This window comes from Mytilus edulis, chromosome 8, assembly GCF_963676685.1.
Source record: "Mytilus edulis chromosome 8, xbMytEdul2.2, whole genome shotgun sequence".
Lineage (NCBI taxonomy): Eukaryota > Metazoa > Mollusca > Bivalvia > Mytilida > Mytilidae > Mytilus > Mytilus edulis.
The window spans coordinates 43,015,803-43,087,891 of NC_092351.1; the positions used below are offsets into that span (position 1 = coordinate 43,015,803).

Consider the following 72,089-nt stretch of genomic DNA (forward strand, 5'->3'; position numbering starts at 1 on the left):
AATGATATCGGATATGTTCTTTACGTCGTAACTACAATCAACTTCCCTTTCATGAATGTGACCTACCGAATTCTATTTACCGGATTTGTTATAACATAAGCAACACGACGGGTGCCACATGTGGTGCAGGATCTGCTTACCCTTCCGGAGCACCTGACATCACCCCTAGTTTTTGGTGGGGTTCGTGTTGCTTATTCTTTAGTTTTCTATATGTTGTGTCATGTGTTTTATTGTTTGCCTGTTTGTCTTTTTCATTTTTTGCCATGGCGTTGTCAGTATATTTTCGATTTATGAGTTTGACTGTCCCACTGGTATCTTTCGTCCCTTTTTAACTAAAAATAAATTAATTTAACACCCCTTTGGAGGAGTCGTATCTCTCAGGTTAATTTCGTCTTCTTCCTGGTTCGTGAAAGTCTTCTGTGCAGGAATGTGGAATTACCCAGAACTGTGGCGCTATGTACATGTTAATAGAGGTCGAAAATTGTGTTTTAAATAAAATTAAATATTTGCCACAGTTTAATTAGAATTTAAAATAACATTAGTTGTAGCTTAATGTTAAACATTATGTACAGCAGCTTTAATACAATAATTAATTAGCCAGACATGATCCCCCAAATGTTAAGGTGGAGATACCACCTTTGAAGAATTATAGGAGGAGTGAAATGAAAATTGCCTCTGGGAGATCGTTCCAAACAGCAATAGTGTTTGGGGAAAAAGATGACTTAAAAAAGTTTTTATTTGTATATTTATGTCGAAATTTATGTTGTTCTCCCCTGTCAGATTGTGTCAGAACGTCATTAGTTACCTCAACCCCCCCCCCCCCCTCCCCCCTAAAATCTTATAATTCAAAATAAGATTAGCTTTTGTTCTACGGGACTGTAAGTTTTCCCATTAAAGTTTTTTTAACATACCAGTTATCATTAGACACATTTCTTGCTGCCTTACGTTGTAACTGCTCAATTTAGTTAATTTGGTTTTGTTTGTATGAATCCCAAACTGGCAAGGAGTACTCGACGGTCGGGTGCTCAAGTGATGTGTACGTAAGTTTTATGTATTTTTCTTTCATTTATGCATTTTTGAAATAAGCATGCAAGGACGGGGATATTTCTTCCCAGAGTTTATCAAGGATAATAGCAGGGATATTATCAGCCCACTAGCTTTACGAGTTTGACTGTCCCTCTGGTGTCTTTCGTCCCTCTATTATGGGGGTTTATATTTTTAAGGACTTAAGTTGTGCAATTTATATAAATGGTTATATCTGGCATGGTGGGGTAAGTTTTATTTTGGTTAATGTGGCATTAAAGATTTAACTGCTTTAGTAAATGCACATTTAAATTGTTCATTTAAAATATTTGATTGTCTTTGTGGGTCACTATAAAGTAATCGATCTTTACCTCTCAAAGGTGAGACTCCTGATGTTTCAAGTCTTTTCCCTTTTTATATATTGCCAAAACGAATTTGGTTTTCCCTCAAGTTGAGGACTTATGATTTCTTCCATATAATACTTTAGGCTTTCCTAATTTCTCTTTTTGTATTTCTCTTTGAGGGTCTGATTCTCAATATATTTAGCTTTATTAAATGCTCGTCTTTGGTTTTTTTTTACATAAACTATCAATTTCTTTATTTGCCCAAGGATATGTATATTTAGATTTTGTCATTTTACTTGGTATATTTTCATTGAAATATTTTATTATTCCATCTCTAAACTTAATCCACCACTGATCTATAGTAAGTTCTAATGTGGTCTGGTTTAGCAGATCATATATAAATGATTTGGTAATGTTTTTATTTTTTTCTAAATCTAATTGTATTGGGGCAATGCGTAGCTCTTTCTTACTTGTAGGCTTACAAATAGCATCTACCAAAACAATGTTGTGATCCGATATGCCGGGTATTGATTTTATTTTAGTTATAAGAGTTGGTTGGTTGGTACAAAATATGTCTAAAAGAGGTACGAAAGATACCAGAGGGACAGTCAAACTCATAAATCGAAAATAAACTGACAACGCCATGGCTAAATATGAAAAAGATAAACAGACAAACAATAAAATATGACACAACATAAAAAACTAAAGAATAAGCAACACGAACCCCCACCAAAAACTAGGGGTGAACTCAGGAACTCGAAAGGGTCAGCAGATTCTGCTCCACATGTGGCACCCGTCGTGTTGTTTATGTGTAGCAGGAGGGGGTCAACGACAATTCAACAATGCCATAATATAGTCCTCCTGGGACATGTAGTGGTAGTACTTCGCTTAGGTTCGATCAGCAGGATACACTCTACCTATATAGGTCTCGTTTCTAAATGTCTTACTAAATTAACTAAACAAGAATTCTCCCACTATAATATTTATTACACCAATAACATCAGTAAAGTTCAACAAATTGCATATAAATTCAACAATAGTAAAATAACAATAAATACAACTGATAACTGTTCTGACCAATAGCCTTTCTTAAAAAGGAGCTATTAAGTATGTTAAACTTTATTTATCCACAAATTCACTTTATGAATATAATTCCACCCAACTTATCCTTAAATTAATAATAACCACCTATTTCTATGTTAAACGGACTTTATTTAAAGTTAGCGCCGGAAAAGCATACCTATGTATCCGGAGACGGTCCCTCACATTTAACTATCAATAATTACATACCTTAAAGGTCAAGGACACTGGAGTGTTTGTACACAAAAACGTGTTCGGCCCAATTAGACTGATACAGTCTGGAGGGTTTGAGGGTGGCTTGATGCAAGCCGGCTCAATGCAGCAACTCCGAGATGTAGCAAACACTCCAGTATTTATACTTTTTAAAACAATGGAATCAAACACCGTGAAAAACAACAAGTTTATTACGTAAGTGAGGAGATAAACACCGAGATCTTCGAATTAACTTTGAACCCAAGGACAGCATTGGCTTAAGTTGACCACTAGATTTAATGAATAGAAAATGCCGTATGTCCATCTACTTCCGGTCAACGTGCTCCAGAAGTAGAGAAGAAATTTAATTAAATATACTTGAAGACAAGAAGCAATAGTCTAAAAGGTTAGTTTCCTAAATCAAATAATCCCTTTTATACATGTATATAAATTTGTAGCAAATTCCTATCTGGGGAAATACTAGTTTTATTCTATAAAATTGCCTGGTCACTACATTCCTCCCCCCTAAAGATCAATATTACAGGTAAAATTGATCCCACTAAAAGTTAATAAAAGGCTCTTAGTAGATAAAACTTGTTAAAATTTGAAGTTTAAATGTTAATAGATTATTAAACTATAAATCAGAACATTCAAAGGTTGTAAATGCATATATAAACACAATAATTAAATGTTCATTCAAAAAATATAATCAAGAGAAGTCTCTATCCAAAATTTCAGCTGCCTCCAGACGCTCTGTCAAACGATGGACTAGCGAGGCCCTAGCTTCCTCCTCTCGCTTCCTACTGGCCTCACGTTTTTCGCGATCGATTATATCCGCATTCTCCTCCAGAGTTCCCAGTCTGGGCAGTATTGCTCCCCGCGTTTCAATAAAGTCTACATTAGGAGTCACTATAGTTTGTAGAAATTTGTGAATATGGTCTTCTCTGACTAAATGTTTAAAGGAAAGGTGTCGAGAGCACCGGGTCTTGATTCCAAACATTTTACGACATTTTCCACATTTGAAAATTTGTCTGGTAGACTGGTGTAGATACTGCCAGTGAGTGTGCAGCTCTCTCAGGGTGTGGTATTTGTATAGTGTACTGCACCTCCTCACTGGACAGTATTGTCCCAACGGGTTAAATATGGGTGTGGCAGGGCGGATGACAAGATGGTGGAACTGTTGCAGTTCCTGCTCGTCTGCCCTTAACTGCACATTATCATCATCACACATTCTATAATATAAATACTGATATTAGAAAAAATACATTTCTTCAATACCCTACAAATAAATATTCTTAATTATTTCATACATATTTATATATATATATGCACTAATCTTGCACAAAGTAAATATCATTCAATCACTATCATCTTAAACACAAATCAGATAATCTTCTGATTACTGACATACATAATGTAGTATAACAATAATATTAATAATTGATAGTGATTGATTATAAAAAATTACATGAATGTTTATTCCAGAAACAGAATTCTAGAATGCAAATAACATATATGCGTAATGGAAATTATCTTTTATTCCCTTACTACATGTAACATATTCATACTAGTATATACATATTATAAATATAAACATCATCATGATTATAAAATTGTCATTGTGTCAACTGCTCTCTTGACTCAATTACTATGGCGAATATATATCTCTAGGCCTAACTGTTCTCCCTATGCGAGTTTTTGTAATTTGCCTTTCAGGTGTGTAAACTACTGGTGTTAAAGCTTGTCCAACTGACATGTCAAGATTTAAACTTTCATCACTTTGATGACTAATATTTAAAGTATTATTTAAAACCCAATTGTTTGGTTCATTTCTACCCAAGTATGGTTTTAAATGATCGACATGTACCATAATACTTTTTGTTTGTTCTGATTTTTGTATTTTGTATGTTACATCAGTAATTTTTTCTATCACTAGATAGGGTCCTGTCCAACCAAGTCCTAATGTTTGGTTCACCTTGGGAGGGTACCACCTCCACACCCAACAATTAGGTTCAAATTTTCGGACTTTTAGACCTCTATCATAATATAATTTCTGACGTTGTGCTGCTTGACCCGAATGGTCATAAACATTTTTATATGCTTCCCTCATGGTATTTTTCACCCATTCTACATATTCAATTTGACAAAAATCATTAACAGTATTGGGGAGACCAAACATAAGATCCACTGGACAACGAATCTCACGCCCTAACATTAGACTATTGGGGGTACATTTAGTAGTTGAATGTACTGTGCTTCTATAGGCCATCATTAAATATGGGATATGTTCATCCCAGTCATTTCTATGTTCATTTACAAACATGGATAACATTTGTTTGAGAGTTCTGTTATATCTTTCTACTAACCCTGAACTTTGTGGGCGATATGGGGTAGAATGGGTTTTTTGAACACCTAATTTTTCACACATTATCTTAAATAAATGGGATTCAAATTCTTTCCCTTGGTCGGTATGTAACTGCAAAGGGCACCCAAATCTACAAATAAACTCAGTTATAATCTTATCCGCCACCGTCATTGCAGTATGATTAGGGACAGGGAAGGCCTCCTTCCATTTAGAGTAATAGTCCCCTAAAACTATAATGTATTCATTTCCGTTTGCGGTTACAGGAAGGGGTCCAACTATATCAACATTAATTCTCTCTAAAGGGGCACTACTCTTGGACTGTCTAAGTGGGGATTTCCCTACACCAGGTCCAGGTTTACAACGGGCACATAGGTCACATTCAAGACACCATAGCTTAATGTTTTCAGTACTTCTAGGCCAATAAAATCTTGTCCTGATAGCATTTATGGTTCTATCTTTACCAAAATGACCCGCTATTTTGTTATGATGTAACTGATGAAAAATTGTCTCCCTTATTTTCTGAGGAGCTACTAATTGCAACAAAATAGTGTTATCTTCTCTCAAAAACTGTTTGTATAGAATGTCATCCTTAACTTCAAGGTTTTCCCACATTCCCCATAAAACTTTGGCTTCAGGGTGTAAATTTAATATATCAATTCTCAGAGGTTTCTCATCTTGATTATTTTTCAAACGTAGCATATCACCAATTGCAGGGTCTTCTTCCTGCATATTTTTTATTTCTTCCATGCTCCAAAAATCTAACCAATTAGGGTCTAAATTTTGGTCAGGGGTATTATCTATTACCGAGCAAACTATTGTGTTTAACAGTGAGTTTTCCTCCGTCATGACTGCAGGACAGCTCCCTGGGTGAATCCGATTACAGATCCGGCAGTTTGCATTTTCCTCAGTCTGACTTTGGACAATGGAATCTGGGAAACACTGTTTACAATCATCTTTTTTACATTTACGAGCAGGAATACGCGATAACCCATCTGCGTTTGAGTGCTGAGTTCCCTTTCTGAACTGAATATCAAAATCATATTCATCTAATATACTGATCCACCGAGCTACCATGCCTTCAGCCTCTTTGAAATTTCTTAACCATGTAAGCGAGGCATGGTCAGTTCGTATCAAAAACTTTCGTCCCCACAAGTAATGTCTAAATTGTCTTACAAAAGTAACTACGGCTAACAGTTCCCTTTTTGTAACACAGTAGTTTCGTTGGCTTTTGCTAAGCGTTCTACTAGCATAACTAATTACTTTCTCCTTTTCATCCTGTATCTGAGATAAAACCGCTCCTACACCATTTAAACTTGCGTCTGTATCTAATATGAACAGTCCCTCATCTTTAGGAAAAGATAAAATTGGGGCTGAAATTAACCTTTCTTTTAATTTATTAAATGATTCTTCACATTTATCAGACCATTTAAAACTTTGATTTTTCCTAGTTAATTTTATTAAAGGAGAGGCTATGGTGGAAAATTCGGAAATGAATTTGCGGTAATAACCTGCAAAACCTAAAAAACTTTTTATTTCAGAAACATTTGTAGGTGAAGGCCAGTCTTTTACACTTTCTATTTTTGTAGGATCACATTTTATTCCATTTTCAGATACAACGTGTCCCAGAAAGATTACTTCTTTTTGAAATAATGTACATTTGGAGGGCTTTAATTTCAGATTTGCTGCTCTTAGACATTCAAATACTAACTTGTGATTTTCTAAAGCTTGTTCAAAATTATTCCCAAAAACTATGATATCGTCTAAGTAGCAAAGACAATGACGCCATTGAAGATTTCCCAAAACTTTTTCCATTAACTTCTGAAAAGTTTGAGCGGCTGAATTTAAACCCATGGGCATAACTCGAAATTGAAAAAGACCTTTATGAGTGCTAAAAGCAGTTTTTTCTCTGTCCTCCTCATCACACGAAACCTGCCAATAACCACTATGACAGTCGACCGTTGACAGCCATTTTGCTCCTTCTAGGGACGCTAAACAATCATCTATCTTTTGCAAGGGATATCCCGAAGGTGAACAAAGGGAATTAACCCGCCTATAATCTATGCAAAACCGCCAAGAAACTTGGTCCTTTTTTTTACAAGACAAATAGGACTACTCCAACTACTGTTACTGGGTTCTATTACGCCCTTTTTTAACATAGACTCTAATTCTTTTTCAACTATTTCTTTTTGTTTGGGAGAAATTCGTCTAGGGGGTGTTTTAACTGGTTTAGCCGATCCAGTATTAATCTTATGTTTTACCACATCTGTTTGGCCTAACATACCATCAGGTCCCACAAAGATATCTTGATATTCTACTAAAAGTTCAATTAACTTTTGTTTATTTTCAAGGGTCAAACTACTAGAGCATTTTTCTACTAACTCCTTTAAATGTTCAGGTAAATTTCCCTGGGTTTTATCTCTGTTGGTTTCCTGTTCTTGGGATACCAAATCAACATGTTCCAAAGTTCCTATCATCAAATTCTTTTTTAACTTAACAGGATTGTCATTTAAATTTATCACTGAGATAATAATTTCTTTTTCCTTAGTGTTATTCAATGACTTGGCAACCAGTAAGCCCCTTTTTTGAAATAGAATTTTATTGGGCTCTATCATCCCAAAATCTCCTGAAAATTCACCATCGACATACCCTTTTAAAAAGGTTTCTGACCTAGGAGAGACAACTCTATTTTCCCCTAATTTGATTCTGGCACATGTTGTACTAAAATGTTGTTTAAGGTTTATAACTTGTTTTGCTATAAGAAATTTAGCTTCTGCTAATTTGATTTCACATTCATAACATTTTAAAAAGTCCATTCCTAGAATGCCTTCTAATTTCCCTAGTTTTGTGAATATGATTTTATGTTGAAATTCATTATTGCCTATTTTAATTTCACAAACAGCTTGACCTTTAATTTTCATTTTATTGCCATCAGCTGCAGATAGAGTCGATTCAACTCTGGACAGACCTGATGACCCTAAATCTACTTTTTTAATTAAATTTTCAGATAATATAGTGACTGGGGAACCAGTGTCTATTAACATATCTATTTTGATTTTATTAATTTCCACAGGCACATAAAGACTAGGACCTTTATCAGCTCTAGAGGTATCAATAATGTCATTTGAATGACTACTTTTTAAATTGTCAGATTCATTTTTAGCCCTCACTTTTAAAGAAATGGCTGATCCGAGGGCCTTCGGATCAGCCATTTCTATTCCCCCATAGTCTGTAATCTGGCTATTTCATCTTTCAGATTTTTCATCTCGTCATCTTTTTGTCTGAAACACCTAGAGCTAATATGGCCAGTCTTGCCACAATACTCGCACTTAATTTCAGTTCTTTTTTTGAAATTTCTGTTTCCAGATCTAAATTTATTATTAGATTGCTCTTTTCTAGGAGAATTTTGATTTTCCTTAATGCCTAATTCTTCCTTAACAGTTTTTTTTATCTGTTCTTTAAGATTTAGGTTTTGCTCATATTGAAGTTTAGAGTCTTCTTTGTCAATTGCATAAGTATGATAAGTGACTTCGTCAGAGAAATAAGGCTTTTTAATCTGATCGAGAGGTCCCTTTACAGCCTCATATTCTATGGCAAAAGAAATTGCTTTTTCTAAAGTCCTAGGTTTACAAAATAACCGAGTGGTTGACTGGAAATCACTATTCCCGATACCCTCAATAAATTGCTCAATGACCGATCCCTCTATAGAGATAGCATCCCTTTCAGGAAATGCTTGAGACGCTAATCGGCGTAGGGCATGTCCAAAATCAGATACAGACTCATCTTTCCGTTTTTTACGATTTTTAAATTCATATTTGTGTGCGGTTTCTCGTTCTAAGGGGTTAAACCGTTGACTTAGCATATGTTTCAAGAAAGTAAAATCATTCAATTGGTATGGGTTTAGTTCACTAACCATCCTTTGAGCTACTCCCCTTAAACTCATCACTAATTGTTGGGCACTTTCATATGGGTCCCAACCATTCCAAGTAGCTACTTTTCCAAATTGGATTATATAATCTACCCAGTCAGAGTTTTGACCATCAAATGTGGGTGGCTCTTTTTGTTTTCTGCTTACCCGTGGAGGGTTATTTTGCATAGGACCCATCATATTTGGATAAAATTGGGGGGCCATCATATTTTGATGAACTCCATATACTTGTGGGTTAATATTTGGGCCTATATTTCCCATGGGTCTTTGTGGTTGCATTAAATTCATGGGTTGGGTTTGTCTTGGCAAATTATTAACCATAGGCATATTCATGATATTAGGAGTATAAGGATTCATATTTGTTTGATTCTGATTTATGAAAGCCGGTCCCATATTCACACTTGAGACAGGTGCATTAGCACTGGATATTGGTACCTGAGGATAGTAAGGGTAAGGTACCCCCATATCAGGTGATCTAAAAGAGCAACCACCCGCCGGTGGCAACTGTGTCGAATAAACACCTTGACCTGGCAACACGGTATCATTCCTTGGATATGTTTGATCATATTGCATAACTCCAGGAAATGATTCCTGAGTTATCCCCCTTCTCTCACTAAAATTTGAAGGAACAATTTGTGGGTCATAAGTAGGCATATAAGGAAAAGTCCCTTGCACATTTGGATAACGGTCATGTCTAGACTGTGGTTCAACTGAAGAACTATGTATTTGATTATTTGAGCTTTCAAACAAATCTAGATTAGATAAAGCACTGCTTATTTCCCTTTGATCATTTTTTTGTATGACACTGGGCATTGCTTGTGGAACATTTATACCACATGTATCACTAGGCATCTTATCAAAAACACTTGGAGTACTACATGTACTTGATGTTACTATAGGCTGAGCAATTTTAGTTTGTACTTTAGAATAATTGGAAGCCATTTGATAATCATATGGAGTAGAGGAATACATGTTTTCTTTTCTCACAAAAGCATCTTCAATAGATTTTTGTGGGTTTGTATGCTGCTCTGGTGATATGCTAGTTTGAGTACTAATTTCATTCTTACTCGAAGAGAAATTCTCCTCAACTCTTTCAGTTACAAAGGGTCTTTCTCTATCAAAAGAATATTTTTCTCTTTTAGGACTACTAGGTAAGTTCAATAAAGGGAAACACTCATCTGAAAAACTGACTTGTTTAATGGGTTCTTTAACAGACATAAAATTCCCTTCATCCCCATGAACTTTTATTTCTTTCATAATTCTTGGTTTCCATTCTTTACTCATAGACTCTGTGACTATAGTAACTTTTGGACTAGCCGCCCTTTCATAGGAAGGAGGGTCTGAGAACTCATAACGACTTGACATACTAAAACGAGGGTGAAAGGTACTCCCTTCAGAATCAGAACTCTCATATCCCCTTTCTAAATTCCTTCTTAAAGAAAACGGACTATTTTCACTATCAGACATATTAAAGGAAAATATTGAACTAAATAAAATTTACAACAACAAAAATATATTTCTGAGAAAATTTTTATAAACAAAACTAATACAGATAAGAAATGTATCCTGGTCACGGCACCATTTGTAGCAGGAGGGGGTCAACGACAATTCAACAATGCCATAATATAGTCCTCCTGGGACATGTAGTGGTAGTACTTCGCTTAGGTTCGATCAGCAGGATACACTCTACCTATATAGGTCTCGTTTCTAAATGTCTTACTAAATTAACTAAACAAGAATTCTCCCACTATAATATTTATTACACCAATAACATCAGTAAAGTTCAACAAATTGCATATAAATTCAACAATAGTAAAATAACAATAAATACAACTGATAACTGTTCTGACCAATAGCCTTTCTTAAAAAGGAGCTATTAAGTATGTTAAACTTTATTTATCCACAAATTCACTTTATGAATATAATTCCACCCAACTTATCCTTAAATTAATAATAACCACCTATTTCTATGTTAAACGGACTTTATTTAAAGTTAGCGCCGGAAAAGCATACCTATGTATCCGGAGACGGTCCCTCACATTTAACTATCAATAATTACATACCTTAAAGGTCAAGGACACTGGAGTGTTTGTACACAAAAACGTGTTCGGCCCAATTAGACTGATACAGTCTGGAGGGTTTGAGGGTGGCTTGATGCAAGCCGGCTCAATGCAGCAACTCCGAGATGTAGCAAACACTCCAGTATTTATACTTTTTAAAACAATGGAATCAAACACCGTGAAAAACAACAAGTTTATTACGTAAGTGAGGAGATAAACACCGAGATCTTCGAATTAACTTTGAACCCAAGGACAGCATTGGCTTAAGTTGACCACTAGATTTAATGAATAGAAAATGCCGTATGTCCATCTACTTCCGGTCAACGTGCTCCAGAAGTAGAGAAGAAATTTAATTAAATATACTTGAAGACAAGAAGCAATAGTCTAAAAGGTTAGTTTCCTAAATCAAATAATCCCTTTTATACATGTATATAAATTTGTAGCAAATTCCTATCTGGGGAAATACTAGTTTTATTCTATAAAATTGCCTGGTCACTACATATGTAATAACAAATCCGGTAGGTCACACTCATGAAATGGAAGGGGATTGTAGTTACGACGTAAGGAACATATCCGATATCATTTGTGAAACGGTTATTCCATAACGGTCAACCAACTCGTGATGGCGTCCGTAAAATTTACGAAGGGACGATTTAAACTTTACCATTTGGAACTCTTGTTTTAATAGCTTCCTTATGAGCAGCAACCCTCTATCAAAAAAATCATGAAGGAAATGCAAGCACGGGAATATCGTATTAATTGGGAGATGTATACCCCGTATGCAGGTGCTGCTGGAATGTTGCTGCTTAGAAATGGAAAGTTCACCATTGGAAAACTGAAATCATCTCTTTTATCGTAAAGTTTTGTTTTCAACCGACCTTCAATGTCAATTTCTAGATGCAAGTCAGATATGAGGCCGACTTAACTGTATCTGTAGTATCTTTTATCTCTAGTTCGATGGGATAGATGCGTTCCAAATAGTCACCAAATCTTGAATTATTTAGTGAAAGAACATCATCTTTTTAGCGGAAAGTAGAGTTAAAAGATATCGCTAACTTTTTATCTTTCTTCCAAAGAAGTTCCTGTATGAAGTCAGCCTCATAATGATAAAGAAACAAGTCGGCAAGAAGAGCCTAAAATAGTATCTTTCCTGGTAGGAAAATTTGTGACCCTGAACTTAGCCGACAAGAAAAAACATCACTCGACTAAGATAATTTTTGTTTTAAAGTCATAAAAAACCTCAAATAAAAAAAATAATGCATGTTTTTTATAACTCAATGGATAGTTTTCATTATAAAACTTATGTACATATACTTTTTTCTGAAGAAAATTCTTTAATTTATTCATATTTAGAAGAAGTTTACTTTATTTTAATTGCTTCCTTCCAGGAAGCAATTCCCCCGACATATTTTCCGTATGCAAAGTGACATCAGTGTGACCCATCTCGTAAAAATCCGGTGATGACAATACGCATGGATGTCATAAAAATAAACTATTATCTGAATTTACATGTTAAACACCAATGATGGTTGAACATGGGTCATTCTTCTTTTGCTCAAAATTGATGTCCGAACTTATTTTTCCGAAATGATCATAGAATGGCGAAGAAAGCTGAAGTGATCTTTTCAAACAATTCAAGCTCTGCAGTACTTTTTCCTCGTTTGTAGTATCATCATAATAATTGTCAATGCCAATAGTGTTTATCCTGTCTTTTACCTTAGCGTATCTAACCTGTTGTGAACAGTTTCAATCGAAAACTGTCCAGAAAATGCATTTTAGTATTACGTTCAAATTTACATTTACCTTGAAGTCTTGTTCGTTTTGAAGTAGGGCAAAACTGTTCTGTATTTAAACTTTTACTTGTGACTTGTCTTTTCTGAGCCATTACAATATGACTGGCACAAATAAGCATAATTGTAAAATAGCTTATAACTGCTGGCTCTGAGTACTAATGTACAATAGTCAATGCTCTCGAAATATATCTCGTCACATCTGTGGTGTCAAAGACGAGAAGACAGACATGTATTAGTGTCAAACTGAAGTCAGTTTCTATACGCTGAGGTCCGAACTGTTCTTTAAAGTACGTCATCAATCAGTATTTACACCTAGCGATGAAAAGTAGGTATTGAAGTTGCTTTATCAGAGTTTATAAGTTCTGCTAATTAAATGGGCAGCCTCCTGGTAAATCCCTTTTACAAACTAATGCATAATACAGCACTCTTTTTGTTGGGATTTTTGACTTCTTCGCAGCTCCCGTAGCATCAACTTATAATCCACAGTTACACTCTGCTTTTAATAATGGGCGAGTATCTTGACTTGTGATTCTGCATAAACTGCTGTTTGAAAAAGGGAATAGTTTTTCGTAAAACCCACGATTTTGCACCACTAGGGCATCTTTCTAAGATTAACTCATTTTTGATCTCCTTTTCAAATTTCTTCTACCTCTTACTTGTTGGCGTCTTTGTTAGAAGTATTTGTATGGGATGTTTTGTTGTATATCTGTGATGTTTACAGTTATGACGTGAATTTTAGAGGTTATAGGTCAACAATCCACATAAAACCCCGGCATAAAGCATGTTTTAATGGTATTCAGAACAATTATATTAATGTTTTTTTTGTATCCAGTGTAAGAATGATGTTATCGCGGAATCAGAGAGTCAAGTTGTGCCAGTTTAAAAAAAAATAGATTCGTACTCGTAAAACGACATATCTCTCAGATTAAAACAGTTCCATTAATGTATATAGGTTGTTAATAATTGGTGACATTTGTTTCATCTGTAAAAGGAGTAATTAATGGTATCTTTTGTGACAGACTGATTTAAATCTTCAAAACCCGGCATTGATAACATGCATTCTCTACTACATTCTTCCTTACATGTATCCTCCCTGTGATATTCCACCATATATTTCATATAAAAAAAAACCACATTTTTAACAAACTTTTTCAGAAATTTATCTGAGGTTCTATTTTGGTGAAATTTGTACCAATATAAAGCTCATAAATATATACAGATTTTTTATGGAATATTTTTTAGATATATCTTTTTGCCTGAAATCATTATTCAAATATACAAAAATGGAAACTAAGTGTCATGTTTTCCTACATAGCTATATTATTATTTTGATCCGGAATTGTAATTTGTATTGAAACTGGTATTCTTGCTCAAGTATTACAAGAATCTGCGGAGATTTTGTATTTTATTGACAAATTGCATTCAATGCGGACGAAAAATAACTCAGTAGAATTGTTATAAAGTTTTTTATATGAATTATGAAGTTGAATTTTCAAATGGTTAAACATTTTACACCTTTAACGGTAGCTGATTAAAAGTGTAGAAATTTCAGTTCTAATGTGTAGTGATGTTTATACGTTATACATATACTGATAAATATTAATACTTTTCACCATGCGTAATGTGCTTATTCCACTCGGGCGATTACTTCATTGTATATGTTTTAGCGTGATCTTAGTTAGTTCCAGTATGTATCTTAATCCCAGTAGCCAGTACTTCGTTGTTGGTTGAATATTTAATAGTTATCCCACAAGGACGCGGTGTGTCAGTGTAAGATCATCCCGATGGCCGGAGGCCAGAGGGTGATCTTCCACTGACACACCAAGTCCGAATGGGATAACTATTTTACATCCCAGCTGTTTTCGATAAGACGAAAAACCGTCTACAATTCATAAAATCGAGTTTAGAACGCCACACAACCATTATAATATACTTTATATATTACTATATGATGTATACCCTTTATGACCCCCGAACACGATGAGGAGATATCAAACAATGTCTACTCGCCCCACTTGCCAATCGGCCCACACTATAACGCCACTTTATAAAAAAAAAAATCGCCCCACTCTTGTTTACCGACTCTTCCCACTTTTGAAAAAGTGTAAAATCAAATTGAACAATTAGTCTGACAGCTCACTTATTAAGGAAAATGGTTTAAACCCCACTGAATAAAGTTCTGCCAACTCGCCCCACTTATAAAAAGATCTTGCTTCCTTTAAGTATGTTAAATTACTTTTAGTTCGTATCCAGTCGTCCTGGTGTAGTGGTATGTGTCGTGGCTTGATATGCTAAAGGTCTTGAGTTCGAATCCCTGCATATACAGAGGATTTTCTCTTTGTGAATTTGATAGATAGTCTTTTCCGTATAATTAATTATAAGTTTTATAGTGGATTTCACATTCCCGCCAAAATGTTACAGAACAAAAGAAAGCATGCATAACAAAGAAACTCAAACTGGGGTGATCTGGTAGGGGTGATCCGACTCAGATCACCCCTGTTAGAACAAAGGAGCTGGGATGTAACATACTGTGTATTCATTTAAACTGTATATTATCATTTTGCTATTAAGAAATTATTTGCAAGACACGTTTACACAAAATAACATTATTCACCTGAGAGTGCATCTATACGTAGAGTTTCATGATGTTTGTTGTTTGTTAGTCTAGTTCAATTCCGCCTACATTTTGTTTTCTTGCTTTTTCTAAGTTTAAACGTCCAGTTATGTGAGTGTTTTCCTAAGTCTTCCCTTGAGTATTGGATGAACCTTTCGTTAAGATACAAGTTTTTTTTTATCTGAAGCAAGTTGTCCTAAAATAGTTTAAACCAGTTCCCGATAGATATATTAGTATCGCGTGTTATATATAGAAGTTGATAATCAATTGTGTTTAACAAATCAGTGGCATAATTGATGTGAGACCTTTTTGTCCGAAATGATCATAGAATGGCGAAGACAGCCTTAATGGTGTCACTTGTGGCACTGCCTACAATCCAAGGTCTGCAGAGGTTCCGTCATAGTTTGTTTTGTCTTCTAAATAATCTTAAATGATATTGGTGTTTATCATGTCGTTTAGCGTATCTAAGCTGTTCTGAACAGTTTCAGTAAAACATTGTCCAGATGATTCTTTACAGAATGATATCAAAATGTCCGTTCATTTTAAGAATTGTCTTTCGTTTTGAATTAGGGAGAAATTGTGAACGACCCAATCAATGTGTTCTGTTTCTGGAACTTTACTTTCGACTTGCCTTTACACATTCTTTCTTGGATGACAGGCACGAATATGCATAATTGTCCAATGATTATTAGCTGCTGTCAAGCATTTCTGGTGTTCATAGTCCATTCTCCTGAAATATATCTTGTAATATCTCCGGCGTAAAAGACGAAAAGTGCCCAACAGAATTCTGTTTTGATACGGTGAGGTCCGAACCATTCGTAAAAGTACTTCACAAAGCTGAAGTTAACCTTATAATAGAAAGAAGTGATGGAAGGTGTTGTAATATTACTCAGAGGTTATAAATTCTGCCGAAATAGGTGAATCTCCTTATTTTTGTTGGCGTCTTTGCAAGATTTTTTTTTAAAGTAAGTTGTGTTGTATGGGATCAATAATGATGAGTTTATTTACATCCACTGGGCTGATGCCACTGTTGGTGGAGATTTTTTTCCCCGATGGTATCACAAGCCCAGTACTGTAATTATCATTGATATGGTTATATTTATGAATTAACTGTTTACACATTTTTGAATTTTTTGAAATACTAAAGCTATTCTACCTCAGGCATTGATTACCTTAGCTGTATGGCAAAATTTTTAGGAATTTTGGTCCTTAATGCTCTTCAACTTCGTACTTTATTTGGCCTTTTTATCTTTTTTTGGATTCGAGCGTCACTGATGAGTCTTTTGAAGACGAAACGCGCGCCTGGTGTATATACAAAAATTAGTCCTGGTATCTATGATGAGTTTATTTACATGCCAAAATAATTAATTACATCACAATTTCATTGGTTTTCAAATGTAATAAATTACATAACAATAACATTGTCAATGTGATAAATTACATTTTAATTAATTTAGGATAAAATGACAAAAAAGCTAGAATGAAACTTTTATATAATATGTACTTTTCAAGAAAGACAACATTTATGTAAACATGCTTTATTTATGTTTTCAAAATTTGAATGTTATTGTTGCATTTAAATATCCTTAGATCTTCGAACATTTAGTCACTTCAAGATCATTTTTCTGGTCTGAATATTTTTCCAGCAATGGAAAAAAACTCTCTCAAACAGGGGCTGACGAAACAGGCGTAATGAGAAAGGGAAGTCTCTGCTCATTTACTTTCCAGTACAAAATAGGATCATCGTCCATCATATATCAATCTACAGATAGATACTTCTCAACTTTTGATATTGTTTCAGATGTATTCTTATTCTTGTAGAAGACAAAAAGCCAAAATAGTCATCACTCTCCTGTTTCATTTTGATGGGGGCGACTATGGATCATTTCCTTAACTTTGTCCTTGATAAGGGAAATATGTGTTTTCTTAGATTCAGGTTCATCATTAAACCATCTCAGCTTGAATTTTGAGTCCAAATTGCCGAGACTGTATTAATTTAACCTATTTGTAACAGATGAGATTAATTTTGAAATCACTTTGGAATTGAATTTAGCTGCTACTTTTTGCATTTGGTATTTGAGGCTAAGTAAATTTGATAGCTTAACTTGTGCTTACAGTCCAATCTAATATGAAATACCCTGTTATGCCCCAAACCCCTTTCATTTGCCTGTTTGACCACAAGTCAATAGTTGGAGACATATTTTTAGCTAATTTAAGGTGATTAGTTAAGTTACTTTGCAATTCACTTAAGTTTTGGTGACAGATCTAGATGTGTCCTACTTGGCACTTGGTATTTTGAATTGGTCCTGCCAGTTTCATTACTAACTGGTTGTCACTTTAAATGTTTTATTGGCAATAATACCTCTTATACTTATACACTTATGTTATTTAAGACTTTTGAAGAAGCAATGCAACACATTGATATATATATTTTATATAATGACCTTCATAGTACAACGGGTGACCATATTTTGGGTGGCTTATACTTGTCCTCTTGTGTGTCTTCGCCGATACTACTGGGGTATCGTTTGCTGGTGTGGAGTTCGAGAAAAAAAGTGACTGTTGTGGTATAACTTGGAGAGGCGTTTGATTGAAGTTGAAAGTAGGATAACGCAACACCGAAGCATCTGAAATAACGAAGGCTCCATGGATACTGTTTACTGGTTAAATAGGTGTTGTGGTTGAGGTTGTTGTGGCACGTTAGTATAATTAAATGAAGGGTATTGCGGAATCATGTTGTACGAAATGGGATGATGTTGAAGAACTGTTTGTTGAAATTGTTGATTTTGGTATGACATATTGCAATACATCTGCAAGACATTTTGATAAGGTTGAACAGAAAATCGTACCCTTTTAAAAGAAGACATACAGCTTTCATTTTCAGAATCGGACTTTAATTCTCGTTTTTGTTTTTTCATCTGCCCTTTCTATCATTTTAAGAAGCTCAATTCTGTCATTTTGTGTGACAGGTGGGATTTTACCACTATACTTAGACTTTAGACACAAAAGATAGCGCATTAGTATACTTGGTTTAGAATATTTTAACGGGTCTGTTTTTCTTAAACGGCCTTTCATTACTTTCATGAATGAAGCGTCGTTTCTTTCTTTGTATTCAGAGAACTGGTTTTGATCGGTTATAAGGGACTCTACCTCTAAACGTATGTTACGAATTTTTGTCTGCAATGATTTTCTTTCCTCGCGAAACTCTTTGTGTTTATCTTTCGGTCCACAAATCAGAAAAGTGGAGCAGCGGTCATTCTTGCACACATTATTCCCTTTGTTGTTGTCAGCCTTATGACCTCTAATGTGACAGTTTGTACATCTAACAATCTGAATAAACCTTTAAGAATGTGAATAATAAAAGTGTTCGTGATGACTATTTAGCTCACCTGGCCCGAAGGGCCTAGTGAGCTATTCCCATCACTTTGCGTCCGGCGTCCGTCGTCGTCGTCCGGCGTCCGTCGTCGTCGTCGTCCGTCGTCGTTAACTTTTACAAAAATCTTCTCCTCTGAAACTACTGGGCCAAATCAAACCAAACTTGGCCACAATCATCATTGGGGTATCTAGTTTAAAAATGTGTGGCGTGACCCGGTCAACCAACCAAGATGGCCGCCACGGCTAAAAATAGAACATAGGGGTAAAATGCAGTTTTTGGCTTATAACTCAAAAACCAAAGCATTTAGAGCAAATCTGACATGGGGTAAATATGTTTATCAGGTCAAGATCTATCTGCCCTGAAATTTTCAGATGAATCGGTCAATCGGTTGTTGGGTTGCTGCCCCTGAATTGGTAATTTTGAGGAAATTTTGCTGTTTTTGGTTATTATCTTGAATATTATTATAGATAGAGATAAACTGTAAACAGCAATAATGTTCAGCAAAGTAAGATCTACAAATAAGTCAACATGACCAAAATGGTCAGTTGACCCGTTTAGGAGTTATTGCCCTTTATAGTCAATTTTTAACCATTTTTCGTTAATTAAAGTAATCTTTTACAAAAATCTTCTCCTCTGAAACTACTGGGCCAAATTAATCCAAACTTGGCCACAATCATCTTTGGGGTAGCTAGTTTAAAAAATGTGTGGCGTGACCTGGTCAACCAACCAAGATGGCCGCCACGGCTAAAAATAGAACAAAGGGGTAAAATGCAGTTTTTGGCTTATAACTCAAAAACCAAAGCATTTTGAGGAAATCTGACATGGGATAAAAATGTTTATCAGGTCAAGATCTATCTGCCCTGAAATTTTCAGATGAATCGGTCAATCGGTTGTTGGGTTGCTGCCCCTGAATTGGTAATTTTGAGGAAATTTTGGTGTTTTTGGTTATTATCTTGGATATTATTATAGATAGAGATAAACTGTAAACAGCAATAATGTTCAGCAAAGTAAGATCTACAAATAAGTCAACATGACCAAAATGGTCAGTTGACCCCTTTAGGAGTTATTGCCCTGTATAGTCAATCTTTAACCATTTTTCATAAATCTAAGTAATCTTTTACAAAATCTCCACTGAAACTACTAGGCCACAATCATCTTTGGGGTATCTAGTTTGAAAAATGTGTCCGATGACCTGGCCATTCAACCAAGATGGCCGCCACGGCTAAAAATAGAACATAGGGGTAAAATGCAGTTTTTGGCTTATAACTATGAAACCAAAGCATCTAGAGCAAATCTGACAAGAAGTTAAATTGTTAATCAAGCCAATATCTATCTGGTTGTTGGGTTGCTGCCCTCCAATTGGTAATTTTTAAAGAAATTTTGCCGTTTTTGGTTATCTTGAATACTATTATAGATAGCGATAAACTGTAAACAGCAATAATGTTCAGCAAAGTAAGATCTACAAATAAGTCAACATGACCTAAATGGTCAATTGACTCCTTAAGGAGTTATTGTCCTTTATAGTCAATTTTTAACAATTTTCTAAATTTGGTAAATTTATGTAAATTTTTACCAAATATAGTTCTCTGTTACTAATGGGCAAAGTTCATTATAGATATAATTGTAAGAAGCAAAATCGTTCAGTAAAGTAAGAACTTCAAACACATCACCATCACCAAAATAGAATTTTGTCATGAATCCATTTGTGTCCTTTGTTTAATATGCACATAGACCAAGGTGAGCGACACAGGCTCTTTAGAGCCTCTAGTTTGTATTTGCATATAAACATTAAAAAAAATCTAGAATTTAAAATTGATACTTTAAGTTGAAAGAGCATTAGTTAAGCAACAGAATAAGCTAAAAATATTTATACCACATCTTCTTTATTATATTCGTATGATTGTTTATTTATAATCGGACATACAATGAATACCAATAGCATACCCCGCCTAGTAAGACAAATGAAAAAAAGGCTATTTATGACAGAACAATGACTTATCAACTCATTGCATGTTTATACGACCAAGCCAACTTATAATCAGGTATTCGAAGCGTTACTTAATAGTTTTCTAAATAATTCATTGCGATACAAAGGACAATAATAGACAATCAATTAGTAGAGTAGATAGTCGAGCAGACTATTAGAGATTTACGGAAAGTCTCGGATCCGACTGTTGACACCGACTCTGACAGGTAAAATGAAGGGGGTCATCTCAAAATAGAAAAAAAACCCACCTAAATAATTAGTTTTTCAAGAAAAGTTTGCAAGTAACAATTTAACAAGATTTTACACAAAGATTTAATTAGTCAAATAAGGTTTGTCTTCTGTTAACAAATCCTGCACAAGTCTCCACAATCAGTCGGAGTTTTTGTCTTGGGTGCCTCCACAAAGTACCCATCACTTTATAATTTTTAAGGTCACCCATGGCATGTTCAACAAGAATTCTATATTCTGCAATAACTCTGTTAAATTTTCTACTCTTGCGTTTCTGGTGATCTGGTTTTCTAGTAATTTGTTGTCGCGTAAATGGCGTAATTACGGGATGCCGATTAGGATAGATTTTATCTCCCAACAGCACACATTCTTCTGGAAAATTTAGCGGTGCATTGGCTCCAATTTTTCTCATCATTCTATACTGCTGCGCATCGTTTTGATTGCCTAAAAATCCGCTTTCAACATAGCAAATGCTTCCCTCGTTGTCAACTATCACTTGAGTATGTATGGCGTGGTAGTTACGATGACCGGAATAATATAGTTCTTGCGGCTCAATTTGTGGCCTGTATATCTCTACAGAAGTGCCGTCGATTGCACCTACGGCAGCAGGGAGTTTAGGCCAAATGCCTCGTTTGTCTCTCCATTCGTCCAAAGCCGGCCACTGCACGAACGACTTCAAGGCTCTTTGAAATATTGGCATGCACGCATTAATTTCTGCTTGAACTGTGGCAACACTTACATTAAAAATCAACGCGAGAACATGGTATGATGGATACGACCGAAGCCACATAATGTACAACATGACCCGATTCTTCTGTGATAGTTTGTGGGGTCTACCAGTATATTGTGTAAATGAGTCCTTGACAAGCTGCAGAACATCTAGCATTGTTTCAGGGGTTTCACCTGTTGCAAGATAAAAAGAATATCTGTGCTCAGAAAATTGAGTAAATACATCATTTCCACTCCATTCTTCTATTGCATCATTGAAAAAGAACCAACTCTTGGAAATGAAGCTGGATCTTCACAAACACCAGACAAACACAAGCGAAAGGTCAAAAAGCGACCGTTGATGGACATCATCCGCGAAAACCAGATGGCATATAATCGGTTTATTACCAAAAAAATTCCAAAAATAATGAAAGTTATCGGAGTTAGTTCTTCTGAAAACGATTCCGATTGATTGTAGATTAAGAAAACAAATAAAATTTATTTCCTTCATTTTTTAATTCATATAATATTTATATATATATATAGTTTGAACATTCACAAATCTTATTCACTGTTTCTTGGCTCATGGTATTTGTGAGTTATAGTGCTGATCACTTGGCATCTGTAGTTTTTTCCGTCATCTTTTGCGACTGAAAAACACAACTATTTTTAGCTTTACATTTAAAAAGGTAAATGTCCGCTGCGCAGTAAAACATGTCAACCATCCGTAACACAATATTGTGACTCAGGGCGGACCATGCTACGTGCTCTTAAAAAAAAGGGGGGTGATCAATATTTTGCCAAACATTTCCGTTATTTTGGTAGACACCCCCCCCCCCGAAAAAAAACCAACAAAAAAAAGCAACACACACACACCGATTTCTATCCTAAAGATTACTCCCTAACCTTGATGTTCCATTTATTTTTTGTTTCTGTGAACTAGGAAAATGTTTACACCAGAAAGCAGGATATGTTTATCTTTTTTGTAAATCTTTTTTGAGACGACCCCTGTGATTTTTGCTGTCAGATCCGAGACTTTCCGTAAATCTCTATTAACCAGGCTAGCAGTGATATTTGTCAAGGTTATTGTAAATTGGGTGTAAGATACATTGTAGCATTTAGATTTATCCATTGGTCCAGTAGTCGTTTGCATAGTTGATAAGGCCGCATTTGCTGAGGGCACAGTCTATTTCCTCCTTCAATCTTGTACTCCTTGTCGGTTGAATGATTTTGATGCTTGTTTTAAAAGTTCAACTTTCTTTGCGTAGCGGTGGCCTCCGGTGGAATAAAAAACTTTGTAGAGTGTCTTGGTGTTTCTTATTTGGTAGTCTGATTACATTCCTCGTGCATCATTCGACTTTTTATGCTTTTTAAATTTAGAAACTTAACGTCAAGTTGTTTAAGTGTTTTCTTAGTCTTCCCCTGAGTGTTTTAGATGAACCGTTCGTATAAATGCCCCAGGTATGATTTTTTTTATCTGAAGTAAGGTGTCCGTCTGAATTCTTTTAAACCAGTTCCCGACAGTTATAATGGTATCAAGTGTGATATCTGGAAGTTGATGATCAAATGTGTTAGACTTGTCAGTGGCATAACGATTTATATCGCCCATAAGAATACCTGAGTGGAACTAAATACCTTAATGAGTTTAATATTAATTCCACTATACCATGATCGTAGAAACATTGATAGTTGAACATGGAATATTCTTCGTCTGCTGAAAATTGATGTCCGAACTTATTTTTTGGAAATAATCATAGAATGGCGAACACAGCCGTATTGGTCTATTCAAACAAATCAAGCTCTGCAATGTTTTTTTTTCCTCGTTTGTAGTATCATCAAAATAATCTTCAATGCCAATAGTTTTCATCATGTGTTTTACCTTAGCGTATCTAACTTGTTATAACCAGTTTCAGTGAAAAACAGTCAAGAAAACACATTACAGTATTACAAATTTCCATTAACCTTGAAGTCTTTTTCGTTTTAAAGTAGGGCAAAAATGCTAACGATGAAATCAATTTGTTCTGTATTTGAAGTTTTACTTTCGACTTTTATTTTCATAGCCGTTAAAATATGACTGACACACATAAGCATACATGTTATCTGTCTGGAGGCTATGCTCTCGAAACATCTTTGATGTTACAGACGCAAAGACAGACATGTATTAGTGCCCAACTGAAGTCAGTTTTGATACGCTGAGGTCCGAACTGTTCTTAAAAGTACTTAACCAATCAGTATTTACACCTATCGATGAAAAGTAGGTATTGATGCTGCTTAATTATTAAAGTTTATAAGTTCTGCTTATGTAAATCCCTTTTACATACAGCACACTTTTTGTTGGGCTTCCTGCCTTCTCCACTACAGCTCCTGTCGCATCAACGTATAACCAGCAGATACACATGTATCTGCTTTAAATCATGGGCGAGTATCTTGACATGTGTTTCTTTTTAAATTGCTTTTTTAAAAAGGGTATAGTTTTTCGTAAAACACAAAATTTTGCACCACTATGGCATCGTTCTAAGATAATTTTTCATTGATCTCCTTTTCAAATTTCTTCTACATCATGTTTGTTGGCGTCTTTGTTAGAAATATTTGTGTAATTGTATTAAACGTTTTGTTGGATTGTATTTTTGTATCGATGATGTATGTTAACAGTTATTACGTGAATATTAGAGCCTATAGGTCAACAATGAGTTACCCCAAGGGTGACTGGGGTATAGAAATATGGTCACTTGGTCTTCTTCCGACCGGCAGTAAAACGCTTGCCGAAGTGGGGCGTCCGTTTGGCTGTACGGGATGAATCAAGTTCGCAGTCACCTCCGGTCAGAAGGGGGACGTTAAATCCGATGCCTCGTGTAAAGAGAGTGCCACGCTCTTTGCACGTTAAGAACCCTTGCAACAACTCTTTGAGGGGTCCATAGGTGGCCTGTTGCAAGGCAAAATTTCTGTCCCTATCCCATATACCCTCATTTTCCAGTGGCAGTCCAAATTTCCCCCACCGTCATCCCAGATGGCCTCTATTGTTTCAACCTACCTATTGTATTTATTGTAAACTTGTTCTCGTCCTGAATATGCATGAACTATTTGCCACTGGACGTAACTTAGGCAACCAACAATCAATCAATCAACAATGAGTAACCCACAGCATGTTTTTTTCATGGCATTCAGCACAATTGTATTCATGTTTTCTTTGTATCCAGTGTGTGAATGATGTTATCGCGGAAGTAAGTTGAGCCAGTTTTTTTTTTAATAGAGTCTTACTCGTGTGGTAACATATATCTCTCAGATTAATAATAAAAAAAAAAATCATAAGCGTATATAGGTTTCTAACAAGTTTTTGGTGACATTTGTTTAATCTGTAAATGGATTACTGATATCTGTTGTATCAGACTGCTTTAAGTCTTCAAAACCCGGCATTGATAACCTGCAGTTCCTTCTACTTTCTTTGATTTATATAATAGTGTTTCATATAAAAACACATTATTATCGATCCGAAACTTATCTGAAGTTCTATTCTGATAATTTATTTTACTGATAAGCTCATAAGAATATATAGTTTTTAAAAGTAATTATGGAATATTGTTTGAATATGTCATTGCTCGGAAATCAATATTCAAATAAAGAAAAATTGAAATAGTGGCATGTTTTTCTACATAGCTATTTTATAGATATAGGAAGATGGGGTATGAGTGTCAATGAGACAACTCTCCATCCATGTCACAATTTATAAAGGAAAACCATTATAGGTCTTCAACACAGAGCCTTTGCTCACAAAGAACAGCAAGCTATAAAGGACCCCCAAAAAATACTAGTGTAAATCATTCAAACGGGAAAACCAACGGTCTAATCTATGCAAAAAACGAGAAACGAGAACACTTATGAACGACATGAACAAAGGACAACCACTTAACATCAGTTTCCTGACTTAGAACGTGTATTTTTGTTCAGGAATTTAAAATTTTGTGTCGAAACTGGTATTCTTAAATTTAAAAATCATTTCTGAGCATTATAAGAATCTGCAGACACTTTTTATTTTATGGACAAATTTCATTCAATTCGGACGAAAAAAATAACATAGTAGAATTGTTATTAAAATTGTTTTTTTTTTTATTGAAATGTATAGTAAAATTTACAATTGGTGAAACATTTTCGCCCTTTAACGGTAGCTAATTAAAATTGCAACCATGCGCAAGTAAGTTGCTCTTTGTTCCTCCGTTACACCTCTGCACGAAGCTTTTTTCTCCAAATTTACATGGACCTCGCTATACAGTTTGTGTATTGAAACACATTGTGACGATACAGCTAAATACCTTTAATATTGTTTTCAAAAAGTAAAAGTTTTACATTGCACATGTATAACTACTAAAGAATAAAATGCAGTGAAGGTGTTTCTGACCTCTCAGATGATTGTTTACATTTAACTAAAATAACATAGAATGGGCACACATATGCAAAGAAAATATAGAAAACACATTGATCACCAACGTAAATAGTTCACTGGCCATTTTCAAATATTTGTTCACAAAATGTTATAGAAACGATATTTTTTTCATCCTCATTTTGATATTGACATATGACAACAAGTACATATGTTTAACAGTTATCCCCTGCAAACACTACTCTTTTGCTCAAATTGAGTGAAAAAAATTAAAGCAACAAGTTATCAATTCAGGAACACTCAAAACCGAATATTCGGAAACCAATGATGTACTATAACTGGAACAGTTGACCAGCTATTATCCAACAATTGTTTAAAACAAAGCCAAATCCAACTTTGGCAAACATGGCCAGAGGCAGTTGATTCCTTATTTTCTTTATAATTTGTTTTCATTAAACGGACACTTTTTGATGGGTTTGTTTATAACCGTGTCAGAACCGAAGTTCTGCCTACTCACCTGACGATAACCCCATAAACAGAAAGTCCACAAGAAGAGGTATCGACCCAGTGCTGTAAAAAAATAAAACATTTTATCAATATCAATCGTCCGAATCTCTGCTTGATTTACTTACACTAATATGCTTTAGTCTTCTTTCCGTTATTGGTCAGTGATGTATAGATTATCTCGTATGCGCATTAATGCGCTGCCTAATTTAATAATACCTTTCTGCAGTTAAATTAAATATCATTGTTTTAGACAATTATCGATTTTTTACTTGAGGAACACGACGGGTGTTGCATGTGTAGTAGAATACATTGTCCGTTCTGGGGCACTTTGGACATCCCCGATGTTTGGTGAAGTTCTTGTGTTCAGTACTGAGGTGATAAATATGTGTTTTGTAGTTGTTAATTATCTCTTCTGATTCGCCAGAGTGTTCTCAGTTTGACTATGGCATACAACTTTACCTATCGCTTTGGCATCGTCCATCTCCTCTTTGATACCTTACGAGTAATTTGTATCTTTTATTTAGGTAGAAAACATTGTTAAAATAAACATACATTACAATATGACGTCCAAATGTCCATTAACCTTGAAGTCTCTTTCGTTTTGAATAAGGGCGAAAATTCGAACAATAAAATCAATGTGTTCTGTATTTGAAATTTACTTTTGTCTTGCCCTTTTACAGCCTTTATAATATAACTGGCAGAAATTACATAGTTATAAAATTGTTTATGACAGCTGTCTCTGCATTGTATTCAGTTACTAGCAGTGGACTGAAAACACCGCTGATGGACTCTTAATCCCCAAGGGTATCATCAATACAGTAGTCAAATTATACGGTACCGGTAAAATGTTTTTACAAGTCTTCTTAAATGCTCCGTTGATAAAATAAATAAAAAAAAAAATATTAGGAAAAGGTGATCGTAGACGATTTTTGCTTTTTATACGTTTTCGGTCATGTAGCTCTTCGCGTGTTAAGGTTTCACATATCTTAAATTTCAAAATAGATCAGTTTAAGCGTTACTGGTGAATATAAATCCAGAAAAGCACTTCGGACACATAGAATTAACAAAGTGTTACTATAATTTATGATTTTCTATGTCGAGCTATCTATAGCTATTTGTGACCAAAGAACTAGATTAGTAGCGTATGGATACAGCAAGATATTTGAATGAGTTTAATTTATACTGTAAGTTAAAAATGCCCCGGCATGATAAAATGTAAATATGTTTATATTCGATGGTTAATTAAAATCCTAAATTATAAATGATTATTTCAGATTCTACTTGGATTCACAAAATGTGTATCATGTTAAGCTCGTTTAACTAGCTTCGTCAGTCGCTGGTAGCTTTTCAGGTCAAATCAGATAAAATTATATTATAATACTGTTTTATCATTGTTTATCATATACTTTGTATAAAGTTGCATTTGAACAAAAGTATTTTTGTACTGATATTAAATTGCATCTTTTTGGTTAAAAAAAAAATATTTATCGTCATTTCATTTTACATTTAATGATTTCCTTTTCATATCTCATTACTTAGTATGAACATTTTCTACTTAGTTTAACAACATTATAAGCCATTATACATTTAAATCTGGTTATTTCATCTTTTTTATGTTATAAATTTAATTATCTTCATTTCATTCTTGTATTCATTATTCCTTTTTATAGATTTTCATGACTAAGTATGAACATTTACTACTTAGCTTTACGAAACAACAAGCCATTAAACATTTAAAGAGTGTGTTTGTAGATATATGTTTTTGTGTTCTGTTAAATTGTTCCTTTTAAAATTGAAACACGGTGATGACTGCTGTACCTATATTTTGACTTTTGTTTGTTGTGTCTGTTTAGTTCACGCATCATTGTAAATATAACGGAATTTGATGAGACTGTCATCAAAGTGAAAGGTTTAGCGCTATAAACCAGGTTTAATCAACCATTTTCTACATTTGAAAATGCCTGTACCAAGTCAGGAATATGACACTTCTTGTCCATTCGTTTTTAATGTGTTTTGTCATTTGATTTTGCCATATTATTATGGACTTTCCGATCAGATTTTCAGTATAATATTTGAAATAAGGAGATGTTGTATTATTGAGTGGCAGCTACAATTTTCACAATATGATATCAATAAAAGGATTTTTGTGTATAAAACAGATATACGAAGCAATATATTTTAAATTAAAGTTCACAACTAGATATGACGTATTAAGCGGTGGCAAGTCTTCATGTTATCGGTTAAACCCTGAAAAGGATCGTAAGAACAACATCTTATAATCTAGGAGAGCAGTAAACCTATTGTATACCATACTAAAATAATACAAATGCACCTTGGCAATGTCAAATGCCAAATATGTGCACATTAATTTCAATTATAAACAAATTCTATTCAATATATAAAAAAATTTCAACGTTTTGACCCGAAACTTATCTCATAAGACTGTGTTCTTTTAAGGGTGCCTATGTATCAAAATACAGCAAATGACCTAAAATAAACAATGTTTTAAGATAAAATAGGGTAATGTTTAAACATCTAAATTAATCAATAGCTGCATTGATGTCAAGTGGAAGGAAATCTGCCCATTTTCGGTGATGCATCAATATCACTCTCTGCTCCTCCCTATCTAATCAATATCACTCTCTGCTCTTTCCTATCTAAAGTACTTCCAAGCGGCAGTCGAAATTCTTGTCCTTTATCCAGATTATTTCAGTGAAGATATAAACCATATAAATACTAACAGAATTGTTCTCGTCTTTAATTTGTGAATGAAAGCAACCTAACAGAAATTAAAAACAACCTTCTTTTTTCTCTGATTCATTTGTTCACTTCACTGTTTTGAATTTAGACTACATTAAAAGGCGTTCGTAAGTTCTATTGAAAGAACAATTTGTCCATATTGACAAAATAATCATAAATTAACTATCTGAAAAACACAGTGAGTACATACTTAATAGAAAATATCATATGACACATAAACCTTTCACATCGTTGTCAAGTGAGTGGTTAAGCGTGATATAAAACAGGTTTAATTCACAATTTTCTGCATAAGAAAATGCCTCTTCCAGGTAGGGAATATGACAGCTGTTATTCAACGTTTGATGAGTTTGATCTTTTGCCATTTGATTAGGGGCTTTCCTTTTTGAATTTTCCTCGGAGTTCAGTATTTTTGTGAATTAACATTTTTTTAGGTGGTTTTTGAAGAATAAATGAATTATACCGAATTATAATTTATTTGAGTTGCAAGATGTTGTATTATTGTCCACTTTTTGTCATGTGTATCTCAATGTTATCCCTTTTCTACAAATTGCCTGAAACTGAACAGGCAAGTTGTTTTAATTTGATTCAAAAGTTCAGTAATTTTACAAAAAAGTAAAAAAACATAATTTACTTACACCCAAACTCTTATCCATTATCAACAATAAAGACTCATAATATACTAATGGGACTATAAAAGAAGAAGATGATGAAAACAGTAGCAAAACGCTTTTCAATACTGTGAAACACGAACCTAAGAAAAAAAAACCACGGTGTAAATCTCAGCAAGGTTCTTCTTCTACGTTAGGAAAATTCTGTGTTTTTATATTTCTTTTCCATAGATCTTGAAAAATGTGTGCCAAATAAACTCCTCATAGATACCAGGACTAAATTTTGAATATACACCAGACGCGCGTTTCGTCTACAAAAGACTCATCAGTGACACTCGAATCCAAAAAAGTTAAAAAGGCCAAATAAAGCACGAAGTTGAAGAGCATTATGGACCAAAATTCCATAAAAGTTTTGCCAAATACAGCTAAGGTAACCTTTGCCTGAGCAAGAAAAGCCTTAGTATTTAAAAAATTCAAAATTTTGGAAACAGGTAATTTATAAATATAACCATATCAATGATAATTCATGTCAGCACAAAAAAGTGCTGACTACTGGGCTGGTGATACCCTCGGGGAAATAAATCTCCACCAGCAGTGGCATAAGTTTACTGTTACCTATTCTGTTATCGGGCTCGGATTTCGTTTTAGCTCGGTTTTAACTGAGTTTAACTCCTGTTACTGTGCCTTTGTTGTGTGTTTGTTAACTGTGTATTAGCTGGATGTATAGCGTAAGGGGTAACATCTCACAATACATGTTTATCCCTGTCGCATTTTTATGCCAGGCTCAATTCAGTCGCCCCTGTCCTAAATTATTCTTGCATGTTATTTTAATTTTGATTCAATAATATATATTTTGTAGTTTAGTTCGACGTCCATTTTCACTGAACTACGTGATATTTTTAACTGCGGGTAAGATATTTTCTCGCTGTGTTGAATCGGTGGCCTTTTGGGTTTGGTTACTCTATGATTGGTTGTTGTCTCTTTAATTCCATCTTCATTTCCATTTTCAATTGTATGTACATATTATCACAAAAAGATGGAAAACCAAACTTTTATAGAAGAAGTATCTTATGTTCACATTATTTATACAGTACGTAGTTTACCGATGTTCAAATATAAAAAATCACAATTAAGATGACTAATTCAAAGGGTAATAAGCAAAAACTGACGGTATCCTTAGAACTCCAAAAGAAGAGGGACCAGGGGTTGAAGTCATAAAACTTTGCTCAGTGCTTAGAGCACAAAAATGCTCGAAACATGAAATCCAACATTTTGATTGGTTGATTTTTGAGTACGACTACAAAAAACTGACTCGAAAGTTTTATGACCGCAAGGCCTGGTGTGTCGACATGATAGGCGTCTTTTACCATGTACGCATCACATGCAAATCGGGAATATAACACAATTGGTAAAAATACAGGTCAGACGACTATACTGGTATCTTAAAACATTTAAATTTAATGTAACTTAAAACTATCAATTTACGTGAAAATATTTTAAAAGTATCGTTTATCTATTGAAATCACTTCATCCGAAGAGAATACAATTACATTGTCAAGATCTAACCTATTTTTGCTAATAAAAATATCTAAAAAAGTTGGGGGAAAAAACAACACTCTAGTCGTTGACATGCCGAAGTCCACAGCAAACAAAATGGAAAAAATGTGTCCGGCAATATTTGGAATAGTTGCATTAGTTTTATTGTGTACAGGAGCATTCTCTCCCGGATGGTTTGTCATGGATTTGGCAGAATATCGGGGAAATGATAATTTATCAGGAAGTGTAACAGTACATATGGGATTGTATTATGCTGTTGTTACAGGGACTGGTGTTACAGTTACATATACCTATGGTGAAATTCCAGAATTGGAAAGCTATATAAGTATGCTTATGTATTCAAACTATAAACATAGCTATTTCAATTTCAGAAGATGTGTAATAATGTAGATTAGACAAGCAGTAAAAACTTAGCCAGGAAATTAAGGTATATATGCCTTGAACAATTATAAATTATTGATTCTTTGATTGATTTTTGGTATTTTCATGCCACTTTCAGTATTATTGGCCATTCGTGGTGTCTTGTTTTTATTGGTGCAGGAATCAGAAGAGAACCACCAACCTTCGCTTGAAAACTAGCAATTACGTGTCGAAAGCACCAGTCACATGCAGGCTTATTCGCACAACCTTAGAGTTGACAGGTTAATGATACAGTAGTTGAACTACTCAGACCACTCGGCAAACGAGGTCCTCGAAAACATACACCATTTTAAGTGGTGCATTCACTACAGGTGTAATAAAGTCACATTTGCTAATTGATTACACAGCCAATTTTGCATAGGTACTATGTCTGTACCAAAAATCTGTTGTACTGGAAATCTACTTTTCGTATTCAGTACTATTTTGTTACTCTAAAATTATTGTAATATTTAGGTATCTGTATTTTACAGTACTTGATTTGTACTTGAAAATTTAAGTACTACATATTTTTGGTTACAACGTTACATTTTCAGCATTTTGATAGTATGTCTATTTCAAATCTCTTAAAGTTATGACTTTCAAACATGGAATATGTGATCGCTTTGGTATTATTTCTGTACCAAAATTTTAAGTACAAATCAAGTACTGTAAAATACAGGTACGTAAATAGTACAATAAATTTAAAGTTAAGAAATAGTACTAAATATCAAAAGTAAATTTTCAGAACTACAAATTTGAAGTACAAAAATAGTACCTATGCAAAATTGGCTGTGTAGGACTTCGAATCGGATTTTGCACCTTTTGTTTATCTATAAAACTACAACAATTTACCTTAAACTCAAATCAGTGTATGGGATCAAATAAGTCACATGTGTATAAGCCGTAACTTAAGATTTGTAGCTTTACTTTTGACCGAAATATCAAATGTTTTCAGTGATCATGGATACACCTTTTAACAATGAAAATGTTCAGATATGTAATGTATTGCACGTAAAGATATATTGATAATGTCATGTCGGTCTATAATTCTCATTTCTGTGCGCGCTTGCATCTCATGTATCCAAGTAAAATTTACCTTATGAATACCAGTTTTAAACATCTGTCATACACCACCATTTTTTTCGAAAAAAACATGTACCAGTCTAGAATATGATTGTATTCTAATATTTCCGTTGCTTTGTGGTCGATTTACATTGTACTGTGGATTAATCAATATTCGTTGGATACTAATTGTCGTGGGTACAGGGAAACCACGAATTTAGATATTGTTATTTTTCTCTTTTCGTCGTATGTCGTTGTTAACCACAGCGTTGTCAGTTTATCTTTAACATATAAGTTTGTATATCGCTTTGGCATCGTCCGCCTCTCTTTTGATACCACTTGCTAATTTATCATTTGGGTAAAAACATTGTTAAAAAATAGAAATTCAAGTGATGAAAAAAATAATTAATCCGATTCATCTTTTTCGATCATATTACCACCTAACTTTTTGATGTAAATTATATCGTAACATTGAGACAGAAGCATTTAACTAATACGAAGAAAGCGGAAGACTTTTAAAAAATCCCCCTAAACCATTCACCGACAAAATTTAAAGATTGAAGGAGAAATAGACTGTGTACTCAGCAAATACGGACTAATCGACTTTCCCTCCGACTGTTTAAGTGTTTGTTGTTTGGTAGTCTTTCCATTGCACATCATTTGTTTTCCCTTTAGTAATGGATAAACCTTTCGTATAAATAAATCAGGTCTAAGTTTTTTTCTGAAGTAATGTGTCCTTCTTTATTATTGTAAAACAGTTCTCGACATTTGGTTTTGTATCGCATGTGAATTTGGAAATTGATACACAACTGCATGATCATGAAACATGACAATGGCTTAACAGTTTATATCGCCAAAATTAATTCCTGACCAGAGTGGAACTAAATACATATACGAGTTTGATATTATTTCCTCAATTCCAGTATCGAAGAAAGCATCCAGAGTAGAATATTCTTCTTTTGCTCAAAATTGATGTCCGACCATTTTTTTTTTTTTCGAAATGAGCCTTAATGGTCTCAACTGTCGTACTTCGCACAGTTTAAAGTCTGTAGTGGTTTTGTCCTCGCTTGTAACTTCATTTTATCATTTAACATGTCGTTTAGTCAAATCCCAGCAAAATATATCACAAAATGACGTCCAAATGTCAAACCTTGAAAAGCCAACTGCGTTTTGATGTAGGTCGACACTTCGAACTATGAAATCAATGTGATCTGTATTTGAAATCTTACTTCGGACTAACCATTTCATAGATATCACATGACTCGCATATAAATACATAATTGGAAAATGGTTCTCTGAATTTCTGGTATAGTTCAGTCCATGCTCTCGACTTGTCACATCATTGATGCTAGAGACAAGAAAGCAGTCCGTTCGTTTCGATACGCTGAATTCCAAACCGTTCATAAAAGTACTTCACCAATCCTTATGAAGACAATGTAGCTGTATTATCAGAAGTTATAATTTCTACTTATGGAATAGCGGATATCTTTGTGCAACACTTTTTTCTGTAGTAATTTATCCTTCTAAATTATTTTAAAACAGTTCTCGACAGATGTTTTATTATCGCATGCGAATTTGAAGGTTGATGAACAACTGTCTTAAAAATTTCAATGGCTTAGCGGTTTATATCAACCAAATAAATTCCTGAACAAAGCGGAACTAAATACGTATATGAGTTTGACAATGATATTATTTCCTCTATACCAGTTTTGAAGAAATAAAATTGAGAAAGGAAATAGGGAATGTGTCAAAGCGACAACAACCCGACCATAGAGCAGACAATAGCCGAAGGCCACTCATTGATAGTGGAGTATTTATTCTTCTTCTCAAAATTGAGGTTTGACCTTTTTTCTTCCGAAATAATCATAGAGTGGAGGGACAGCCTTAATGGTCTAACTGTCGAACTTCACATAGTTTGAAGTTTGCAGTCTTTTGTCCTCGCTTGTAGCATCATCAAAATAGTCTTCAATAATACCTCTAATGTTTATCATGTCGTTTTCGGTCAAATACTGCCCAGAAACATATAGTACAGGATAACGTCCAAATGTCTGTAAACCTTAAAAAGCCAACTGCGTTTTGATGACCTTATGTCGTCGGCCCTTCTTAAAAGTTTCACTGTTATAAAATGTAGTATTGGTTCCTTTTGCACGCAAATGTCACAAGGTACAAATTGACACTGTAATTTTGTTTGATGTTTTGATTGACCTTCTTGTCATAGGATCTATAAATAAAGATTCTACCACTGCATCGAGTGTGATACGATATTTATCCAATCGAGACATTTATAAATTTTCAAATCGTATTACTCGAGATTTTGCGGTGAAATATGTTTTTCCAATGATTTTTAAACAATATGCAGACAAATTCAATACTTCTTTTCAAATGATCTGCAAAAAGATGTGTTCCTTCTATGTGACATCATCAGACATGGTCGCCTTCTTTTTGTGCCGTCACATTAGGAAATTCAGAGGAAAGCAAGAAAATTCGACGTTATAATCGAATTTTGACCAATGAAGAACTGAGATCAAACGATCCACACGTTGAATAAATAAAAAATAATCAACATGTCAGGAAAGGGATAAATCGTGTAAGAATTAGAGAAACACTTTTACGAAACTGTCAGTTGACAGAAAAGAAAATTGTTAGTTTGAACGGGTATACCGTTTGTAGTATTGCAATACATAATAATGTATTATCTCGCAGTTATTATTTTACATCGCAGACGGAATAATTAACATATATACGTATACTAACATTGGCAGCCAGTTCATACATCAATTTAAAGACAGTTTATAACAAGTTTAAACATATAACAGTCGCGAACTGTCCATTCCTTTGTATCAACATTCTGGCAGTATAAAAGGGAGCTCGTGTTTACGTGATTTTGTTGATACACAGTTGCTGTTTACAATGAAGCTATTGCTCCAAAGGGACGTATTGTTAAGTGTAAATAAACCAATTGACGATTAATGGACGCCAATACGTGTTGGTGGACTGTTGCTGAAACTCGTTTCACAGATGACGACAGATATGTTCCATTCGTCGATTTAACAATCCTGTCATCTTTAGTTTTAAGCAACTATATGTATACGATTTATTTGTTTTACAGTTTGATGTAGAAGATATATCGACATACCTAATTATCTAACTACTAACAATTCTATATTAATATTCTTGTAATTGTTATAAAATTCTTTTAATAACATATTAACCAACCTAATCTTCATTTATATCTAATTTCTAGAAATTTATCTATGACGTCACTTTTGTGGCGTTGATTCAGTCTTGTGACGGACAGTTATCTTGTGCTATTTTCGTGTGCTGACTTCGGTTGTTTTACGTGTTCATTTTTATTCTGTGGTTAGCATGTCGAAATGTACTATTGTATTGTTTATTATTGTATTTCTCTGTCCTGAATGTTCTTGCATTTATTCTTATTGTATTTCTATCATGAAATGTCGTCATTTTAGTGTTATATTGAACATTGCCATAAAAGATCGAGGTTTTACTAGCCACAATACCAGTTAAACCCCCCTTTTATTCTTAACATTTCCTGTACCAAGTCAATTGGCAATTATAGTTCGTTTCTGTGTGTGTTGCATTGCTGTATGTTTTTGTTGCACTTAAGTGTTTCTGAAATTTCATTGCTTCCCTCTTATTGTTTATGTGTTTCTCGCGGTGTGTAACCCTGATTCTCCAATCGATTTATGACTTTCGAAAAGCGGTTTACTACAGTCGCGTTTATTTATATATAAATGTGAGATCATGGTACAAAATGTTATACGAATGCAGATATAATCATGCTGATTTCAGAAATGATTGACACTCTTGTGTCAAATTCAACTACTGATGCAATGTTACTGTTCTTTTTTTTGATGAATAACACACATTATCTTTACTTCTACTGACATCATGTATTGTTCAAAGTAATAAATATTTAAATTGAATATTAACTTTGGTTTTTTTTTCAGCTACTCACCTTCTTGAATACCAGATAGAAACTATCATAGGATTTGTCCTATGTTTTATATCAATTATAATAAGTTTTGCTTACAACAAAACCGGATCAATTGGTGTTTTGATTGCTCCTATCATATTGTACATGTTAGCAGGTCAGTATCATATTGTTATATAAATCTCTGTCACTTAAATGTATGAGCTAATTCGTGTTATTGGATTTTTCATTCCAAAATATACAGAATTAAGTAATCAGTTATCTTGTAATTAATTATACAGTGCTATAAACATTAAAAAAAATAGGGTCCTGTAACCCCCGAATAAATCTGTAAGGGTTTAAATCTCATTTTACACTGATATATATATGGAACACATATTTCTGACAGATTTGGTTTTAACATATTACTATTTAAGTATTCATTTAGCAGACCGGTGTGAATTTATTCTCTCAGACAAGTTTTACCTTATATGACAGTTGTTGTCCATTCGTTTGAAGCGTTTTATCATTTGTTTTTGCCAGTCAGAGTAGGGACTTTCCGTTTCAAATATACCTTTTTTTTTAACAAATTGTAGGAATAATAACTTTGATGGCAGTTGGGCGTTGGCTTACCAAAGTGCTGTTGGAAGCGAGAGAAATAGACGTAACAATGATCGTACCTTACTCTGTAATGTTTAGTGGTCTTGGTGCTGTTTTCTGTGTGGTCACCATGATTATTATTAGCCGCATGCTATGCAAATACAACGCAGCGGGCCAACCTCAAGATGATCAGGAGTCATCAGAAATTTCAGAGGAAAGTCGCCCACAAATACAGCCGAGAACGAAAGTCCCAGCTTCAAAGGGGCAAACACAGGATATTGATTTGACCACTGTTTTGGCATACCTAACAAACCTTAAAAATAGAGATGAGAAGTACGCGTACGCCAACTAATTTGTATACATCACAACGTATACTATTTAACGTATAGCAAATTAGTAATTATACTTATTGATAAGTTATATATTTCCACAATATGATAATCAAAATGATGCATTTTACCAATTACTGTATTTCATTTTTGTCCTGAACTTCAAGGTTAAAAGTCAAAGTTCAAGGTCACAACATTAAATCGAAAGACCCTAGGTCTTTGTTTTAAATGTTGTATGATTATATCGCTTTACCTATAGCTATAAATGTACATTAAGAGGGGCCAAACACCGTACTTTATGTCTACGCACCCTTCCAATAAAATGTGACGAGTTACGAATTGTCACAAATAATTATTTACTAAAGCAAAAACGTTTTTAATATCTTATATATGGTCTTTGAAAAGAAGTTCAAAATAAGCCCAAATAAAAATTTGAATTTGACCTTGACCTTTAACCTTGACCTATATGTTTGTTATTGTTTTACCTAGGACCTCAAATCAAAAGACCGTAGGTCTCTATCACTAATGGTTTACCAATTACAAATTCATATCACTTATATCAAATGTATAAGCGGAAATTATTATTATATGGAATATATATACCGCTTCAGTCAACATGGACCAAACATTGTAAGGATTTAACAAGCAATTTGGTAAAATATATTAGTCAAAGTCTTTTACGGTTGCAAATTAGTAGTGCACACAAGAAAATAGTGTTCGAGGACATAACTCTTACAAAATAAAATATTTGGTTAGGTAGTGTCAGTTTCAAAAGCGTTGAAATAGTTATCAAAGGTACATGGATTATAATTTATATAGTACGCCAGACGCGCGTTTCGTCTACATAAAGACTCATCAGTGACACTCATATCAAAATATTCATAAAGCCGAACAAGTACAAAGTTGAAGAGCATTTAGGATCCAAAATTCCAAAAAGTTGTGTCAAATAAGGCTAAGGTAATCTGATTGATATCATATAAAAAAATAATCTAAGCGAAATATTTTCTATAAGAAAAAAAGAACAAAACATTAGAACCAAAGCAAAAGATCTTTCAACGGAAAAGTCAAAAGACCTTATGATACAAAGGAATTATTGTTGTCATTGACTTGTCATTTAACAAACAAGTATTATAATATAAACTAGTGGTTATTGATGTATGTACTAAGAGCTATTGTATCATTCATCGTTTGTGCATCCTTATATTTACATCTTTTCTTTGTAAAAATAAGTAAATGTAAAATAAAATTGATATAAACAGAAAATATATGTTTAGCAAGCATTCAATATTTTCGTGTCATGAAGTTGTTTTCATAAATGTAACAGTAGTATAACACTGTTCAAAAGTAAACTGTCGATTGCAAAAAAACAAGTCTGGGTGACAACTAAAACCGAGGGAAACACATCAATTATAAGAGGAAAATACGGAACAGAAACACTGAAGTGCAACATAATAAACGCCAATGCAACATATTAGTAACGAGCTATTTTATAACAACTGCCATATTCCTGACTTGTAACTGGAAATTATAAGAAACAATGGTGGGTTTATGGCTAGCTAAACCTCGCACTTAATGGCAAGGTTGAAAATACTGCTAAAATTACATTACATGACAGGAATACATTACAAATAAAAAAACACTCAGGACAGAGAAATACATAAATAAATAACATAATAGTACATTTCGACATGTTAACCACAAAATATAACGAACAACAACAAATTTTAATTTTCGACAGTACACAAAGACAGCATAATAGAATTATGAACTATGTGTCACAAGAATGTATCAACACCACAAAAAGTGACGTCACAGTTATATTTCCTAAAAATTGAAAATAAATTAAGATCAGTTTGTAGAAGTGTTATTTGATGTATTTTATTACAATTACAAGAATATTAATATAGAAATGTGTTAGTAAATGTTTAATTAATTGTATTATCTAGTTATGTCGGTTTTTCTTCTCAATCAAACTGTGTAAAACCTGTGCATATAGTTGCTTTAATCTAAAATCATTTAAATGAACTAGGTGATTAATTATCTTCACTTTTACTTAGAATTAAAACTACAAACAATAAAACATATAACAATATCCAATCAGAATCATTACTGAATTAATGAATGTTTGATTTACACCATTTCACTTTTTAGTTGCGGACATATAGTCACTGGCAATCAAACATTTTATTTATATAAGTATATTGTGTTCCACACTGTGACGCCCAGTAAATATAACTAGAGCCTCCAAAGAACATATGTCGCTCTTATTGGTATATATGCATATTCATGAAAGGACACTCTCGAACAATGTAGACAATAATAGAATTCATGACTAAAAACTATTTTGTTGATCTTGTATTGCTAATCATTTAGCCTGTTTAGTTTCTCTCATTTTAAAGTGTTTGCTTCAAACTCAAAAGAGGATAAAAGAGGGACGAAAGATACCAAAGGGACAGTCAAACTCATAAATCTAAAACAAACTGACAACGCCATGGCTAAAAATAAAAAAAGACAAACAGAAAAACAATAGTAAACATGACACAACATAGAAAACTAAAGAATAAACAACACGAACCCCACCAAAAACTAGGGGTGATCTCAGGTGCTTCTGAAGGGTAAGCAGATCCTGCTCCACATGTGGCACCCGTCGTGTTGCTTATGTGATTACAAAGTTTTAATCCGGTAAATAGTCTAATTCGGTAGGTCACATTCATGAAAGGGAGGGTATTGTAGTTACGACGTAAGGAACATATCCGATATCATTTGTGAAACGGTTATTCCATAACGGTCAACAAACTCGTGATGGCGTCCGTACAATTTACGAAGGGATGATTTCAACTTCACCATTTGGAACTCTTGGTTTAATAGCTTCCTTGTGAGCAGCAACCCTCTATCAAGAAAATCATGATAGGAAATGCAAGCACGGGAATATCGTATCAATTGGGAGATATATACCCCGTATGCAGGTGCTGCTGGAATGTTGCTACTTAGAAATGGAAAGTTCACAATTGGAAAGCTGAAATCATCTCTTTTGTCGTAAAGTTTTGTTTTCAACCGACCCTCATTGTCAATTTCTAGATGTAAGTCAAGATATGAAGCCGACTTAACTGTATCTGTAGTATCTTTTATCTCTAGTTCGATGGGATAGATGCGTTCCACATAGTCACCAAATTTTGAATTGTTTAGTGAAAGAACATCATCTATATAGCGGAAAGTAGAGTTAAAGGATATTGCTAACTTCTTATCTTTCTTCCTAAGAAGTTCCTGCATGAAGTCAGCCTCATAATAATGAAGAAACAAGTCGGCAAGTAGAGGGGCACAGTTTGTTCCCATTGGAATGCCGACAGTCTGTTGAAAAACACGTCCTCCGAACGTAACAAATATGTTGTCAATCAAGAAATCAAGCATCTTGATAATATCAGTTTCAGAGAATTTTTTGTTTGAATCAGAGTGATTCTTTACAAAGTAGGATTTATCCCTCCCTAAGACAAGATACTTGTATCTACGTTGGCCATTCTTTTTTATAAAGCAAAGTAATACCAACTCTTTCAATTTGTCTTTTAGTTTGGAATGTGGAATACTTGTGTAAAGAGTAGAAAAGTCAAATGTTTTAATACTGTTACAAGATGAAAGAGAGTTAGATTGTATGTACTCTAAAAGATCTTTGGAATTTTTAAGTATCCACATCTGATGCACGCCACCTCTAGAATAGGCAGTTTCACAATAACTTTGAAGCCCGTCCTTGATTGCTGATAAAATAGATGTTAATAATTTAGAAAGAGGTTTCGTGGAGCACTTGGAAGACCCAGCAAAATACCGTTGGTTGTAAGGACACTTATGTAGTTTAGGTATCCAATACAGTGATGGAAGATCAAGTTCTTCATCTTTGGTTGAAATTCCAAAGGAACATAGAACAGACCTATGATAATCCAGGATTTCTTCTTTGGTAAGTGTCGTGAGGGTATATGTTGAGTTTCCAAGTGAATTGTCAATACCTAATTCGTTTATCAAGCAGTTAATGTAATGACTTTTACACACAAAAGCGATGTTATTTGGGGCTTTATCTGCGGGGACAACAACATATTTGTCATGGAGGTCGGATAGGTCTTTTGCAACATTTGGGTCTTTAAAGATTGACGTAGCATGGGCACTGATGGACCCATTCAGTTTCTTAAATCTGATTTGTATCAACGACCTCACTGCCTTAATCCATTCGGAAAGAGTGTCTATGTCTTACTTCTCGCGCTTAGCCCATTGCCTGGCATAATCCTCGACTGAATCCATCAAAATTTTAAAGTTTTATTTCCAATTGATTGATTTAGGCTCACGATATTTCGGACCTTTTGATAACACATTTCGAAGAGAAGTGTTATTAACAATATTAAGGTCATCGGTAATAACGTGGCCAGCAGGGTTATATGTGAATTGGGAACTAGCACAAGTGCAATCAGGATGTTTAGACTTGAAGTCGTCAATATCGAGATTCTGCAAAACGCGTTTGTAATTGAAAATTTTAGTTGCAAATAAATATTCCTTATTTTAAGGACAATCCCTTCTATAAAGATGCAGTGTACTGTACTATATCGACAGGCAGCTTGGGGACGTCGGACTATTTTTTAAAATAGATACCCAATAATGATAATGAACAGTATAAAAAAGCAGATGTGAATTGCCAATGAAACTCTCCACAAGAGACCAAAATGACACAGAAATTAACAACTATATGTCACTGTACGGACTTCAACAATGAGCAAAACCCATACTGCATTGTCAGCTATAAAAGGCCCCCAAATTACAATGTAAAACAATTCAAACGCGAAAACTAACGGCCTTATTTGTGTACCAGTAGTATACTTAAATTTTGCCTAGTAGTTTCAGAGAAGTAGATTTTTGTATAATTAACGGATGACATCGACGACGGACGCCGAGTGATGAGAAAAGCTCATTTGGCCCATTGGGCCAGGTGAGCTAAAATAATAAAATTGAGAAAGGAAATGGGGAATGTGTCAAAGCGACAACAACCCGACCATATAGCAGACAACAGCCGAAGGCCACCAATGTGTCTTCAATGTAGCGAGAAACTCCCGCAGAAGGTGTTTTGTGATTCAAGCGAGAAACAAACGGTCAAATGTATGAATAAAATAATGAACGAAAAATAAAAGTTACACAGAAATAAACAACAACAATATATTACAGGCGTCTGACTTGGGTCAGGCACACACATAATGTGGCGGGTTTAAACTCGGGTCAGTGGAGCAATATTACAACAAAAGAACAATCTATTAAAATCAGTTGAAAAAAGTGTGTTATAATGTCAAAGCATTTATTTTTATAAAGTATGAAAGGATAAAGGTATTCTTTATTCAATATATGATGATAGTACGTGTTCCAATTTAAAAAAAAATGAAAAACAATACAAGGATTTATGTATATTGATATACATTTCTTTCATTTTAACTCGTGTAAAATTATTAAATTGATACCATGAGAGAAACAGAATGTATTCATTTTTGTTCCAGGTGACAGCTTTGAACCCGAGCTAATTTTTAACATCGACGTATTATATTTTGAAATTTATACTGATAAAAGACTTCTTTAATTTCGTCTTAACTTTAAAGAAAATAACATCAACAAAAACAAACGATACTTGTTATTGTTAGTGTGAACTTACTTTGCCTTTTGCTTAAACAGCATCAGAGTTGTATACTTGTGATAGAGTACTCGCCTTGACTGAAGGAGATCGTACATGTAGGTAAGAATGATAAGTTACTACATTGTAGTATAACAAATACCGTAAACTTGGTTATTGCCACTTCTTTGCTAAGATAGAACTAAGAGCAAAACTTAGTTGAAAATGTTAACATTAAACTGTTTGGGATGTATAAGTACTTAGCCACGTCGGGGTAGAAGAGACGTTACACCCGATGTCATATGTCAAGAAACGTCCATGATTTCCCATTTAAACACCGAACAATAACCCTTTAATGTGTGTAGATTACCTAAACTTGTGTTGGACAACTTTTTTCAACATGCCATCATTTGTTTTTGTTATAGCAGTAGAAATGAACAACCAGTCAATACTATAAAAAAAGAAGTCGAGTATATATATATACAGACAGAAAGACAAACGTGTGACATTGATAAAAAAGATAGAATGAAGTCATATGGAGTTATACATGCATGGTTCTTCAATTCATTGTGTGAAACGATATATGTAAAGGTAGTTCGATAAGTTTAGTTGGAGACTAGTGCACACAACTCGGATGTACACAACCATATATTAAAATAAAATCAATTTAGAATGAGCATTTTAACATGTGTCAAGAAAAACAAACAAACACACTTAAATCAGGTAATTTATGGTTGGTACTGTTGCCAAAAAGTATTAATTACATTAAAATTGTTAATTCAAACAGGCAATAGCTCGATCTAAGTTAGGGGAAAGTGTCGTATATTTGAATATTTGCTACTGTTAAAAACAGTCTTGATTCTATCTTTTTTTTTTGTGGATCGAAAAGCTACATTGTAACATATCTAGTTACTTTTGGTGTTTCAATCTTTAGTATAGGTCTAGTTTCATTTGACAAATGAAATGTTTGAGATTGTTGAAATATTGATTTGATATATTTAAAAGTTTCTAAATAGTTACTTAATTGACTTGATTACGTATTGTTAATTTAGATACACTAAAAAATACCCGCAAGATATACTTTGCTCGGCTTTGATACCCCCTCCCCCCCCCCTGCATTAAATCCTGGATCCGCACCGGATTTCCGTGCTCAGAACCACCCTTATATATCAATGAACTGAAAATTATATGCATTAATATATGAATGGGGACGAGTCACATTCCTGCCGCACTTCTGTACCAAACCGAAGTAATCCCCCTCCCCCAACCTTAAGGCTATACGTTTTGCTGACCAGACCATAATACTTGCAGACAAAAAGTAAATGAAGAAGGCACGTAATATTTTGGTAATTTACCACAAAATATTTTGCAACATCCTGCTTCGCTCCGCAGAACAAAATTTTTGCATCCCGGGGGCCCCCCTTAAAACTAAATCCTAGCTGGATCCGCACCTGATTTCTAGTGTTTCCATGCTCAGAACCACCACCATATATCAGTGGGCTGAAAATGTTATGCATTAATATATGAATGGGGATGGGTCACATACCCGCCACATTTCGGTACCGATTTTTAACCGAAAACAAGTAATCCCTCCACCTTTTTTTATGTTGCATTGATGTTGTTTCCCGGAAGTAACAGCAGTTGACGTGTAAAAATCTGTTGTTAAATTGCCGTGAGCTTCAAGGGAATATTTACCACAAGGTGTTTTAGTGTAAGGTCAATATTTATCTGCCACGAAATAAAATTGAATTATATGCCGGGCAGACGTACAATGACAGAAATGATGACGGCATGTAAATTTCAGAGCCGAACGTCGTGCTGGACGGTCGATCCGAACTGGTTTTATTTCACCCCCAAAAAATCTTGAAATGCACACATAACTAACTACGCTGGTCGTTACTCCCTTTTGGAATAAAAAATATTCGTGGATTTTATGTGAAAGAAGAAAACGCGACACCCAATTTCATTTAGTCATAAAGATGTCATTGATTTTGACCAACATAAATTTGCAAGAGTGTATTAACTACTAGACTGTATACAATAATAAAAAAAGAAACACTTAAATTGAAGATAATTGTGTAATTACTTTTTTCCATTCAGAATTCTATTCACGACTGACTTTAAAATAATTACGTATGACTTGAACATTATGTATGCATTACTAACAAAATACCATAGTAGCCAGTTTCTTCAAAATCAATCATTAAAATTATGGCATCGACTATAAAACAAGATATATTAATATATAGTACATTCCATTCTTGAAATATAAAACTTTTATAAATATAACTTTTTCTACAACAATTGAAGTTATCTGAATGGATGCAAGCATGTGTACCGGTATGGTAAATTATGGCTATTGATTTAAACTTCAAGCTTTTCAATACACGATAAGTTTGTTAGTATATAGATCAAACGACCTTATTGACGAACTACAATGTAAAAACGCATATCGTAAAAGTTAAAATCTCAATAGTTCTTCCCTTTAAAACCAATATTTAGCTCCTGTTCATTTTCAATATTGAATATAATCTCCACTAATAAACCCTGACTTCAACATGTAGATAAACACAACTATATTCTTTCTAGTGATACTTTACAAATATTTAAAAGTTTTAATTTAAAGTAGTGAAAGTCAATTGATAAAAAGTTAAATAGCTATGTTTCTATTAGGAATGCGATAGCGTTGTTTATGGTTATTTATGCGTAGACACGTTGTGTATACAGACAATATGTAATATTTTAAGAGTATATTTGTTTTGATCGCACGGATATTTTGATATATTTAAAAAATGACATCTACAGCACATTTAAGTAAGTTACTTTATGAATTGATATTTTATATCTGTCATTTACCTATATTTTAATCTAACGAATTGAAAAAAAAGTCAAGATAAAAATCGAATGAATATCAATTTAGGTTGTTTCCTATTTATTCTAGCTATATAGGGATAAAACGCATGCGTATGGTAAAACTTCATTTTAATTTTCTTTTTACTACACTATATATTCAGCCAAAACATTAATCGGATAAATTAATTGCTGTATGTCAAAACACTTTGTGTATAGCAGATATATGTAACATTTTAAGGGCATAGAGGAATATCTTAAAACATGTACATAATTTTTCGTACATACAAGACAGTACATCATAACTCTTCTAAAGGCTAGTTGGTATAAATATACATGTTTATTGACTGCATATGTTTGAAATTGCAATTTATTGTATTTCATGTATGTTACAAGTTGTACTTTAAAATAAAATATTATTAGGTACGTTCGCTCGAATCCCCATATGGAATTTACTGACCCCATATATACCGTATTACGTCACTAGCACACTATGTAACGAATTTATCTTACCGACTATCTTAACGTGTGAAATTAAGACTAGTGATTCTCAAAATGAGAAAGTCTACTAAGAAAATACTTCCATTGATCCTACAAAAACAGATGCCAACAATAACGACTTGTAAGGTTTAAATGAGTTTTATGAATTTTTTTCAATCTTAATCATCAATTTCTTCGTCTGTTGGAACTTTTAAGGTTTTTTCTCAGTACCGTTTTGTTTTTTATAAAGGGACATAACACATTTACTAACCGTACAACTGAAATAAGCCCCGCCCCCTTCTTACCTAATAAGGAATATAAAGGGACGTAACTCCACTACTAACCGTGTATGAGATAAGCCCCACCTCCCTACTAACCTAATATCAAATATGCATGGTTTGCACGCGGACGCTTTTAACCAATAATATTCCTGGAAATGTATAGGAGGTATAACTATCTATACAGAACATAGAAAAGAGCGAACAGAAAAATTGAACAAATAATCCAAGTGATCAGTTCCAACATAATTTGCAATTATGTGTAAAAGTTTATTTCAAAAGCTTATATCATTTATTGAAGAGTCTTAAAAAGAAAATCGGATCAATGGTAAAATGGAGTTATTGGTGTAATTTACGATAGACAAAAAATTATAAAATGGTTACAGATGACTAAAACTTTGCACTTTAAATAAAAACAATGAATTTACGAGCAATTTATAAACTTTATAATTTACAGATAACCAGCAGCTTAAAAAGCGGAATAAATGGATGTTTAAACTGCATGTTTTGACGAATGAACTATTAGATTGGGCAAGTCGTGTTTATTCCATGTACAGTAAAGGACAGGCTCACAAACCTGAGTACTTAGAACAGATCTTTATACAGTTAAATGCTGATATGATTGGTCATTTGCGGAAGAAGTTGGTATGCTTTTAAAAAGCTCATATGATTCCCGTCCGCTCTAAACGCGTTTATGCTCGAAACCAAAAGTCTAATGTAGCGTTATTACGACTATCATAAAAATAATTCTTGATGTATTCCAATAATATAGCATTAAAGACTACTGGCGCCACCTAGTTTTTACATCCAAGATAAAAGATAGCAGTCCATTTTTTTCTGCTGTCCTTTAATTGAAAAAAAACCATAGAAATAGCGTGAAGTTGGTGTTGGTTTTTGGTGTAGATAAAGCGAGAAATTCGGAGGACACTCAGTGGTGAACAAACTTTTCTGTTCAAATTAAGCAAGGGTATTAAAACATTTCTATACCATAGAATATCCCTAAAAATCCGTTTTTCTCTAAACAAAAAACAATAATCAACGACACCATATGTGTTTTGCGAGTTCATTCACACCCATAGGTGTTGAAATTCAAAATTGATCTGTCATAGTGAAAATGCAAATTCACAAAAGGCTTCCAGTGTCACCTTTTTTAACCTATTGTTTTATCTTATTTTTCGTTCTGTTTGCTTCATTCTTTTGCGGTCTTTGAAAGCATGTGCATGGTTTTGTTTTTCATTTTAGCACAACCCCAGAAATATTCAAATTTTTCATTATAAAAGTTTACACAGCTTAAAAGTTTAAAAAATTGTTCACACTTTAATAATTACATTATATGTATGTTTCATTACAATACGTTATTCTGATTGGCTAACGCCACATCATGTGTTATTCCTTAAGCAGTTGTATCACTCAATAAAACTACTCATTCATGATGACACGAGGTCCCACAATAAAGTGCACAGGTAAATGAAATAAAAAGTTGATAAAAGGCGTGTTTTCATGATCCTATAGGTAAACATGCGCTTCCGCGCTTCATACAAAATGTACTTCGGTCAACACTTTTACAACCCAATAAATTTACAAAAAAGAGCATTCAATTCTTAAATAAATGTTTGTTGCATGATACAGTTATCTTACATCGGATGTCTATAAGAAAAAAATAAGCTTCCAGCTCACATTATTTGATGATGAAAGTTACCAAATCCCAGTATACTGTTTTGTCGTCACATTAAGTTAAGCAAGAATAAAATTGAGAATGGAAATGGGGAATGTGTCAAAGAGACAACAACCCGACCAAAGAGTTGACAACAGCTGAAGGCCACCAATGAGTTCAATCAGGTTTTTTTTATAGACTAAATTATTAAAAATGAAAGGAAATTAGTGAAATACGTTTATATTAGAGAAGAATATTTAATAAGATATAGATCAGTAGAGACTATCAGATACATGAAATGCCAGTAGACAAGAACACACACTAAGGAAGGGATAATCAGTCGTTGATGCAGAAATCACTCTCATATGTTTGCATCTTTTATTTGAAGGAAGCCGAGGGTTATTCTGTTTGGAATGCAATAACATATCGCCATCACCAACAGTTTGTAGATGATCTTGCCTTTAACAACAGAAAAATGAAAGAAGACATAGCGTTCCGAGAACAAGAGAGTGATGCTAAACAGGTAATTAAATATTCAAGTGTTCTATTATAACATTAAATACAAACATGTATCTTTAAATTTCTAGGATTCTATTTTTGCATTTAACTAAAGAGGTACATGTAAAGTTCTAGCGTTCTATCATTCCATTAAACCTTAACAGGTACATACATATATAAAGTTCTAGACTTCTATCGTTATTTTACATTTTAATAAACATATACAAATTAAGGGACGACATCAAAAGATCGATGTAGGATAAAAAAAACTTAAATCGAATAGTTTGGGGGTGGGGGGGGGGGGGGGGGGTCAACATTGCTGCAAGTATTGTTAATCTAAAATCGATTTTACATATATCCTTATAGGTAAATCAATTTTTCCCAAATTAAGTTAAGAAGGGGGGTAGGGGGGTCAGTGAAAAAACTATGTGAATTAAGTTTTTTATCCTACATTGAACTTTTGATGTCGTCCCTAAAATTGATGATTTGATTCGAAATATTATTTCATTTTGGTTTAATCCTGGTTTCAGAAAAATTTGATGTTTTATGCTGGTATACATCCATGTTAAAATATGTTATCTAAACCAAAATTACTTATCACAATTGAATGCACATATGTTTTCTAATAACAAACAAACAAATGAAAAAGAAACTAGATAAGCTTTGGTAGATAATCTCAATTAGATTATAATAACATATCTAAATTTAAAAGGAAAAGTTTACCTTTGTACCTTAAACGTTTTGGTTTATAATAGTTTGTCATGCTTGCTTTATTGCAAATAATTCATTTCCATTTGATCATCAAAACTATCAACTTTGGTTAAGGCTGATCAAGATTACATGTAATCTCGTTATAATGAATCTTAAGGAAATACTAGAATGATGTACATTGTTCAATGAGTTGTACGAATTTTCATAGACATTGTTCCATGTTCGATTGTAATTCATCGTTGATGTTACTTTATCTTTTGTGTTGATTTCGGTGTAATGAATTTGTATACCCCTGTCAGACTTTTGTATCATCCATGGTGATAAATTTAAATCCATCTTAAATTAACATATTCCGTAAATGAAAGCACAGTTTACACATATTTTATCTTTTTAATTTCGTTGTACTACCTAAACATAATTATGCTTGTATTTTTACAGACACAGATTAACAACCTTCTTACTCAGCTGAAAGAGGAACAAAGACTAAGGTAAAACTTACGGGGGATCACTACGATATTGTAAAATGTAAATTAAATTCATAGCAAAGTGAAGTTACAAATGATTAACTGCCATGTATTGTCAGCTGTCGTTAAAAACTTTCATCTTCTCACCCGCTACCAGTGTTATTATTTAAACAATTATATAGTAAAAGATAAACCCATATGTACTGTATACTATATATTGTGAACGGGGTAACCATTGGTGCTTAGGCCGTCTTAAACTCAGTCAGGTGAGAGTTTATTGTTGTTGTTTTATTTTGCTCTGTGATTTTGAGAAAAATACCAATATTCTTTTGTTTTTCTGTGATAATAAACAGCAATAATTGCAGAACTAAAAAATATAGACATTAAGGAAGACGGATTTGTTCTTAAGATAAGTAGAAAACGTTTACTTAAAAATGAAATATTGTTTTTTGCAGAGTTAGGGAAGTATCTCAAACTAGAGGTGAACTCGAATCACAAGTAGAGGCTCTAAAGGATGATGTTGCTCGTTTGAAAAAGGAAAAAGATGGTCTCCTCAATAGGTAGAACTTTCCTTAGGAGAGAAAAATGCGCCGCCAATATAAATAAAAATTCTGCAAATAACGTCGATGAATTGCTAAAAGTTTTATTAATTAATTACATTTTACTAAAGTGATAACTGCATACATAACAAATCTTCGTCATAATTTTAAAATTATTTGGCAGTTTCAATGATTATTAATAGTGATCTATAAAATTTATTTAGCAACTTATATTTACATCTTGTATCTGTATTTATCAAAATTAATTTCTATCAGACAGATAAAAAAAATGGTTACAGATGATTTTAAGATAGTTTAAACTATTAAAAATGAATTCAATTTTATTTAGTTTGTAAAAGTCATAAACAATAGCATTATTTGGTTTTTGTAGATATATAATTGAAACTAACACAACTCAAAGATACAGTAACAAAGTAGAAAAGCTTGAAAATGAAGTCGAGGAATTGGGTTCTAATTTAGAAGTAGTAATGAATAGGTAATTTGGTGTTTTCAATTATGAATATAGATTTGATGATGAATGTTGACAAAAACTCCCATCAGAGTATGAGGGTCTATTTACGGTCATTAATTTCTATTCTTTATCTCTTATTTTACCAATATTCTCTATTGTTCATACTTGACCACCCCATAATAGTTCTCTATTCGTTAATTGTGTTTGCCTCTTCTTCTCTATTGTTTATTTATTTTCTCTTTATTCTGCACCATTTGTCCATTTTTTCTATTCTATGAACCATAACAAGACCCCCATTCGTCTCAACTCGGCCGATTCCGTACCCTCATCTGAGTAGCGGATTCTACCGAGGATTGTCGAATGACAAGACCACGTGTATGTCTGGACATGTCTTTTATCAGTTCTTCTCATCTCTTAATCAAATTTGCAAAGTAAAACAACCAAATTAAACACAAGCTTTATAACGTAAAGTAAGTTTAAAGCAGAACAAGACTTCCTTTTGAACTTTACCTTCGTAGCTGTCATGTATACTAATTAATATACCGGCAACAGAAGTAGGAGGAGTTTAAATGGAAGTCATTCCGTACGCAGACTCAAATAAATAAAGCAACTCAATTAATAGTGATGGACGTGGAAAAGGATACCAGGTAAGTGGTAAAGCAAAAATTAGAGGAATACTAACCTAGTTTTATTGAAACCGCAGATTGTTAGCTTTAGAATAAAGGTATTTCAGATTTAAGCAATAAGCGACTTACACTTTTGGACATTTGGTATGAAAATCAAAAACATACTAAACAAAGTAGGGACTGGAAATTGGTGGAGGTTTGTACGTGCAATGCTTTTCAGAAAAACAAATATAAGACCAAAAGCAATGATTGAAACCAATAGATCAATGAATCATACTTGGATCAAAGGTCCAGCTATCAGTCAAAGGCCAGTAAGTCGAAAGTCGTTTAGCAGAGACAGCGAACTTCCAAGTGTAAAACATAAAACAGGCACACTTAAATCTGGTCGAGGCACACGCTCTATAAAATCTGCATTTATTAGTGAAGTGAACTACTCAGAAACGACTAGCACAGGAGAAAGGTATGTTTTAGACGACCTGAATAGAACAAGTCAATTTAAAAAATATATTGTACAAGATCTGCATTTATTAGATATTCAATGTTTTTGTGGCCACTCGGAAGCTGCTCATTCATGGTCTACATGTTGGCCTTTAAGAAAAGTAGAAAACATTCTTCTAAAACAAAGCATACTGAACGCATGTTCGACTAACATGGAGTCAAACTAAAACAATGTAAACGGTAGGTATTCTCTACCCAAAATATCTAGTTTTCGACTGTTAATAAACACATCTAAACCGATAGCATCTGCATATTTCTTATTAAAATGATGAGATATTCCATGAGTCTCATTAAACCCTTATGAATATTACTATTATTTTGTCTAAATCAGAATATCGTATTGCCGAATAAAATGTTATATCATTACTTTAAACAGATATCCGCCAGTATCAAGTCGGAGTCGAGAAGCTGTTACCAGAGAAATGTTGTTGGAAACTCGTATAGCAAGGCTTCAGAAAGAAAATGATACCTTGCTTAACAGGTATGTTAAAGAGCTTTGTTTTTGTTTGGACGGTTTAACAAAATAAAATTCAATCCTGGTATCTATGATGAGTTTATTTATTCACACTAGTTATTTTTGGTCACTTTGTAGCTTGCTGTTTGGTGTGAGCCAAGGCTCCGTGTTGAAGGCCGTACTTTGACCTATATTTGTTAACTTTTACAAATTATGACATGGATGGAGAGTTTGTCTCATTGGCATTCATACCACATCTTCTTGTAAAAAATGTATCTATAATATATCTCATTGACGTGCATCAGACATAATATTTCCCCCCAGACGTTTCTATGAATATCATTGGTAAAGGCGACCACGTGAAGACCGTGCATATTGAATATGGGGTTGATAGGCGTGATCTATATTTATACTCTGTTGGTACATGTAGTGGTGATGTGTACCTTTCTAAAAGAAAACACGACAATTAGCAAAAATCACAAGTGTTTCGCCTGAAAGCCAAAGAAACGATGATTAACGATTGACATAAATGCAAAACATGTATTGAAAGAAACGTCGCACGCTACTTGTGTAATATTGGTGAAATCGTGGACAAGACACATACATGTCATTAATTAATAAACATTAAAATTGATATTCTAAAGTGTTATATATCATTTTAAAGCTTTTGAATTCTTCTTTCCGAATAATGCAATATTGTATATGTAACAGACTATTTTCACGGCCGACACTCGGCTAACCGAGAGATAGGTCGGTTAATCTATATTGAGTATGCGGCTATATCGGCGGTTGGTCTGTTAATCGGGTTGGTTATACGTCTGTTAAGAGTAAACCAACAATTTTAATATTAAAATATATTTGATATACAGATTTTAGGTACATTATAAGAATCAAATCAAAAAAAGAAAAGTGTCTGACAAAATGATATATATCATAGAACATTTTCCAACTGTAAAAACATTTCATAGTCTGCGCAGTTTTCAGTAAAACTAAAAGGCGTCGCGCAAGTATGTAGTATTTATGCTTAAACGCATAGCAATTTTTGTAATGAAAGGCGAAAAAAACAATTTTAGATATCATTTAAAGGACACTAAATCGTACTTTGGTTCTAAAATATAAATTGAAATTAGTAAATATTTCATAATTGTAATATAACGTGAGTAATACCACGTTTTAGTGAACATTATGGGAATAAAGTCTGTTAATGGGTTGGACAATTGAAATTGTGTCAGTTAAGAGTTATTTAGCCACGACAATAGTTGTGCTACCTTTATATTTTCCCTTTGAAAAAGTTAAGAATGAGATGTTCTTGAGTAAAAGAAAAATGACAATACGCTGCATCAGTATCCTTCCAGTAAGAACATTTTTATTTTGACTTCCTTTGCATTTTATTAAGGGGTGTGTCACTTCAATATATGGATATGGATTGCCTGCTGGAATATGCATGAATCTATTATTAACGTTTTCTTCAGCCATAATTTTTGTGTCTGTTCAAAGTAGCACGTTCTCAAATCCGTCCGAAAGTGTCTTTCTAATACAACACAGGGTACATATAACGTGTTGTCGTTCTGATATGCACATGATATTTGTCACTGGACGTTAAACTCTAAATCGTCAACATCATCCGATTGGTTCTTTTCTTCTATTACTGAATCATCTGTTGTTTACAAATCAGTCTAAAGAAGTAAATGGAAAGGAGCGAATGCAGCTACATTTGGTTATCTTAAGTTTTAATTCATTTTATTCCGTTTAGTTCCTTTCTACATACTTGCAGAGGAGAACTGCAGTTTTCCGCATGTAAACTTTTAGCATTTATTACCAATATGAGTACATAGCAATCCGTTACTATTTCAACACCCAGGGGTGTTTCATGTCTTTATTCTCAAACAGTTATTACTTTTTTATATCTTTTTTTTATTAATGCATCACTTCCTACTGTCCTTATCTATTAGTCTATATATTCTGTGTTTCCATCCAGATTCTCGTGTATACAATGAGGGTCCGGATTGGGGGTGTTGTTTATTTCTATATTCTTTAAATTGTCTGTTACTTTTCTCTACATTTTATTTTATCTTACTCATTATTATTTCTTTATTCTTTATATATTCTAGCATCCCAATATATTTTACTTACTTATGTTTAGTTACATTACGATATTTATCTCTGATTTATATACTGGTTAATACCAATTTAGATACAAATTAGTGTCTTTCATGACAACCTAAACAGAATCCACATGATATATGCGACCATTCTTGGATGAAATCAATATGTATAGATTATAACATGCCCTTTTCTATATAAGCCCTGGTATCATCCCGAGACTCCCATATCGGCCTCGAGGCTTTAGCCGAGGACCGATATGGGTCGAGGGATGATACCAGAGGCAAATATGGAAAAACATGATGGTATGATACTAAACCCCTAACGGGAAGGATTGTGCCTGATGTTCATATGATGAAATCATAATCTTTCAGTCAGTTTAATTGAAGTCTGGAGCTGACATGTCAGTTAACTGCTAGTAGTCTGTTGTTATTTATGTATTATTGTCATTTTGTTTATTTTCTTTGGTTACATCTTCTGACATCAACTTCTCTTGAACTGAATTTTAATGTGCGTATTGTTATGCGTTTACTTTTCTACATTGGCTAGAGGTATAGGGGGAGGGTTGAGATCTCACAAACATGTTTAACCCCGCCGCATTTTTGCGCCTGTCCCAAGTCAGGAGCCTCTGGCCTTTGTTAGTCTTGTATTATTTTAATATTAGTTTCTTGTGTACAATTTGGAAATTAGTATGGCGTTCATTATCACTGAACTAGTATATATTTGTTTAGGGACCAGTTGAAGGACGCCTCCGGGTGCGGGAATTTCTCGCTACATTGAAGACCTGTTGGTGACCTTCTGCTGTTGTTTTTTTCTATGGTCGGGTTGTTGTCTCTTTGGCACATTCCCCATTTCCATTCTCAATTTTATAATCTTTAAGCTATTTATCACATATTTAAGTGTTGCAGAAAAGAGGGAAAAAAAGTTTAATTATAACAATTTAATGAAACATAACAGGTAAATCTTAAAAATTTATCCGTATCCGTAACAAATATGTGATAAGATATAAATAACGCATAGCTGAGAGGGTGATAGAGCAGATTGGGTCCCGAGAAAACATTGTCAACCGCGGCGAAGCCAAGGTTGACAATGTTTTTTCGAGGGATACTGATCTGCTCTATCACCCTCTCAGCTATGTGATATTTGATTTATTATAATGAATGTCCTATCATCATTTTCTTTAACAGATGTGTTTTATTATAAAGTATTTTCTATGTAGTCACGTACTTGACAGCGTAACGGGTATTTGAAAAAATCATCAGAAGTGAAGTAAATAGACAATAGTAGTGCATTGACTTGACATATAAACGATACAAGGATTAGGCCCGAAACGGGAAAAAAGCTCTGCTATCAAGAAAAAAAATATTTTCAATTGTTGTTATTTTGTTATTGTAATTTATTTTATTTAAATTTTGGGTAAATACCCCTTTCAAAAGGCCTCATATCTGGCTGAGAAATATACATCACAATGAACATGATGAAATGTACATCACCAGTTTGAAACCCATCGATGGTGAACGAATGCGTTTAATATCAACAATAAGCATAACACACAATGATTTATAGGTTTTAAAGTAAAAATATTAACAAGTGAAATACGTTTTTCCAACAATTGTAAAAGAAATAAGTTTGAGTCGTTCCACGCTTCGTTGTATAGTAAATTAGAACTTTAAGCATTGTCTATAAAATAACTTGATGTAGATTCAATTCATTGTCGTTTAAACTGCCGATTTTTGATCGGTCTAGCCGAGAGGGTGACATTCCAAAAAATTGTCACCCGCTCAGCCATGTGATAGAGTAAATTAACACCTTCGTATTAGGCAATCAAAATATGTCATTTTAACATGATGTATAATAATACTTTAATATTACACTTTTTTATATCACTTCTCAATATTCATGGCCTAAATTCATTGTTCATGTCAGTGTTTCCGTATATATTATGTTTCATTGCTCATGTGTTGTTTCCGTATATTTTAGCCACTCGTCTTGAGCCGATAACACCCCATACAGCAATAAAATTATACTTTTATTGCCATTCATTACTCTTAACAGACCAATTAACAGACCGGGTTTTATACATCCGACCCATTAACAGACCAGGTTTTAAATAAAGATTGATTTATGTCACCAAAATACAGATTTTTGTGTAGATTTTTCACACAATGATATCAATTTGGTTGACAAACATAATGCCTGTCTTTGTTCGATGTTCAAAATATCGCATGCAAGTAAATTCAACCAACGTGTCTTTTTGTGTACATTTTGTGTGTGTAAAATGTGTATAAATTTATTGATGAGTAACACGCCTTTTCATTTTATAAATCGTACATCGAAGCTAGAAAAATAATAATTACACCACTGGATTCAGTACATTGAATTGTTTTGTTAGACATGACTAATATTTATGATAAACATATATTTGAAAAGTTATACAATGAAACATGCAGAATTTCCAATGATTTCCTCGATAACATCTGATTAACAGACTTTAGCCAACCCGATTAACAGACCCACCGCCGATATAGCCACATACTCAATATATATTAACCGACCAATCTCTCGGTTAGCCGAGTGTCGGCCGTGATTTTCATTAAGTAAAAATCAATAAAACCTTCCTGTTTGAATATTATTCCCCTGTCCCGCGTTACACTGTAAGTTTTGGGAAATTCTGAATATCGTAAAAAAAATTCCACCAACCGATATAAATATTTTGATTCAAGCACGTTATAATTGGTCGATGATGTAATGTCGGTTTCTTCCTTCGAAAAGACTGAATTTTGCAAAAAGGGATAAATACATGTATCACACAAATAATGTATCTCATGCACGAAAAATGGCCGTCATTTTTCTATATTGTCCCCAAATAAGGGGAAAACTACGGAAGCCGGTTAGTGTCAGGATAGAGCTTTATTTTTAAGTCGTTATAACGACTTAGCTAATTTGTTTAAACGACTTGACTAATTTGTTTTAACGACTGAGTGTAATATTGTAATACACCGATGACTGGATCGACTTCATATACATCATGTACATTATTGATATTTGTTAACATACATATACAATACATTTATTTCATTTAATACATTTAACTAGATTAACCGAGGCGGAGACGAAGAATATTAGACAAGGTTTCCCAGAACTTGAACCCTATGTCGACATGAAGGAAGAGCAAGGTCCATTGTTCCCTCAACGATTGAATTCCTTGTATGTTGATGATTGGACTAACGCATATGAAGTTGTGAAAAATGTTTATGGTGAACGAAAAAGTATTGTTGTCTTATTGGAATGGTTAGAGGTAATATCCGAACACAGATTGAATAAAAATTTTCTAAGCATTATATTCATGATCAGTTGAGATAATTTTCAATCCACTTAAAAATGCGGTTTTTTTTCGACATATACTAGATAGACAAATAGGAAGGTGTACGTGAAAGTAAAATATATTTTGTGTCCGACTATCTGAAACTTATACGTGTTGTTTGCTGTTAATTGTCTTTGTTTGGACGACTTTTTTCAGAGGGGATCTGATGCAGGCGGTTGGCTTGGTATTGTATACTGTAGATATCACAGCTAATAACGACTGTAACAACACCTTTATTAATCGATTTTGAATAACATATTGGAACGAACACAAATTTGATGATTTCATATACATGACAAATTAATGAAAATTTAAAAATTGCTTTTAAAGTGAAATGTAAAACCAAAAATACACCAAATCTACTTTATATGTACTGCTACCAATTCTTATTATTTATACAAATTAGAACGTAACTGTCTTTTGAAATTATTTTGTAGACGTGCCAGAAAATGGGTCGAGATCTCTTTGATGAACAGAAAGAAATGCTTAAATGTGAAACTGTAGGTTTCCTGAGAAAATACCAAAAAGTATGTATATTATAGTGTATTTCCTAAGATAGATGAGGTAAAAATCCTAGATAAATACATAATATGAAACTCGTACATCGGAAACATATTATATAGTGTATTTTAAAATGTGTCTAAAAGATGATAAATCTAAAACTTTATGATCTTTATTATGATTTTATGTTTTGATTATACGATCAAAATACCAATAATGATCATATATTGATTATTAGATTAAATAATTGAAAATAATTATCATGCCATTTAGTAACCCCCTTGTAAAAATAAACTGAATACCTTTCGTTTGATAGCGCTTTCGAAAACAACGAATTTCACCAGTAAGTGTCGTACATACATGTATATACATGTACATGTACATATGCCATATCTTGCAGTATTTTTCATATTTTGGAAAATTAGGAGTTTATGACAAATATTTAATTGTTTCTATTAAATTTATTTACAACTTTTATAGACCCTGAAAGATTTGATTTTTTATCGTCCTGACGAAAGTCTAGAAATAGTTGCCACTGGACTTTAAGCAAACATCACTAAATCATCAACGTACATGTATATACAACATCTCTATTTATTCATACCAATTTCCACAAAACTAGTGTTTGTATAAGGAGTATCATGTATTTTTTTAAGCAGTATTTTCTAGGTCTACCAACACTCACCAAAAATAGTACCATGTACCCCGCAAAACCCCACTGCGTCTGTTAGTCATTCGATAATTATTTTACATATTTCACAGTATCTCTACTAATGATTAAAATCAGATGTATGCTTTTAATTATATCATACTAACGTATACTGTATAGTGTCTTCAACAAAAATGTAGAACTAGTAATTTATATTTATAAAGCGCTACTTAATAGTTATCAAAGGTACCAGGGTTATAATTTAGTACGCCAGACGCGCGTTTCGTCTACATAAGACTCATCAGTGACGCTCATATCAAAATATTTATAAAGCCAAACAAGTACAAAGTTGAAGAGCATTGAGGATCCAAAATTCCAAAAAGTTGTGCCAAATACGGCTAAGGTAATCAATGCCTGGAATAAGAAATTCAAAGTTTTGTAAACTGGAAATTTATAAAAATGACCACATTATTGATATTCATGTCAACACCGAAGTGTTGACTACTGGGCTGGTGATACCCTCGGGGACGAAACGTCCACCAGCAGTGGCATCGACCCAGTGATGTAAATAGTTATCAAAGGTATCAGGATTATAATTTAGTGCGCCAGACACGCGTTTCGTCTACATAAGACTCATCAGTGACGCTCATATCAAAATATTAAGCGTGACATTCTTAGATTCTTTGTTTGAAATATCCTTCAAATGATCTATTTGGATACAATATAGGAAAGTTGTATTTCTTTTTATTTTTTTTAGAATGAGAGAAAAGATCTTGCATTACCTGTATCTAAAAACGGTGTTATCCACATAAAAGATTTCCAAAGAAAGATGGCAGCTGATACTATTCCCGCTTTTAAAGAGGTAATATTGAAATATGCTGTATTATAATATGTAGAAATCCGTCAATAATTTTGTCTTGCTTTGTTTGCAATCGCATTACACTCTTAATTGTCAAAGAAAATGTCGTAGTCTTGGTTATCGTATGGTGATGAAACTCTGTAACACAAATGAGTGTGTTTGTTATATGATATGATCTTTAATAGCTTATATTGTATCTGCTTATAGGAGTTTTTTAAACACGAAACTAGTGTAATCCACAGGTGCAACTTTGAAAGAAACTCGTCGAGCACCGTTAATTGATACATCAAAGGAGGAGATAATATTTCGAGTCTTTTTTGGTGAATCGAGTCACAAAAAACAAATAACCGAGTCTGCTGTTATGACCCAAAAATGTTATTTTACAGTGAAACAGGCGAGACATTCTCAAAAACCAGGGACTGTTTGCCCCTACGCTCCCTTTCACTAAACACTAAGTTGTTAATATAAAATATTATGCATTGGCCTTTGACAATCATAATGTAATTTTTATACCCCTGCTTTAAAAAACGGGTATACTGTTTTACCTCTGTCTGTCCTCCTATCCATCCTTCCGTCAGACCGCCAGTCCGTCAGTCCGTCCGTCCCCTGCATATTTTTCGTCGCATTTTTCTCAGGAACTACAATACAAGGATTTCTGAAATTTGGTTTTCAGGGTTTATATAAGTCAGCTATACCGTGTGATGTGTTTTCAGATTCATCCCTCAACAACTTCCTGTTAACCGAACACTTGCATGATTTTACACATGATAGCCAAGTTGAAAATTTTCGTCACATTTTTCTAAGGTACTACAATACAAGGATTTCTGAAATTTGGTTTCAGGGTTTAAATAAGTCAGCTATACCGTGTGATGTGTTTTCAGATTCATCACTCAACAACTTCCTGTTAACCGAACACTTGTATCATAATTTACACATGATAACCAAGCTGAAAATTTTCGTCACATTTTCTCAGGAACTACAATACAAGGATTTCAGAGATTTTGTTTCAGGGTTAATATAAGTCAGCTATACGGTGTGATGAGTTTTCAGATTCATCACTCGACAACTTCTTGTTTATAGAACACTTACATATTTTTACTCTATTAATATCATCCACTTGTGGCGGGGGTATCATCAGTGAGCAGTAGCTTGCAGTTTCACTTTTTTTCGTATTGTGTAATATTAGCATTAGCCATAAATATTATTAGATACAAAATCGGTTTAATTCCAGCGACCGTGAAAAAATGTAAGTATTTATAGGCTGCTAGCTGTTCCTTGATACGACTTCCATTTAATAGCACGCGCTGATTTACCAATATTTTATTGTTTATATGAGTATAATGTCCCATTTATGGGCATTATGTTCTCTGGTCTGTGCGTTTGTTCGTTCGTCAGTTCGGCCGTCGGTTTGATTGTCTGTCCCGCTTCAGATTAGAGTTTTTGTTTAAGGTAATTTTCGCTGAAGTTGAAGTCTTACCAAATTGAAACTTAATCCACACGTTCCTTATGGTAAAGATTATGATCTTTCTAATTGTTATGCCAAATTAACATAGTGCGATTTGGGCATGCGTGTACTGTGGATACATTCTAGCTAATAAATGCATTTTATTTATCATTTTTGTTTAGGTCTGTAGACTGAACACTATTAAAAGTATAAGATTCAAAGGTAGAAACGCTGCCCTGGATTACATTAACAAGTGTGCTGAACTGTGCTGGATGATGAACTTTGAAGACCCCCCGGTTGGCATGGATTTTGAATTCAAGGAAGGCGGGAAAATCAATCCAAATCGATTTACCACTTATTTTAAGAAAGGAAAATTGATTGACTATTTGGTGTGGCCTGTGCTGATGTCTTTGTCAGACAATACACTTTTAACGAAAGGCATCGTTCAAAGTAAATAGACAACGGCAGTGTGTAAGAGTTCGGAATATACATGTAAACATGCTTCTTTTTATAAGATTGTGACAATATATGTAAAATTAATGAATTATATTTGAATTTTTCCTCATGTCTGTTACGATATTTTTATGTGTAAGAAATAAAAGTGGCCTTTCATTTATGTAAATTCTTTTTACCTGGAAAAGCGTTGGAAATTTTAAATTAACAAAATAAATAAAAATGATACAAAGAAAAAATTGTAATACATTATTTAACTTGTATTATTTAAATCATTCAGAATGTTTAGCTAGCTTTGAAATAAACACATTAATTAAAGAGGGAATATCTACGGTATAAAAAAATATTACTTTTTTCTCTGTCAAGAATACAGTAGATTTTGTACATAACTTACTATAATAGATGAAAGGTATTTAAGTGCAAATCTTAACCTTTTTTTCCCGATGTTGGTGCTTTAAACACGCCTTTGAAAATTCGCCAATCATACTCATATATAAACCGTCGAATAACCCAACAAGTACGAATGCATTTTGTTCAACAATAAATGATTTTGAATCGCAATATTGACTTTAATAGCAAACTAAATATTATTATTATGTTATATAAATATACACATACACATTCATGGATGCACAAAGTCATGTCTTTCTCTGACTGGTTATGCCATCTTTACACTAAATCTATTGGATGTTGGACGATACGGAGTGATAATTTAGTCTAAGATACATGATTTGTTTTATTAGTTGTTAGTGGATTTGAACTAGCTGTCAGTAACTCCGAGTACTCTCAGATCTGTGCTTGGTGTTTTTTTGTTGTTGGTATGTACGAGTACCCGGCCACGTCCACTTGTATTTTTAGTATTTGTACTTACATCCATCTGATAAGTTAAGCCTTTTAACTGATGTTAATAGTTCGTTCTTATACTGTACTGTCAAACCACTGTTCAATGTTAGGGAAGGGTTGGGATCCCGCTAAAATGTTTAACCCCGCCACATTCTGTATGTATGTGCCTGTTCAAAGTCGGGAGCCTGTAATACAGGGATTGTCGTTTGTTTATTATAATAAGTTACATATTTTTTTCGTTCATTTTTTGTACATAATTTAGGCCGTTAGTTTTTCTCGTTTGAATTGATTTACATTGTCATTTCGGGGCCTTTTATGGCTGAATATGCGGTACGGGCTTTGCTCATTGTTGTAGACCGTACAGTGACCTATAGTTGTTAATTTCTGTGTCATTTAGTCTCTCGTGGAGAGTCTCTCATTGGCAATCATACCACATCTTCTTTTTAATTTTTAACAATATTTATAATTTTTCTATTTACCGTTTCCTTTTATAAAGATATGTACATTTGTTATAGTTTCAAAATGACAAATATTTCTTGCGCAGGTTGAGACTTAAGAAATGAAAAGTTTAACAGATATAAGACAAAGAAAGAAAAAGACAAACTGCAGCCAATAGATTGAACTCTAGATCTTACGCGAACCCAAGAAAAACAGATAAAAAAAATGAACAATGGAAATTAGAACAAGATACTAGGCTTACTAAAATTTTTATAGTAATAGAAAAACAAAGGATATAGGATAACCGTCCATGACACATAAGTAGTACATGAGCAGCAAAAGACACACACAGAGCAAAGGAACAGCGCTAATATTGTAAAGCATTGTCCGGAAATTCACGTACAATATTTTTTTTTAAACTGAAAACATTTTCTCATTATTCTTTATAAACCGAAAAATATGTTACATTTGAGTTTTCCATTAAGAAATACGTCAAATCTCTTGGAGTCTACAACCTTCATCTCACAATGAATTAAATCTTTATATATATAAAACTTTATCTAAAGAAACGTAAATATGTATATGCGCAGCACATTCAAACATTTCCAGATACAAAATGTAACCGGGTTTATTAAAACTCTTGAACTAATTATAAACTATAACGAATTTTATATTTTTTTACCATTGTCCAGGTTTTGGATTTTTCAACTTGTGAAATGTTTGTCCCCGCCACGTTCTTTATAATAGTACAGTATTTCCAAGATCGGAATTTCTATTTCAGTGGTTGTTGATTGTGGCTTTGTTTCAAATTTGTTTTTCATTTATTATTTTAACACATACGAGGTTATTGCATGCCAAAGACCTTGCAGTCCCTATAGAGTTGCTTACATCAACGTCCTTGTAATCATGTTCAAGTTGGAAAAGCAAACCACATCTCCTAATTCTTCAATTACTATAATTATACAGTAATTATGTTATCTCTATTTCCCAAACACCGAAGTTTGTTTCCATATTAAGTAAAAAATGGAAGATATGGTAAAATTGCCAATAAGACAACTCTTCACAAAAGACCAAATGACACAAAATTTAACAACTATAGATAACAGTAAGGCCTTCATCAATAAACAAAGCACATACCGCATAGTCAAGGCCCAAAAATGAAAAATGTAAAACAATCAAAACAAGAAAACTAACGGCCCAATTTATGTACAACAAGAATGTGTCCTCAGTACACGAATGCCCCACTCGCACTATCATTTTTCATGTTCAGTGGACCGCGAAATTGGGATAAAAACTCTAATTTGGCATTTGAATTAGAAAAATCATATCATAGGGAACATGTGTACCAAGTTTGAAGTTGATTGGACTTCAACTTCATCAAAAACTACCTTGACCAAAAACTTGAACCTGAAGCGGGACAGACGGACGGACTGACAGACGGACGAACGAACGGACGCACAGACCAGAAAACATAATGCCCCTCTACTATCGTAGGTGGGGCATAAAAAATGAACGAAAAACAAATATACAACACATCAACAAACGACAACCACTGAATTACAGGCTCCTGATTTGTGATAGGCACATGCATACATTATGTGGCGGGGTTAATAGAAGCGCTTCAATACCATGGAACGGAGAACTGTATCCCTGCCTACATAATTCATGGAACAATAATGGTATATTGTTCCGGATCTAATGATAATTTTGACTCCGCAAGAGTATTTTAACACATATATGTAAATAAAACTGGGACTGACAAATAGATGATTAAACAATGGAAATTCATAGCTATTCGAAACAGCTTAATACGAACATTATAAGCATAGTCGTTATACCACCCTTTCTAGAGTTTGTATAGGCAGGGGTAACATTTTTTCTACCTAGGAGCTGTTTCCATTTGTAAACAATTATATGACTGGTCATAGAGGAGCTGGTAAATGCATGAAAAACAGAATATTAAAAGCACTGAATTTTTACTAGCACTAAATTTTTACATTGTCTGTACAAAGTAAAAAAACAAAAAAGTTATTATTATAGTTGTAAATTCGCCAAAATTTTCTACATCGGTTCACTCAACAAAAACAATTTGAAAGTTTTTATTCTTTTATTCACTACTAATTCAATTGTTCAAAATCAAACAATAAATTTGTAATAAACAAAAATATATAATCAAATAGTGTATTAAATTGTTTGGAAAGTTATTTTTCTTCACGATATACATAGTTTTTTGTGATTTTTAATATAAGCAGTCATCATAATAATGAACAGTTACGTGAAAGTAGAATGGCGTTTAAGACTGAAGAAAATGAGCGATTGTTTGCAATCTTGGTATAAACAATCAGACGCTGCTGTTCGAGAATGGTCACATTTGACAGAAGTTGGATTGCAGCAAGTCTACCATAAAATTATCTATAATATGATAAAGGAAGTTGTAAGTTATACACAATACTGATACAGGTCTAGTTGAAACCTATATTGTAAAAAAAATATTTTTTTTAAAAACATAGACGAAAGTTTATAGGCGAGAAAACGTTCTTCAAAGCGCGATATCAGGCTAGTTTTTTTTATACGTGTAGTGAAATAAAATTCTTATTACGTGTATTAAGGGGCCAACTGAAGGACGCCTCCGGGTGCGGGAGTTTCTCGCTACATTGAAGACTCATTGGTGGCCTTTGTCTGTTGTCTGCTCTATGGTCGGGTTGTTGACACATTCCCAATTTCCTTTCTCAATTTTATTAAGTAGAGGCATTTACCGAAAAAGACCTTTGAGGGCTGAGAACATTTGAGAGCTGTATTGCACTTTTGTCTTGAATGAAACTGGATATGTTTGTTGTCTATTATAGTATTATTACAATGACAGACATAATGTGAGTTTACAAATTTTCTGCTTGTTACATTTTAAGATTTTCTGCAAAATAAATTCTGCCGTTTCACAGTACATCACTAGTCTAATAAAATGTTCGCCTAAAAAGATAATGTTAAATTCACTAACAAGCAGTAGAACACTGCTATACTTTCAAGAACAGGCGTTGTTTAAAATTACTATAATTTAGTGGCAAATTCTACATGTAGCAAAAAGGATGTGTAAAGGGCTAATTGGTCAATGTAAATTAAACTTAAAGTTCTCAAACATTGTATTAAATATTTGTATTAACTCATGAGCCTTATAATGCAGATACTACATCCTGTACTAATCTGTACACTGTAGGTTGGGCTGTGTGGCGATACACGTTATTGATGTTTTAAACCATACAGCTATATAAATAAATTTGGTGTATTAACTGTCTTCTGATTGGCTAAAAGAATTGGCTTTATTTTCAATGTTATCAATTTTTATGGAGACACGCCCACTCTAACGTTGTGTATTCATACGCAAACATCTGTGTACGTTGTTATTGGTATTAATATATATCTTGTGAGCATTATTTTTGATAGAAATTTATTTATAATGAATGGCAATAATTTATTTTGAATTTATTGAACCATAAAATTAATTTTTGACTGTTCACATTTAACATAATCCGCTTCGCGGATTATTCAATGTGAAGAGTCAAAAATTAATTTTATGGTTCAATAAATTCAAAATAAATAAAAGCCATTCATTAAATATATGTTAAAGGGCATGTGACCAAGTTGGCACAATGCGATAATGCCACTGTACAATATCTGATATAAATAAACCTTTAAAAACAACATTCTAACACACCTTATTACCACGGTTTTAGTATCGACTTAGTCAAGTCGGTACTAATTGGGAGTGAATTGCGAGTGGGCGCGCGGGCGGCTATGAATGTGGTAGTTGCAGTTAGTAACACTGATCCAAATCATCTGTGCACGATAGTAAAAAAATAAAATTGTTAAAAGCAAACGGTAACACAGACCCGTTTCTGTCTCCCGTAGTGGTGTGCATAAACATAACACTTGTTAGCGTAAACTATACAAGCTCTTGTAGTTATTATATTGCAGATGCATAAAAAATATATTTGGCATAAATATCCGGCCAATTCATGGGATTCCTTTACCAAAGAAAAAATGAATCTTTTGGGATAGTAAAAAATCGAATGGATTTTCGGAACAGTCTTCTAAGAGACAAGTTGTTTTCATTTCAAATAATTTCATTATTCACTCAGAAACTTCTTAACCGGATATTAGTTCAATTTTGAAAATGATTACAGACATATAGGGAATTCTTTCTAACTGTATTCTAGTACACATGTAAGCAGTATATATTTTTAATCTTAATGAAGGAGACTGCTGGATATAGAAAAGCAAAGCTTCAGGAAGTTATAATAGAAAGACCGATTATAGAACCCCCACATGCTAGATGTAAAGTATCAGAGAAAAAGCTGAGGAGAAATTTAGAGGTAGAAATGGCACATTCTGTAAAACTTCTGGTAGGTACATGGTGTTTTACAGGTCACTATTAGAAAAAAATATCGTCTGCCAATTTTAATAAGAAAAAATAAGTCAAGTTCAAATGAATTTCATTGAAATATATGTTAACTATTTTCAAATAAAGGCAACAGTAGTATACCGCTGTTCAAACTCATAAATCAATGGACAAAAAACAAAATCGGGGGCAAAAAGAGTTATTTGGGAATCTATGCCTTTTTGGAATTGATTAAATATTTTTTTTAGAACTATAAGTGTAGTGTACAAGTACGTTATCAATGTGAATTACTATAACACTATCAAATGACCATACTTATTCTTATTATACTTATTTATTTCCATCATTAAGGAAAATCTAGAGGATGAAATCACTAAGCGACGTCTGATGGAAGATGAAATCTATCAGCTTAAGCATGAAGTGAGAGAATTAAAATCCCCAGTAGATTCAGAACAGTAAGTTCATTACATATTCATATAAAGGTTACATTACAAGGTAACACCAAGGTTCGTGTAGTGAACATTAGATACATTATCCTAACGACTTCACGGAGTTCAAACCAATCAAAGTGTGCGTTCTTTCAACTAGTATGTAAAATATGTATTGCAAAACAGGAATAAGGCATGAGACTAAATCATAAGAGAAATACATCAGTATATAAAAATTCAAATAATTATCAAAATTTGCCAACAACACATTTCAATAAAACAATACATATATTACTCAGTAATGTATTTACTTTAAGATTTCGTCTATAGTATCATCTGTCATATATTACTCAGTAATGTATTTGCTCTAGTATTTCGTCTATAGTATCATCTGTCATATATTACTCAGTAATGTATTTGCTCTAGTATTTCGTCTATAGTATCATCTGTCATATATTACTCAGTAATGTATTTGCTCTAGTATTTCGTCTATAGTATCATCTGTCATATATTACCCAGTAATGTATTTCCTCTAGTATTTCGTCTATAGTATCATCTGTCATATATTACTCAGTAATGTATTTGCTCTAGTATTTCGTCTATAGTATCATCTGTCATATATTACTCAGTAATGTATTTACTCTAGTATTTCGTCTATAGTATCATCTGTCATATATTACTCAGTAATGTATTTACTCTAGTATTTCGTCTATAGTATCATCTGTCATATATTACCCAGTAATGTATTTACTCTAGTATTTCGTCTATAGTATCATCTGTCATATATTACTCAGTAATGTATTTACTCTAGTATTTCGTCTATAGTATCATCTGTCATATATTAATCAGTAATGTATTTACTCTAGTATTTCTTCTATAGTATCATCTGTCATATATTAATCAGTAATGTATTTACTAGTATCATCTGTCATATATTACCATCATCTTCTTCATGCCTGTATATCATCAAAGTGAATCATAATGACCGACATGATAGTGACCTTTGTCTTTAAAAGTCCAGATACTTGAAAATAAAAGAGAGGTTATGGATACAAAGGTACATTCAAACTCGTAGCTTAAAATTAAACTGACAACGCAATGGCTAAAAGAAAAAACACAAACAGACAAAACAACAATACACGAACATAACATATTAAACCAAAGACTGAGCAACACGTACCCCGCCAAACATATATGCTCCGGAAGGGTAGGCAGATCCTGCTGAACACATATAGTACAGACCCTTTGATAAAGCTAACGCGGTAGATGATATTATGAATCTAATGTTCTGGTACAAAATATATTATATAAACATAAGGACATTTGTTGCCTTTTATTTTATCACATTTACCTCTGACCAAAAGGTTTTAATAATCATGAACTTTAAATTAAATAAATTTGTTTGACCTTAATAGACATTCTAAGTACTATTTATTATGCTACAGATTATACACAGTGCTCTGTCACCTTTATACCGTACTTGAATGTGATCTTATATCATTTGACTTAAGCAAAAAAATATCAATTTTTATAAAATTTGCATGCTTAGTCCAATTGGAAATATATCTGCATTCAGGACAAGAACCATGACACTGTAACATGTGTTGTAAACTCTTTAAATGATACAACTACAGCTGATATGATTGTTTTATTTTTTCATTGCAGAAGTTCGCCACGTAGTTTCCGATCCATACAATTACAACTATCCCCAAGAAGTACAGAAAATGAAACACCAAGACAGACCCGCAACAGTAGTTTTACCAATTTAAATAATCTGTCTGATAGACAAGACTGTCGAGTCTTCCGTTCAATGATGTCCCCATTTAGTGACAGTCAACTGATTCAAATTTCTCCAAGAGGGTAATATTTAATAGTCTTAGAGGTCTTTTGCTATTTCTATTGACTACGGAATATGTATCGTCGTATATACTCGTCTTATAAAATCTTCAGTAGTAATAGGAATTAATTTGCAACAGAGTAAAGTTTAAGTTCAATAGAGAACTAAAATATGGAAATTTGTCACGGTTTTCAGTCACAAAATTTGTATGCACTCGGGGTAGTTTAAAACATGCCACATGCTTGGTTGATTTGGCTTTCATTCAAATCTGAATAGAGATCATAAGATTTTTATATGTATACGTCTGTAAGCAAAAAAACAAATGATGGTATTACAAAATCCGTCTGTGTGTCAATCCATGTATGTCCTTTGACAATTAAAGTTACTTTGAGGAATATAATTGCGTCTCAGGTTGGATAATTCAAAGTTGTTTGACAAATCGTGTTATATACTTACATTTTTGTATTTCTCTTTTTAGCTCACCTGGCCCGAAGGGCCAAGTGAGCTTTTCCCATCACTTTGCGTCCGGCGTCCGTCGTCGTCGTCGTCCGTCGTCGTCGTCGTCCGTCGTCCGTCGTCCGTCGTCGTTAACTTTTACAAAAATCTTCTCCTCTGAAACTACTGGGCCAAATTAAACTAAACGTGGCCACAATCATCATTGGGGTATCTAGTTTTCATTTTTATTATCATATAATTGTTGTTGCAGTGTGATATGTATGCGACTTCAAATGATCTTTAAATGATTAGTATAAATTTATTATTATATCTTTATGTTTATCACCGCTCTGTTTGCGCATGGATCAATTTGGTCGCAAAAAAGGATGAAATGTTATAACATCTTAGAATTCCCTGTTGATACTAACACCTTTTCTTTTTTTTTTCTTTTTTTATTAAAGTTTCTGGGTTTGTGAGACTGATTATCGAAATATGAAATGAAGTAACGCCGTATCATGTGACCGTATAGCTGCATCTTTGTGTTGTTGTATCTTTCAATATCTATGTTTGTAAATAGAAATCAAATGATATATAATTTCCATGCGATGATTTGGATTCATTGTTCTAATTTAAAAAGAAAAACAAATATGGGCATATATTGCGCTAACATATAAAAAAAGAAGATGTGGTATGATTGCCAATGAGACAACTATCCACAAAAGACCAAAATCACACAGACATTCACAACTATAGTCACCGTACGGCCTACAACTATGAGCAAAGCCCATACCGCAAAGTCAGCTATAAAAGGCCCCGATGAGACAATGTAAAACAATTCAAACGAGAAAACTAACGGCCTTATTTACGTAATTTTTTTTTAACGAAAATCAAATATGTAACACATAAACAAACGACAACCACTGAATTACAGGCTCCTGACTTGGGACAGGCACATACATAAATAATGTGGCGGGGTTAAACATGTTAGCGGGATCCCAACCCTCCCCCTAACCTGGGACAGTGGTATAATAGTACAACATAAGAACGAACTATAAAAATCAGTTGAAAAAGGCTTAACTCATCAGATGGACAAACATACAAGTGGACGTGGCCCGTTACTTATACATCCCGACACAAAAAGACACAATGAACAGATCTGAGAGTACTCGCAGTTATCTGTAGCAAGTTCAAAGCCATTAACAACTAATAAAAAAATCATGCATCTAAGACTAAACTATCAATCCGTACACATTATTTGTATGGAGAGTTGTCTCATTGGCACTCACACCACATCTTCCTATATCTACATTCAACATCCAATGGATTTAGTGTAAAGACGTCATAAACAGCCAGAGAAAAACAT

General features: G+C 33.6%; 3 protein-coding genes across 3 annotated transcripts in view; all 3 read left to right on the plus strand.

The window, feature by feature from the left end:
- Positions 1 to 31,511: 31,511 nt before the first annotated feature.
- On the plus strand, positions 31,512 to 40,165 carry LOC139485619 (uncharacterized). The gene is made up of 3 exons (XM_071270236.1): positions 31,512 to 31,827; positions 36,935 to 37,075; positions 37,494 to 40,165. Exons 1-3 carry the CDS (start codon positions 31,575 to 31,577, stop codon positions 37,847 to 37,849), a joined length of 750 nt encoding a protein of 249 aa, XP_071126337.1. The 5' UTR covers positions 31,512 to 31,574; the 3' UTR covers positions 37,850 to 40,165.
- Positions 40,166 to 45,975: 5,810 nt separating this feature from the next.
- LOC139485620 (paramyosin-like) lies at positions 45,976 to 62,513 on the plus strand. Its single transcript, XM_071270237.1, has 11 exons — positions 45,976 to 46,269; positions 47,521 to 47,708; positions 49,106 to 49,240; positions 50,365 to 50,414; positions 50,846 to 50,950; positions 51,321 to 51,425; positions 52,902 to 53,006; positions 58,179 to 58,380; positions 58,884 to 58,973; positions 60,354 to 60,458; positions 62,082 to 62,513. Exons 1-11 carry the CDS (start codon positions 46,248 to 46,250, stop codon positions 62,355 to 62,357), a joined length of 1,383 nt encoding a protein of 460 aa, XP_071126338.1. The 5' UTR covers positions 45,976 to 46,247; the 3' UTR covers positions 62,358 to 62,513.
- A 3,273-nt stretch (positions 62,514 to 65,786) lies between these two features.
- LOC139485621 (uncharacterized) overlaps positions 65,787 to 72,089 on the plus strand; it is an 11,876-nt gene continuing 5,573 nt past the window's right edge. Inside the window, exons 1-4 of the mRNA XM_071270238.1 lie at positions 65,787 to 66,067; positions 67,884 to 68,030; positions 68,378 to 68,481; positions 70,120 to 70,314. Of these exons, the coding sequence (XP_071126339.1) occupies positions 65,897 to 66,067; positions 67,884 to 68,030; positions 68,378 to 68,481; positions 70,120 to 70,314 (617 nt within the window). The 5' untranslated portion in view covers positions 65,787 to 65,896. The remainder of the gene's footprint in view (positions 66,068 to 67,883; positions 68,031 to 68,377; positions 68,482 to 70,119; positions 70,315 to 72,089) is intronic.

Bases quoted from the DNA above. Each gene is read 5' to 3' on its own strand.
- LOC139485619 (XM_071270236.1), top strand. From the start codon at position 31,575: ATGCCGAAGTCCACAGCAAACAAAATGGAAAAAATGTGTCCGGCAATA. The intron at 31,828-36,934 runs GTATGCTTATGT...TTTTTTTTTCAG, and splicing joins AGAATTGGAAAGCTATATAA to CTACTCACCTTCTTGAATAC. The intron at 37,076-37,493 runs GTCAGTATCATA...AACAAATTGTAG, and splicing joins CATATTGTACATGTTAGCAG to GAATAATAACTTTGATGGCA.
- LOC139485620 (XM_071270237.1), top strand. From the start codon at position 46,248: ATGACATCTACAGCACATTTAA. The intron at 50,951-51,320 runs GTAGAACTTTCC...TGGTTTTTGTAG, and splicing joins AAAGATGGTCTCCTCAATAG to ATATATAATTGAAACTAACA. The intron at 53,007-58,178 runs GTATGTTAAAGA...ACATTTAACTAG, and splicing joins AATGATACCTTGCTTAACAG to ATTAACCGAGGCGGAGACGA.